At 44.5% G+C, this 72,089-nt stretch overlaps 2 protein-coding genes across 4 annotated transcripts; one reads left to right on the forward strand and one right to left on the reverse strand.

Annotated features, from left to right (window-relative positions):
- Positions 1–3,524: 3,524 nt before the first annotated feature.
- Positions 3,525–27,303, reverse strand: FAM114A2 (family with sequence similarity 114 member A2; the record flags this gene model as incomplete). Of its 3 annotated transcripts, none has more annotated exons than XM_080699024.1 (13): positions 3,525–3,659; positions 5,656–5,709; positions 8,441–8,513; positions 10,291–10,430; positions 11,213–11,332; positions 18,112–18,191; positions 21,577–21,700; positions 22,280–22,438; positions 22,949–23,083; positions 24,020–24,120; positions 26,168–26,260; positions 26,675–26,774; positions 27,094–27,303. In XM_080699024.1, the coding sequence occupies 13 exons, from the start codon at positions 27,301–27,303 to the stop codon at positions 3,525–3,527; spliced, it is 1,524 nt and encodes a 507-aa protein (XP_080555150.1). The 3 variants fall into 3 exon arrangements, with proteins under 3 accessions (XP_080555150.1, XP_080555149.1, XP_080555151.1); XM_080699023.1 differs by having other exon boundaries at positions 27,073–27,303; XM_080699025.1 differs by lacking the exon at positions 26,675–26,774 and having other exon boundaries at positions 27,198–27,303.
- A 15,100-nt stretch (positions 27,304–42,403) lies between these two features.
- On the forward strand, positions 42,404–47,573 carry MFAP3 (microfibril associated protein 3; the record flags this gene model as incomplete). The annotated part of the gene is made up of 2 exons (XM_080699119.1): positions 42,404–42,698; positions 46,780–47,573. 2 exons carry the CDS (start codon positions 42,404–42,406, stop codon positions 47,571–47,573), a joined length of 1,089 nt encoding a protein of 362 aa, XP_080555245.1.
- Positions 47,574–72,089: the final 24,516 nt, after the last annotated feature.

A 72,089-nucleotide genomic window follows, 5' to 3' on the forward strand; every position in this document is an offset into this window, starting at 1 on the left:
GGCGCTGAGGTTCAGCGTGAGCCTGTCACCGCCTGTGCTGTAGCCCGTGACTGGGGCGCCACGGCCCTGCCTCCCAGCATAGCTACGAGGATCGCAGAGACGCACGCTCCATGGCACTTGGTATTCCACTGCTGCACGTGTGTTAAGTTTGCTCTTTTAGCCATTGGTGGCTGATTGTACATGATTCTTTCTTTCTGCAGACAGCAGAAATTGGCTCCTTAAGACACAAAGCACCAAAACAGAAGTAGCAATTTGAGGGCACTGATGGATGCACCTGCAAACACTTGCAGTGCTGACCACACTCAACAATCACAGCCAGCCAGAACAGCTTTAGGACAGCGCCATCCGCCTCAGCCACAGCGCACCCCATGCAGCTGCCTCCCTTCCTTTCCTGGAGCCGCCATATTGTCTAACCACATATACATGACCACATATTGGCTCACCATGTACCCAGTGCGGGACATGAGGATATCTGGGTAAATGGTTAGAAATGTGTGATGCATGGGTACCATGCGATACAATACATGGTGCATGAGGACTGCTCTCAGCAGTTCTAAGGGATAAACTGCTGATACATGGCACAAGTGCAAAAGCCCAGAGCCACACAAGTTGCCCAGGTTCTCCCGTGTTCAGCCCGGCACACGCAATGTGCAGAGCCCCATGTGACTCTGGCCTGACAAAGCAGCCAAGATTGAGGCTCCAGAGTCCCAGCTGGGCCTGACCAGCCGTGTGACTTCGGAGAGTCACTTCCTCTCAGGAGGCCCGCGTCCTAGCTAGGACACCAGGGCTTTCAAACACACGTCCTCTGGAGTCCCTTCAGCTCTGTATTCTCTGCCGGCACCAAAACACGAGATTGGCCTTTTTCTTTAGCATGTACTCCTTTCCTTCCTTCCTTCTTTCCTTTTTAATTTCAGCCAGCTAACAAATACTTCCTAACACGTGCCAGGCTCTATGCCAGAAGCTGGGAACTCGACGACGAACAAGATAAATATGGAAGAAAGGCACTTAAGCACCTGCTGCTACTGAATACTATAATATCCACTTTTTGCTTCAGCACACAAGCTAAATCATGCAGTGTGAATGATTCTCAATGACGTCATGTGGGAGAGACAAAGGAAGACCCAACTTGTACTAAACACTTAAAAGAATTAAGTCCAATTAATGTCCAATTCCGACATTACCAGCTACGATTATGATGTAGACCACCCAGGCTTAGGCAGGTCTGGCTGAGACTGCGAAGGCACTAGAACCATTGTTTACTGAGACCAGTTGGTAGAAACTGTGATAAACCACCTTCATTCCAACTTACAAGTGCTTAAAAAATTAAGTATACGGCAACATTCACAGTCAAGTCAGAAAAATAAATAACAGCCACTTTAGAACTAACTTAAGAGCTTAGCCAAGGCCAATGTGTACAAGAGAGAAATATGGAGCTGATAAGTAGAATCAGATGACGGGTTTCACTCGGGTGCGATCTCTGCAGAAGGCTGGGCCAGTGGGAGACAGGCGTCTGAGCACGCCCACGCTGATCTGTGAGGTGGAGAGGTCACAGCAGCCCTGCTCCGCCCTTAGCTCCAAAGACAAGTGACTTGAGAGAGGATGCGTGTGGATTTTTTTAAATTGTCCTGATGAGTTGACTGGACTTTGGGATGTGTCCGGATGATACAGTAATCAGCAGAGATAGGCTTCAAGTAAAAGGGAAAAATGAGTGGCGCGGTGCTTCATCAGTGCAGTCACGGGGGCGAGTTCTCGGAGTCCCTCTTCTGCATCCATCGGAGGCCCTGATGACACGTGCAGAACGTGCTCATTTCTCAAACGCTTCACTTCTAAGCCTTTAGTAGAAATGGACATGTTAAGATATAATAAAAGATTTTCACCCTTGTTTTTGTGAAATATAACCCTTAAGAGTGGGTAGAATTGTATTTTAAATCTTTTAGAAGGTAAGTGGCAGAGCTTCACAAAAGATACCTGAATGATTAAAAACCAGAGCTGAGAAACTTCTCTAAAAAGGAGTGGATACCAATAGCTTTAGTTGTTCAAGAGAGAAAAAATGCTTAAGGTCTAGAGCCAGATTTCCGAAACGCGCAATACTGCCCCCCCAGTGAGTGCTGGAATGAAATGTAAGTAAAAGAACACGAATCTGTCAATGCATCTGTTTATTTCCATAAAAAAGGTAGATTTCCAAGGAGACACTGGGTAATGCTTTTTTTTTCTAAAAAGGGGGCAGAACTCCAAATACATTTGGGAAACTATGATCTAAAGGATAACCATTATATTTAAAAGCATGCTAAAGAATAAATTAAAACAGAATAAAGAAAAAATGAATTGTCTTAAAGGTTAATTCTTATAATAAATGAACATCATTTCTATATTACTCTGTGACTGACTTCGACAATTTTAAAACAACAAAAACCCCATTACCAAAAGAGCCCCCGCACTCCTTTGGAGCTGGCTGTCGGGGTTTACCTTATCCTGCACACGGAGGATAAATAGAAAGCAACCCGAAGACACAGGAGCCGCAATGTGAAGCGCCTCTCAACTGCACCTATGCATCGTGGGTCCATCGCTTAAAGCGTGCCGTCCTATGGTGGGGCTTCTGGAAGTCAAGGGCACTTTGCTGTTGTTCATGTACGTGTCTGCAAGTAGAGTATTTTGCAAGTTTCTTCTCAATGTCAAATATATACTGTGAATTAAGGAGCAGATGAAACTTCCCAACTGTTTCCAAGAATTCACATAATAAAGGGTAATCATTTTAGATCTTAAAGATGTTTTCTTAAAGCCATGGATTTTTCTGCAGAAAGGAGAAAGTACATGGCTTTAGTAAACCAAGCATGTTGTAAATTCTAGAATGCTGAGTTAGGTATTCTTTTCTCTTGCTTCATCAATGTTATTCATAGACTGAAAATTATATCTATAACAAAATTAAATCCATGACATCTTTTGCAATATGTCAAAAATAAACAAGTATTTTTGCCTGAGTGTTCCACTAAACTTTCTCTAGAGCTATTACTCTTGGACTTTCTACAAACATTTCTGTGTGTGTGTGTGTGTGTGTGTGCAACACGCGTGTGTATGTGTGTAACTAGGGATTAAACCCAGAAACATTCTATCTCCAAGCTATACCCCCAGCCCTTTTTATTTATTTATTTATTTATTTATTTATTTATTTATTTATTTGCTGGTTTTGTGTTGTGTTTTTCTTTGAAACAGCGTTTTGCTAAGTTGCTAAGGCTGGTCTTGAACCTATAATCCTCCTGTCTCAGCCTCCCAAATACTGGGATTGCAGGCAGCATCACCATGCCTGGCTCAATTATTTCTTCTCAAATACGTTTTCAGTTACAACAACAGGGAAGATCAGTGTGAGCACCTCAACACCTCAACCAAATGGAGAAACAACCTCCCTACACGGATTCTCCTGCCTGAATTTGTATGTACTCAAATAATCCTTCTCGTTCTTTTCTGCAAGTGTACCCTCAAGTAGCATTTCTTGGCTCTAACAAATCCAGGTCCATTTTCTCCATTCCTCAATGTTCTGACAAAGGCCTCTGGACGGGCAGCTCGTGCCCGGACGATTCAGTCTTGTTCTCAATGAGCGAGAGCTCCAGCACAGGTAAGAGCAGCTGGAAGGCATCCTGGATGTAGGAGGCACTGTTTGATGCCTAGCAGGATTCAAAAAACAAGAAGATGAAAAATCAGTACATAAAAGAGAAAATATGCCCTAAGACTACAAAAGAACAGATTAATATCTGCAATATATCTGAATCCACAGCTTGCCAAATGAGAACACAGACTTGACTATCACAAGAAACTCTATTTTAGAGGACAGAAGGACTAAGCTCTTAAGATGATACGATAGCACCAAAAAAATGCTAGCTTTTTTTTCCAACTTGCCCATCAGAAGTGGTAGCTTTGGCAGCCTGCTCAAACTTGCCACTGGAAGCGTATTTACTCCTCAACGGAGTGGGCAGTCTGTCACGGCACTGCAGTCAATTACTGGAAGAGGCTTTACAAGGCCTGAATCCTGCACCGATAGGATTTCCAGCCCATGATTATAGCTCCCCTTCCACGGCCTCAGTGCAATCAGTGAACACAAATGTGAACAAGGGACGCTGCTTTCAGAGATCAAAGTGTACAGAAAGACTTCTATCTGGCGCAGCAGACGTATCTGTGAGAAGCGTTACTGAATCATTATGCGCAAAGACTGCCAGCCTTCACTGAGATCTGACAAGCGCTCACACCAGAAGAAAAAGACACATACTTCACTGCACTAAGATAAAAACGTACAATTTCAAGGACAAAAAGATTTCAAGTCTGTAAATGAGAAATACCAACTCAAAAGAGCAACAGGGAGCCCGTATCAAGTGAGATTACCTTTTCTAGATGTTAAGAGCTAGTGCTCCTATGCAAACTTTAGTGTCACATTTGACAATACATTTTCCAGCCAACAGACCTCAGAGACCATCTAGTTAAATCTCTTATTTTATACCTGAAAATAGTAAGACTGACAAGAAGGAAAAATCCTGATCCAGGATTATACAGCAAATCAAGGCAGGATAGATTGGGCGCCTGGGTTTGCAAAGTTCCTTCAGCTCTCCACTCTGCCACTTGCTAAATCGTGACCTATACTTTAGAAAAGTGTTTAAATGACAAAAGAGTTCTCCTGACTATTCACAGAAAACTTTACACTTAAAGAATTAAAAGCATTTCCTTCCTGGTCTTTTTTTTTTTTTTTTTTTTTTTTTTGGTGGTACTAAGGTTCCTGGAAGCCCTTCTACCTCCAGCCTACACTCCCAGACCTATTTCATATTTTTTTAAATTTGGACACAGGGTCTCTTAAGCCAGCGCGGCTGGCTTCGAACCTGCATGATCGTCCTGTCTCCGCCTCCTAAGTGCGGGGATTACAAGCGTGCGCCACCACCCCGGGTCCCCTTCCTGGTCATTTAAAAAACATAAAACTAGAAAAGTAACAGTACAGTCATTTTGTAAAATTCATATTTAAAATCACGTAACCAATTATCAATATTTCTCCCCAAGACTAACATAAGTAAGCAGATGATCAAAAGTAAGTTGCCAGCACACATTAACTTCCCAGGCAGAATTCCTAAAACGCGGTGTCCTGAAGCAGTCACAGAGGGAGGAAAGTCGCAGATCATGGGACCTTCTCACACCTCCTTTGCCAGGGACTTAAAATCTACTCCTTAAATCTAACAAGACTGTTGAGGAGTACGCAAAATGGATACCTGCTTGACAAAAAGAAGCAAGACCTCTGAAAGTAAAGGACAAAGTGCTTTGTTGGTAAGGCCTCCCCTGCCCGAGCCTAAGGTGTTGACAGGCAGGGCTTGCCTGCTTGCGATTGTCAGCCCTGCTCCAGGAGGCGGCTGGCTCTGAGAACTGTCCAATACGCTGTCAAGAGGTCATGACAGCAGGATGCTCCTTCCATTCCGCTTCACCTGAAGCCTCAACTTTATGCCTTGCAGTTACTAAGCAGGAAGTAGACATCAAACATATCCCCACACTGGTCATATCTGCACCAGCCTGGCTAAACTACCGACCTGGTGAGCAAGAACGAAAACGGCCAAACACTAAGGACTCAGCAAGAGTTAACCAATGCATAATGCCTTACGAGTCAAAGACGTAAAATCAATTGCTACTAACCTCTAGAAATACTGCGGTGATTAATGGGTTAAGGACATCTGCCTTTTCTTTAATCTAGAATAAAGGATAAATACCGTCAGTAGTGTACCTTAAAAACAGCACTTAGAATATAAGCCCACCTTGAAGCACACACTTGTAAATATAAAGATACCTAGACAGAGAGAGCAAGATGTCACCTCTGAACAGTAAAACTCTAAGCATTTTACATGTCGTTTTTACACTTTTCTGTGCTATTCAAATTGAGAGTGTACTGCTTTACAGTTCTTGCGTTGACTTTCAACAGCAATGTCATTTTGAAGAGTGTGGGAAAGGTACATCTGAGCACAAACTTTGTAACAATTTTAGAGTAATGTGTAGATATGGCACATATGCTCAGAAAATGAAATTTGCAAAAAGAAGCTGGGCTGTTTGGAACAGCTTCATTTCAAGCAAATTTAATACTTGCATGTGCTCACATTTCATAGCTGATTCGCTGTGTTAAAAGTGCCTTTATGGACACATAAAAATAGCAGGGCTTAGAAGATTAGTTCCAGGAACTCTTTTAATAAAATACTTTTTTCAAGAAATTTACAAGCCCATCATGAATCTCCCAGATTCTTGTCCTCAAAGGACCTCTGTCAGCAGTGCCTCCTGCCCCACATCCCTGACTCCCTCCTCCTCGACCACAGCAACCCCCCATACTGACATACTGGCTCCAACATACTGACCAAAAATCCTAACATTTTCTGGAATTTGCACACACGCACGCGCGCACACACATTCGTTATCCAGAGCAAATCTCATTAAGCCAATTTCACTCCATATTGTTTTACAGAGCAGCTGTTTTTTTTAATAGTCAGCAAAAACAAAACCCAAGAGAAAAAAATCTATATTTCAGTATTATTCCTTATAGGAATAATCTAATTTCAATTTTAAAAATTTAACTTGGGCCACAGTAAAACAAATTTAGGGCCCCAGAGTAACTGCTGCCACACTAACACCAATATAACTATTAAAAAGTTATTTTCACTTGCTTATCTAAAATGTTCTTAATTTATCTCAACTCATGATTATTGGTTTCTCAATCATCTTCTATAATTCATTCACACGCTGTCAGTACTTTTTTATTATTCCAATTTTTAAAAATTCAGCATTAATTACAGCCCTCTCACTAGCTAGCAACTACGTCATATGAATGTTACAGCTGTCTAAGTAAGAAGCTACTCTCACCAGGGTCAAAATTGGGGACTTTTCCAGTATAAATCTCAGAGAAAAGCACAAAGCATAGACAAAAACAGAATAAAAGAAAAGTCGTGAAGATGATTCTAAAACCCATATGGAGCAGCCAGGCATGGTGATGCAACTTGTAATCCCAGCACGTGGGAGGCTGAGACAAGAGGAACACAGTTCTTGGACAGCCTCAGCTACTTAGGCCCTTTGCAACTCAGCAAGATCCTGTTTCAAAATAAAGATAATAAGGCCAGGTGTGGTGGCGCACGCTTGTAATCCCCGCGCTTGGAAGGGAGGATCACGCAGGTTCGAAACCAGCCGCGCTGGCTTAAGAGACCCTGTTTCCAAATAAAAAAAAGTATAAAAATAGGTCTGGGAGTGTAGCCCAGAGGTAGAAGGGCTTCCAGGAATCCCAGTACCACCAAAAAATGAATAAATAAAATAAAAAATAGGGCTGGAGGTGTAGCTCAGAGGTAGAATACCTGTGGGTTCCAGCCCCAGTACCGCAAAAAAATGAAAATAAAAAAAAAAGGCCGGGTGTGGTGGCGCATGCTTGTAATCCCCGCGCTTGGGAGGCAGAGACAGGAGGATCGCGCAGGTTCGAAGCCAGCCGCACGTGCTGGCTTAGGAGACCCTGTTTCCAAAATGAAAATGTAAAAAATAGGTCTGGGAGTGTAGCCCGGAGGTAGAAGGGCTTCCAGGAACCCCAGTACCACCAAAAAAAAAAAAAAAAAAAAAAAAAAAAAAATATATATATATATATATATATATATATAGAAATGCTCGAAGCCCAAAATGATCATAAAGCCTTGAAAAGAACAAAAATGGAGAACTTATGCTTTTTTTTGCAGTACTGGGGATTGAACCCAGGACCTAGCACATGATAGGCAAGTGCTCTACCACTGAACCTCATTCCTCAATCCTTTTCATTTTATTTTGAGACAGGGTTTGGCTAAGTTGCCTAGGCTGGCCTTGAACTTGAGATTCTCTTGTCTCAGCCTCCCAAGCAACCGTGAGATAGGCGTGCACAACCATGTCCTGCTACACTCACACTTGCTGATTCAAAACTTATTACAAAGCCACAGGAAGACAATATGGGGCTCACATATGGAAATTCACATATAGATCAAAAGGGTATAAATGAGAACCCAGAAATACAACACAGAGTAGTATGCAATAATAAAAAGGGAATACTACACACTGAGACATAAATAAACTTCAAAAACATGACACTTAGCAAATGAAATGGTATGACCTCATTTACATGAATGTCCAAAACGGGCAAATCTAGAGAAAAAAATAAATCTGTATAGCCTAGAATCAGGGAAGAGTGAAGGAGAAGGAAACGGGGAGTGACTGTTAAAGCGTAAGGATTTTAAAAGAACAGTGATGAAATTTTTCTAAATTACATGATGATTTGATAATCATAGTAATAATTGTACATCTCTGAAAACATATTAAAAAACTGAACTATATTTATACTTGAAACACATGAATTTTATAGTATACAACTTCTGAATAAAGCTGTTTAAAAATGCAAAACAGACATACGCCCATAAAAGAAATGAATTCTTACCCCAACAGTTGTTAGGCAGGTGGTGAACTCTTTAGACAAACAGGACAACTCTTTACACAACATAACTGTCATCCTAGAAAATAAGTGAGAAAAGTAAGAAAGGCTGCTTCTCTCTCTCTCTCTCTCTCTCTCTCTCTCTCTCTCTCTCTCTCTCCCTCCCTCCCTCCCTCCCTCCCTCCTTCCCTCCCTCCCTCCCTCAAAAAATCCTTTATGGTAAAATGTGAAAGAAGGCTTCCAAAGGTATGCATATGCCTAAATCAGCAACTTAAGGTATTTGGGGACCCATTTGAGCCAATTTTCATGCTACAGAAAAGAGAAATTTCACTCCTTAGAAAACATTTTGCTATAAAACTCTCTAGAAAGTACAATCAAGTTAAATCAAAGGAAATAATTAAAATGCACTTGAAAGACACACTACTTAAAAGACCCAGCATTCCAATTAGAAGTATAGTTAAAGCAGATATGTATTCACTCAATCATTCATTTACTGAGCAAATATTTATGGAAAGTCTTCTCTGTGCCAGGCACTAGTCTGAGCTTGGTATCTATCAGTGGAAAGCAAAGTTCCAGTTTTCATGGATTCTAACTTCCTTGCTAATTAATGGGAGACTAGACACACACACACACACACACACACACACACACACACACACACACACACGTACTAGATGGTAACATGAGCTAAGAAAACAGGCAGAACAAAGGCTGAGGGAACGGAGCTGCTGGCCTAGGCTGCCATGCAGGCAGGCATCTGAGAAGTGACATCTGAGTAGAGGGCTGGATTCTGTGAGGAAGGGCCACTGGAGGAGCACCCCAAGTGGCAGGGACAGTCGCTCGTCCACACAACAAGCAGTTTGGGGTGCTCTTCTCTCATTCTTCAGGGTGTTTAAGACAAAACCGGCCTCCTCTTAGAGGATCTTGCAGGGCACAATGCTGCTGCTGCTAACCAGGAGGTCTGGGGAACACCAAGCATCCTAACTCAGTGGACACTCTTTTTCGCAATAAAATTTCTCACTTAAACTAGAAAATCTAGAACCGGGCATGGTGGCGCACGCTTGTAATCCCTGCACTTGGGAGGCTGAGTCAGAAGGATCGCACAGGTTCGAAGCCAGCCACAGCAACTTTGTGAGACCCTGTTTCCAAATAAAAAATATAAAATAGGTCTGGGAGTATAGCCTGGAGGTAGAAGGCCTCTGGCTTCCATCCCCAGCAATACCACCAAAAAAAAAGAAAAAAAGAAAATCTATTTAGAATCACTTCTGTGATTACTTACTATTTTACTAATTTTTTAAATATGTTTGCTCAAAATTAGCAATATGGTGAGAAAAAAGAATGATTACACAACTTAGATTTGTGTCTAAATCCTGGGTTGTACAACCTGAGCAGATTACTTAACTTCTCTAAGCCTGCTTTTCCTCTTTGTTAAAGCTGGACTAATAATCACTTACTCTTTGGGTTGTTGTAAAAATTAGAAATAATACATGTAAATCCCTTAGCATGGTGCCTAGCATATGATTAGCTCTCAGTAAGTAATAACTAATATTAAGGATTAAGGCTCTTAGAACTATTTGTTTTTACTTACACTAAATTCCATTCCTATTAATACTAACAATCTGCAAATAAACAGTTTTCAGAGCATGGGTCAGTTAATAAAAAAGGCAGGTTTACATTGTAGACTTATCACGGCCCAATAAAAAGACAAAACACCCAACATAAACAAGCCTCTCACATGTGAATAGGTGTGATATGAATAATGCCTTGTTGAAAGAGAAGTTTCCAGAAACCTGGAAATTAGCCAAGAAAATTCCTTCCACAATTTGCGTCGTTTAGAGCGAGACCCTGGGACTTACTGGGAGAGCGCACGGCTCCTTTCCACAGCTGCCACGCCCTGCTCCCGGCCGTGCAGCACCAATGCTGCTGTTTTGTGGAATAGTTCGATTGCGCAGGCAGTCAGTTCTGCAAGGCTCCGGATCGCAAACGCATGGATATCCTGGATGGAAAAGCAAAGCCCAACAAAACAGAACATTAGATTTTTGTTTGTTCTAGTCTGAGAGAAAATGACACCAGATTGTTTCTCTCATACCGAAAAACTCAGCAGTTTGAAAGTAGCAGAGGCTAATAGTTGCCTTTCCATAAACACCTTCATCTTTCATAGCAGCAAAACCATTTTATAACTGAGCTCATAGGCTTTCCTAAAGGTGGGTGCAATCATGTCACTAAGTATTGGTCAGAGATTAACACAAAAGTGACTGATGGCAGCTTCAGGAAACTCCTCGTGGCATGCGGCACACGGACCCTGCGCTTTTGATTTCGTGTTGATTTATTTTTAACTCACTCCTCTTTTACTAGAGTCTGGAACTACCCTCTTGAATCACAAGGCAGAAATGACAGAGAGGAGCTCAACAAAACGAAGGCCCCCCGGTCCTTGGCTGGGATAACCACCCCTCAAATCTACTAATTCATCACATCACATCTTCCCACTGATGGAGCACTAACACACCCAAGCCGAGTAACAAACACACCACTTATGGTAACTCTGAAATAAATACTTATGTTTTTAGAGTTCTATTCTTTTAAGAAAATAGGTAATGGTTAGTGATATTTATATTATGACATAACTGATATTACTGATAATAAATTATATAATAAGCTCTCGATTATGATTTGCAGCCTATCTTATTGCACCTGTGTAAATTTCATTGAAATAATTACAGAATTGGAACCTGGGATTTAGTAGGTTAGGAAAAAAAAGAGCTCAGTTGCCCTGGTTACCTCTATTGAATTTTTATTGACTTCTTCAGTATTTTCTGCCTCCAATTGTTCTTCTTCCTCTTTCTCTGCTAATGGCGTGCTCAGAGAAGCCCTGATCCACTCGTAGGCAGCATTTCTTGCCTAAATAGGGAAAAGTGATTGCACACTGACAATTCAGTTCAACTTGGCACAATTGCTATGTGCCCGGCAGGAACACATCAGCATCCTGGAAGCCAACGCGCCCTCTCAGCTGAACGCCATCCTGTTGTTCAGACCTTATCTTAACTAAATAAGAACACTTGACACTTGGCCTGCTATATGTTCTTCCTTTCTAAGTTTCTCTGATTCTTTGGCTTTTGTTTTTAAACTGAGCTATAACACATATAAGTGGAGCTCTAACATATATAAGTGAACATTAGTGAAGTGTACAAATCTTTAGAGTACAGTGCAATAGATGTTCACTTATACCCTGGGAATGCAGCCTGGTGGCAGAGCACTTGCCTAGCATGTGCAAGGACCTGGGTTCAATCTCCAGCATCACACACACACAAAATAATAAAGTTTGCAAGTGCAATGCCTGTGAAAGTGAGGACCAGCTCAAGACACACAACATCCCTCATCCTCAAAAGGACCTTTATGCCCCTTGTTATTCCGTCCTGCCCAAACTATCTTCCTCCTCCTGCCTGAAGAAAACCACCTCTCTCCACTAAAAATTAACCTTAACTGTTTTTTTTTTTTTTTTTTAATATTTGGAAAGAGGGTCTCTTAAGCCAGCACAGCTGGCTTCGAACCTGCGTGATCCTCCTGTCTCCGCCTCCCAAGCGCAGGGATTACAAGCATGTGCCACCACGCCTGGCTCACCTTAACTGTTTTTGAAATGCATAAAATGAAGCCATAAGTTCATTGTCTTGCAGAAGACCAGGCATTTAATCATTCTCTGAATTTCCAATCAGATGGGCACCCCTTCAACTTAGTACCATTATACACTAAAATCAATCACGTCTCCTAACTAAATGACATATTTAGTGTGGTTGTAGGGTATCTTACTTGGCTTTATACACCCACGGCCTTTCACACTGTAGAGAACACCTATTGCTTTTACCTGGACCACATCCCAATCTCCTTTTCTTTTGGTAACAGGTTCTGGATTCTTGTCATTTTAAGAGTTTATGCAGATTGCTTATATCCTAAGGCACCAATGATTGGCAAATGATTCAGGTTTTGCTACTAAGAATATTAATGTCCCTGTCCCCATACTGACTGGTTATGAATGGAAAAGTGTCCCCAAATCATGTCACAGGACCTCCACAACATCTGGTAAAGGAAAGCCCTTTTTCTGTTGGATCTAATCAATTAGAGAAAATACCACCACCACCAACAACAACAACAACCTGAAGCTGCCAGTGATCATCTTACTACCACGTGGGAAAACTAAGAATGAAGCCAGAGGCTGGCACAGCAGTGCACACTGCATCAGAGCACTTGGGAGGCGGAGACAGGAGGAGCACAGGCTCAAAGCTACGCTGAGCAACTCAGTGAAACCATGCTTCAAAACTTTTCTAAAAAAGGGAGGCTTGGGGGTGTAGCTTGGATGTAGAGTGCCCCTGGGTCAATCTCTAGTACCAAAAAATAAAAATAAAAATAAATCAAGCCGCCTGCATAGTAGCACACACCTGTAATCTCAGTACTTGGGAGGCTGAGACAGGAAGATCATAGGAGGCAAGCATATAACAACTTAGACTTTGTTTCAAAGTAAAAATAAAAAGGCTAGGGGGGTTCCTTAGAGGTAGAGCACGCCTGTGTTCAATCCCTAATACTTCACACATACGCACACAGAAAGAATGAAGCCAAAGGAGAGTAAAGCAGAGCCGAGAACTGGGTTCCTGGCAAGACAGCCCTGAAGCCAGCCCTGCCCCTTGAGTGCCTAGTTTGTTTCGTTGGCTGTTGAATTCTTTTCTTCTGCTAGTCTGATCTGAGTTTCTGTCATCTGTGCCAGTGTGTACTGGTTTCTCAGGAAACCTTTATTGCCATTAAATGAATGCCTCCCCCCCTTGATTAACCTTACATAGACAGAATGTGCCCAAAGCTGAACCTGGTACTAGGAATGCACAGAAGACCTCGAGAGTCATTCCAACTAAGGTAAACACAGGCTTTAGTACTGAGCACGTACGGACCCAGGTAGGGCTCACCCAGGGCTACAAGCAACTGAGCTGAAGCCAGCCCTGTGCATCCAGCAGACACTCATCTCAGGGATCTCCTATAGCACAGGACTGCTCACAGAACCTTCCTAAACCATCTGTGTGAGCTAAACTGTCCCATTACTGAAGCATTAGCCTTTCAAGTTCACGACAGTCACACAGAATAAACACAGCAAGCTGGGCGTGGTGGCGCACGCTTGTAATCCCTGCACTTGGGAGGCGGAGACAGGAGGATCGCACAGGTTCGAAGCCAGCCGTGCTGGCTTAAGAGACCCTGTTTCCAAATAAAAAGTACAAAATAGGTCTTGGGAGTGTAGCCCGGAGGTACAAGAGTTTCCAGGAACCCCAGTACCACCAAAAAAAAATTAAAAATAAAAATAATAAACACAGCAAAGGTGAGAATTAGGACACGTGGGGCAGTGAGCTGTATGGCAAGACCAGAATACAGGGAACAGCATTTATTCATTTGCTTATTACAAATATGAACTGCACACTGCTAGGTGCTGGAGACTCAGTAATGAATGCTACAAACTAGGAGTCTGTTCCTCCTTATTCTGGAAGAGAATTAATAAGCAAGTAAACCAACACACACATAAAGAAAACAAACCCATGAGACGGTGTCATGTCGAGTAGATGGTGGGAAGCCTGACTTCAGGTAGACCAGATGGTCTCTGAGTGAACATGGGCTGAAGTCTGAAGGTAACAGGAGCTGGACATACAAACGCTTGAGCAAAGACAGCTGCAGGCACCGGCAGTCGGCCTGGTGTGTCTGGGGAACAGCACACAAGCAGCGTGGGACACAGGCTAGGAGCGCGGGAGGAGGCTCACCACGTGCCGAGTTTAGGAGAGAATAATGACAGCTGAAGCCTAACGGAGAGTCCTAAGAGTGAACTGACAGTCCAAACGGTGTGTGAAACTATACTCTCTTTAAAAAGATAAAATGGGAAGGGGGGGTTAACTTATCTGATATCTAAAAGAAAAACTAAAACAAAAGAAAAAGAAAAACAGCAATAAAGTCACCAGAAAAAACCTGACATACACTTAAAACCCTTGGAGGAGCTCTCAATGGGCACAGAGGTCCCAAAAGACCTCTCTCAGACAATACATGACGTGAAGTCATTACGAGCTATGTGCCAACACAGAGAGAGGACCACCCTTTCCCAAAATCTTCATGTCTTTGACTCCCAGAATTCAGTCTTTGACTTCCCACTGCTGAGATCTGGAGACGTAGGAATTAAAGGCATCTTTGAGCTTAGCTTCCCCAACAACTGATTTTTTTCCAGCAGAAAAAAAGTGAGTCCAAGCCGGGCGTGGTGGCGCACACCTGTAATCCCAGCATTTAGGAGGCTGAGACAGGAGGATCGCAGTTCATGGACAGCCTCAGCTACTTAGTGAGGCCCTTTGCAACTCAGTGAGACCCTGTTTCAAAATAAAGAATAAGCCAAGTGTGGTGGCGCACATTTGTAATCCCCACACTTGGGAGGTGGAGACTGGAGGATGGCTCAGGTTCAAAGCCAACCTCAGCTACTTAGTGCGGCTCTCAGCAATTTAGTGACACCTTGTTTCCAAATAAAGTATAAAATAGGTCTGAGAGTATAGTCTGGAGGTAGAAAAGCCCCTGGGTTCCACCCCCAGTACCACAAAAAATAAAAAATGAAAAAATAAAGGTTAGGGCTCAGAGGTAGAATGGCCCCAGGTTCCATCCCCAGTACTACATACACACACACACACACACACACACACACACACACACACACACACGTGAGACCTGAGGAGGGCGTGGCATTCGCCTGAGGCACATGTTCAGACTCCCAGGGCTTCTGCACCCTTCCCAGCCTCACACAATGGAGACCAGGAGGCCCTGACCCCCAAATGGCCTTCCATCGACCAATTGGAAGACTGCTTTCCAAGAATAGCTAGACCCACCAAACAGATAAGGAGGTCCTGGCCTTTTAAACATACTTACCTATTAATGTGATTTCTATGAATATAGGAACTATCTTTCAAATTACTTAGAATAATAAAGGATAGCTGAACATATGTTTATTTATTGGACATCTAAGCGTGGAGAGTATCAGGCCTGCTTCCATGATGTGCGCCATCAAAGTGTCTTTTTACAACCATCCAGGCACTTTGTAAGAGATCTGTGTGTATTAACACATTCAGTTCTTACAAAAACCCACACTGTTCTCGCCTCATAGAGTAACTGAGTCTAAGAGAGGTTAAGGAACACGCTCAAGGTCACACAGAAAATAAGAGGTAGTGGAGCTGGAGTTTAAGAACCAGTTATATATAGATCTTGACTTCAAGAAATTTAAGATTTAGGTTGGGAACCAGGCATGACAATGCACAGCTATAATTCCAGTACTAGGGAAGCGGAGACGGGAGGATGGCAGGTTTGAGGCTAGCCTCAGCAACTTAGTGAGATCTTGTCCCAAAATTCTAAAAATAAATAAAATAAAAAAGGCTAGGGTACGTGTAGCCCAGATGTAGAATGTTCCCGGTTTCAATCCTCAGTACCAAAAGAAAACAAATAAAATATCTAGGTTGGGAAGAAAGATACACACATTTCAAAAAGTATATTGCCTACTAGCTTGAGAACACCTAGTGCTCAGGTCTTGGTCAATAATACTAAAAAGGAAAGATGGTTTCTGGAAGAAATTGCTAATCCAAAGGCTGAGACATGGAAGGCACAATATGAATCCATAATCTCTTACGTCAGGAAATAAAGTACCTACAAAATGATGGGAACACATCCCAGAGGCCAGCCTGAAGTATAATTTGAACATTAAAATAATTAAGGGCAGTGATGAGTTAGATACCAGTGGGGAAAGTAGAAATCCATGAAACCATACCCATAACAGACCAAAAGCAAAGACAAAAACAAACAAAACAAAATGGGAGCGGAGCTCTGGATTCAGCAGAATGCTCGGAGCCAAGCGCAGTGAGCACTCAAGCTGGAAAAGCCCCCCTCCCCGCAGTATTGGGGGTGGAACCCAGGGCATTCTGCCTTCGAGCTACACCCACAGCCCCCCCCCCTTTTTTTGAAACAAGTTCTCACTATGTTGCAGCGGGCCTCACTAAATAGCTGGGGCTGGCTGCAAACCTGTGATCCTCTTGTGTCAGCCTCCCAAATGCTGAGATTACAAGCATGTACCACTATACCTGGCTCTGGAAAAACCATTTTAAAATCTTTGCAGTAAAGGCCGATGCAACAAGAATCATAAATAGAAGCTAAAAATGGGAAAGGAATTATGACGGCAAGCAGGATATTTATAGGGTCTTATAGTGTCTCTCCACAGAAAGCTTACAGCAGCAAAATAAAATAAATCTTAAGTCTCTAGGAGAAATCAGAAAACATCACCAATGAGAAGCGGACAGACATCATGTGCCTTTAGATGTGACAACCTGGGTAGGTCAGGCCATCACTTACGCAGTATTCTGGCCCAGGAATGCATAAACTAACTGTGAGCATGACAAAGCATGATATAAACCCAAAATGATGTTCTGTTGCTATAAAGGAAAGGGAAAAGCCTGTGGTTTTCAAAAATGCCAATGTCATAAAAGGCTGAGAAACTATTTAAGATCAGAGAATAGAAGTTCATCACAATTAAACAGAACTCATCAAGTCCTGGCTCCAGTGTACTCCAGCTGACAGCTATACTGTGGTTGTGTAAGGGGGGCAACCATATCTTTAGGACATACATACTGAAATATTTAGAAGGGCTATAATGTTTACAGCTTACTCTCAATTGGCTACAAAAATAATGTATACACACACAAATGATTAAACAAATGAGGTAAAATATTAACACAGTGAATGTGCATAAAAGATATACAAATGTTTATACTATTAAGTTTGATATTTCTGAACCAAATGAATACTATCATCAGGTTGGAAGTCCTACAGCCAAGGACTACAGTTGCACGAGGGAGATGAGCTGCCGAGGAAAGGCGCTCTCTGGGCTGGGGATGCTGGAATGAAACACCAAGCATCACCTTCCCTCCTCCAGGGACAGGGGCAGAAACTGTGCTGACCGTGCAATGGCCATCAGCTGTCTCTGGCTGCCGACTGGTCCTGAATCGTCTCTCCAGCCTGGGAGGGGTGGGTGTACAGGCAGGAGCAGACATGACAGGGTGGAGAGCATCCCATGAGCAGGCACTGGGACACTTGCTCCGGAAGCACCCTGAGCTTTGCTGAAGACTCTCTGTGTTCCAGATGTAGAACAGCAGCTCAGGAGTCAGCAGCAAAGACCAAGGCCCTGGCCAGGGCTCTCATCTCCACATGCTAACGGTCACTGAGTCACTGGGCTCCAGATGCAGACCTCCAGCTCTGCAGCCGGGGAACGCATCTTGTCACCTCTGCCTACTCCCAGCCCTCAGGTGAGTCAGACCTCAGGAGAGGCTTGCCCTTGGCATTATGAGGTTTGATCAGCACTGCCAACTTTAAAGGACCAACACTGTGGACTAAACTAAGCTTTCAGACAAGCATTCCAGATGAAAACAAGTAAGGATGGGACAGGAGCTGAGAGGGGGGCACAGGTGCAACATTCTGATGTGGGGGAGGAAGAAGGTAAAAGGTGTAGAACCCTTTTCTGGGTACACAGAGACTACATCTTTGAATCTGGTGACACCCCTCGCCAGAATTTACAATCATATGTTCTTTGTTTAATAAATTCTTTAAAATAAAATCATGAAAATTACCAACAAGTAATAACTTACCCTGGCAAGTTTCTCTGGTTTGGAGGAGACATGCAGCTGGGAAAACAGCTCTGTTATCTCTTTGGCAAAATCTTCATCCCCTAAAAAACCAAGTGCCATGTAAAACATTCCAGAAAGCCTGCCAAGGATGGTGAGGAGGGTGAAGAGGAGGAGGAGAAGGGTAGCTGCAGCAGTAGCATGAACAAGAGCAGCAGGAGTTGACCTGAGCGCGGGGTTTCAGGGCTTCGCAGATTCCTTCAGGGTAATCTGAAGAGGGCTTTGATCGCGGTGTGGTCCTACAGGCCAACTGGAGAAGCACAGTCGTTTACTAGAGGCTTCTCTTCACCGTGTCAAATGCCTTCAATGAGCTTGATGAGAACCGTCCTTAACCCACTGAGAAGGAGAAATGAGAGCTCGAAGACGTCAAGTGAGTTCCTGGAGAGCACGTGCAGGCAGGAGTCAGACCAGGCCCTTCCCACCACTCTGGTCTTTTCATTACATCCCAGGAAAATGAACGGAGAAGGGGCAACGTAACGTGGAGTACTAAGCAGGCCCTGTGCGTGTGCTCCCGAGGAAATGTTATCAGGTTGGAACGGGCAAGATGAGCACACGTTAGCCAGGGGAACGGGAAGTTTCAGGGAAGGAAGGCCAGTGCAGACCCAAGTTAGGTACGGTGGGAGCACAGGAGGAGGGTGGAAGCAGCCTGGGAGCAGAACAGGGTCCAGACAACAAAGGGCCTCAGGCGCCACAGCGAGGAACCCGCCTCTACGTGGAGGGAGTGAGGGGCCACCGAGTGATCTTAAGCTGAAAGCGACATGATTAAGAACAAAAAAGGAGCTTGGCTGAGGCAATGATCCCCAACCCAGAAGGATCAATAAGAAAAGAGAAGGGAAACCATTCCAGAATGTCAGAGGATGGTAAGGAGGCTGCTGGAGTGGGCCTGGGGAGATGCCGGGGACCAGGGGTACACATAGCAAGCGCACGACCTATAAAACCGCTCAAGACCTCTCAACACAGCAGCGATGCTTTCTTTCCCTCTCCCACATCTCAATCCTAGCCACCACCCGCTGTGAGGCCCAGGGCGCGGCTTCTCTGCACCCTGGAATGCAGAGGGAGCCCTGCACACAGAGCCTTTCGGCAGCCACAGGTTACATGAGCATTTCTCCATCACCAGGCTGGAGCTTACAGGGCAAATTGCTACTTGCAGGGTGTGGATTTGGGCTGTCCCCCAGCTCCCATGGAAACAGGGTGGCAATGGTGGAAGCGGGGCTTGACTATAATCCACAGTAGTGGATCTACCTGGGTGGTAGCCCAGGCCAGGATGGTGGGGCTGAAGGAGGTGGTCCCGGGCTGTGGCCTGGGTTATACATGGCTCCTCCTCCTTGCTCGCACTCCAGCTTCCGGTCTCCATGATGTGAGGAACACAGCCACGTGCTTGCCCCTCTCTCCGCTTCCCACCACCAAGCCCCGAGACTTGTGGTCCCCGGCCTCACACAGACCGAGTCCAAAACTTGTAAGAAAACAGCAAATAAATCTTCCTTCCTCTTGGTCACATGGTCAGGCCTTTGGAGGACAGCCGTTAGAACACTGAGACACACTACTGCTTCATACCTGGCGCTCACCCGCAAAGTCCTGCTGGGGCTTGTGCCCTGGCTTGGCTCTCCACCCACTATAATTTTGTCTTTCTCTCTTGACACATAAGTCAGAAAATTAAAATAATGTAGTGATCTCGAGTGTAACATAGTTTGGGAAAACGCACTGATAGAACTCTGACCTACATAACTCATCGAAACAACCCCTAATTGCAGCCCACTATGAAAAATCTAAAACCTGACTCTTAAGTAGAAACTGTATTTTCCCAAATAAGCACTAATTATTTGGGTTCAAGAAATTAATCTGAATCCACAATGGGACACTCAAATCTCTTGTGATATATTACTTTAAATATATGAAGAAAATTCAAACTCACAGATACACAATTAGAAAAGTAAAAAGCCTTTACAGATAATCAGTAAAGATTATCCTTGGATATTCTTTAATACTACAGGAAAACTCAATCAGTGGTCATCTCTTAAAGGTTAGTTGCAATGAGCCTGAAACCATATCATAAAAATTTGGACTCAGAATTATTAAATTAAAATCTACTACTCTATTGTTTCTATGTAAGATTTTATACGATCATACATCAGTCATTGGGCAAATATTGGTTCTATGAAATGCACACCTTCCAAACGCTAGCACACTTCATTGTAAAACATCCAAAGATGGTAATATTTGTTAATATCACCACAGATATCATCAGAACCCATAAGCAGCACTGGGAAAATCTCAAGCTCGCCACAGCAATAAGTATGCCTTACAACATTTTAACTTTATTTAGTTTGAGTTTTTGCCAGAAGTCATAAATACGTAAAGGCGTATTATATTCAAAATGAGAATGTTTTCAAGAAAATGTCTTAGTTTGAATAGTCTGTGCAACTCTAGATGAAAATGGTATCCCATGGCAAAAGCAATTAAGCTCATGACTCAAAGAACGCAACTTTGCTCTCGAGATAAGCACCACACTTCACTATGCGTCACGAATATGAAGAAGCACACCTCAGAGCCGGTGCATCTCACTAGTAAATACATCTCCACTGCCTCATCGGCGACCAGGTTACATGAAATTGGCCTACCTATTTTTCCTGTGAGCACATGGCTGTGGAGACACAGCGAGACTCGTAGAGTTGGTGCCCTGTCCTCACCCGGGGCACCAACACCAGCAATTTTATCCATCACTCTCTTCATCATCAGTGAAAATGTCCAAACAGTGAAAAATAAGAATAAAAAATGCTTTAGAAGTAAGTTACATTGGATATTACTGTGCAGCCTTGACCCGGGCCTCCCTGAGGGGTCCTGGGCACGCGAGGATGCACAGAACACACTTTGTGAACACTGCGTGCTTTGCCACGTGGCTGACAGACCTTAGAGAATGTGCTCACTCGTGATGTTCACACTGACTGTCTTACCAGGAAAAGGAAAAGCTGCATCATTAGATTTCAGTTTCCAAAAGAAGGCAGTTAACACAGAATAGATCTTAGAAATATTTACAATTAAAATGTTAAAGTAAAATAAAACAACGGATAGAGTTAATAATTCATTGGCCAGGAACTGTGCTTTATATGAGCCACATTTCCTGACAATTTTGAAAAAAATGAGTCATTTTGACATTTACATGTCCCAAAGGATGCAAATGTTAAAATTCAGGATAAAAGCGCATGTGACAATAAAAAGTCTGGCAAGGACAGAGGAAACGTGGACAGGAGTGACTTGCCCACTTTGATGCCCACTCGGGGAAAGACTGCGGGAAGGGGTTTGCGTGAACAGCCTTGCCAAGAAAAATCAAATGAGGCGAGTGTAACTAGAGACTAATATGTATTTCAAGGGCAACGCGGAGCAGGCGGACACGCCGCACCTCCCCGCTCACACGCTCAGCGCTCCCATTACCTTTATTCTCTTCCTCCTCTTCCTCACAAAACTCTGCCAGGGAGAATGCTTCTTTGAGTTGCTCTAACTCATGCTTTAGTGTCTCTAATTCTTCTCCACTTAGAGAATTAAGGACAGACTTCACCTGAATGAAAATAAAATAAGAAACTATAGGTGTATGAAAAGAAAAAAAATAATTCTCAAATGGAGAAGAGACTACAGGTCAAAGTGAAGTCAACTTTATGAGTTCACCAGCCAAAGCAAGCTCCTCTTTAAGAGTCTTAACACAAGAGGCCAATTACTGTAGACAGACAGAAGAATCTGTATTCGAAAAATACAGGGGAGAGATGTGTGGAAATTTCAGGGTGCCTAAAAAAAGCTTTAAAAGTAGGGGGAATTAAATAGTCTTGAAACTATTAAAAACCAACAGGTAACTGTATACAAATTGACAGAAGAAAAAAATAAAAAAACAAATGTGCTATTATTAAGAACTCTATTAATGTCCTTTTATGTGTGATTTTAGGGAAATAACCCTTGACTCATCCTATTTCTTTCTAGCAATTAATTCTAACATTAGTTTTTGTTTGTTTTGGCATAGTACAGAAAGTTTTAAGCCTCCATCGGAAATCCGTTTCATCTTCCAACTGTGCAAAGAGAAGAGAGCTCTGCACCATTCCTTAATCCGAAGATGTGTTTTCAGTTGGGATTTCTGGTTTGGAATTACCTTTATTTCACTTTCTCGGGAAAGCATCTCCAGAGCTTCTAGATGTGAAAGGCCTTGAAATTCATCAAAGAGTAGCCCATAATGAGTTTTCTTGTCTGTCTCCATGGTAACCTCATTGGCGGTCCGTAGCTCTTCTCTCTCCTTGGCCTCTCGTAAAACCTAAAAGAGATGGCGGCATCACGCCACAGCACACAGCACCCACCGAGAGCTCAGGGGTGAGTTTCGAGAGCGGAGCGAGCGGGGCTGAGTGGAGAGCACTGCCCTTTCATTCTCCACATTGCAGTTCACACCCAAGAGACTCAGGAACTGCAGCGAAGAAATGGCAACATGGAATTTGATGCTGGACAGTCAAATCACACCCAAGGAACCTGGTGTTTCTGCGAAAGTGGCTTAAACGTTAATCTAGTAAACAACTCTGACGGGGTTTAGTACTTTGCAATGCACCGACAGGAAGCTCATACAGGAAAAAAAGAGAGAGAGAGAGAAAACAAAAGAAATGGACGTTTTTCTAAGCATTAGAGCTGTCAATGCCTATACCGACTAGCCTTAAGTTTTAAAACTCACTGAAGATTCTTCAGAAGGAAACACCAACAAGGTCCCAAGTTAACAAAGACAAAACTGCAAATCAAAACAGGAACAAGACTCAAAACAAGATAAAGAAAACAGCACCTGAGACAATGTAGAATTCCGGTTCATCAGCCCCTTGGTTCTTTTAAATCCAGGATCTCCTTCTGCTATTACATCCATTGTCTTTTTCCCAATGAATTCTAAGGCATCCAAACCCCCACTGATAACGCTCTTTCCCTAGAAGACACACACAACTTCATTATACCAACAGTGAGAAAGTGCATTTGCATATTTTGATTATTTAAAAGCAGCGGCCAACAAGAACAAGCACTGAGAAAAATGCGGAAAAAAGAAGTAATCATACACTGCTTTATGAAAATGTAAATAAATAAAAACACTTGGAAAAACTGTTGGTCAGTAACTACTACAGCTGAATGACGCAGCAAAGAAAATACACACAAACTGCAACATGGATTAGATATACAAACAATGCTGTGCGAAAGAAGCCAGATGCCAAGGGAACACACTGTACAATCCCACATATGTAAACCGTGAGGAAGTCGGGACGTGGCTCTCTAGGTGGGAAGAGGACACAAACTGGGGAGGGGGAGCGCCAGACACGGGTAGTACTGTTTCTCAGTCTGGGTATATTCAGACAGTGAGAATCCAAATTAAAAGCTTAGGAGTTCATTTTCTGTACACGTTATACTTCCATAAAAAGTTAGAATAAAGAAGTACAAGCCATCTAAGCTGGTGTAGCAAAGACACTAAATATCATCTATAATTCTCTTTAGAATGTTTATCATCTACAGTTTTACAAGTATCTGTCTTATCATAAATTATTTATCTGGTCACATTTCTCTCTGCTTAAATAATGCAATTTTGAGAAAAATACTTTTGTAAAGCAGAGACATTTTCTAGAACCACCAAACTAAGAATTCCTGGTCCATAAAATATTAACCCCATTGCCTCTCCATTACTTCATCCTATACCCCTTCCTTCATTTCTTAAAGAGAGTCATGATACAGCTCTTATTCTACCCGAAGGCGGCTGATCTTCAGTGATCTGAACTCCCTTAAGAATAATTAGTCCTCGTGGCTTTTCAAGAAGGGGAAGGAGACGCACACTCGTGTTTACAGTGAGAGGGAGCAGCTCCGTGTGCTGTCGACTCACCGTGCTCTGAACAGCCGTGGAGATGGTGGAGATGGTGGAGAACACGCCAAAGGGCCCAGCGGCCGGGGAGGCGTTCTCATTCTCTGTCGCATTTGGCTCGCCTACAAGAGGAGGAGAAAGGAAAGCCCACCACTTGTTTTGCTTTATTAGTACCTGTGTGACCAAAGAGCAGACCCTGCCTTCTACACACAAGACCTCAGGCCTTTCAGTTGTATTATTTTAAACTACTTGCTCATTTTATACTTTAGTGGTGCATTATAATGTACATCATGATGAGATTCAACGTGCTGTATTCACACATGCGCACAGCACGTGGCATATGTGGCCTTTTTTTTTTTTCGTGGTCCTAGGGATGGCACCCTGGGGCATTCGACCTCTGAGCTACACCCCCAGCCCTATTTTTTATTCTTTATTTTGAAATAGGGTCTCACTGAATTGCAGAGGGCCTCACTAAGTAGCTGAGGTTGTCCAAGAACCACGATCCTCTGGTCTCAGCTTCCCAATTTTACAATCTCAGCTTGTAATGCTGGGATTACAAGCATGGGCCAACACGTCCGGCTTATATTTGCTCATTTTAAATGAAAACTAAAATAGGCAACTCTTTTTCATTTTCATTTCAAAAATAAAATCCAGTCTTCTGAACAAACTACTGACCCATAGGACATCAGAATACACACTGCATGACCTCAGTGATGTGATTTCCTGAACAACTAAATCTATAGGGCTAGAAAGGAGATCAGTGGTTGCTGAGGGAGTGACTACAAAGGGGCAGAAGGAACAGCTGTGGGTAGTGAAAATAGTCTAATATCTCAACAGTCTATATAGATACAGGAAAGTACAGTATACAAACAAACTGTAACATACCTCTCAAAATGTGTACTACTGTATAGCTAAGAAGAGTAAATTTTACTACATGTAAATGATAACTCAATCTTTCCCAGAAAATTATGCTCATTAGTAAGAACTGAACAGATATGTATTATGAAGATATTTCACAAACCCAACTCTCGATATAGAAGTTTCTGATAATGCTCCAAATTCACTCTTTGCTACCATATAAACATAAGACCCTGTTCTATGCGAGAAGAAATAAGAAATACGCTGAGGGCTTCTGAGGAAACTCTACCCTCTTTAAAGACAGTTGCACGAGCAGAAATGACACTTCCTATCCATCTCCCTCCTGACTCTGAGCAGAGGTGTCCCAGCACACTTTGCTTGGAGGTTATCTGACAACCACTAGGAAACCCGAGCTGGAGAGGAGCCCACCCAGACCCACCGCACTGTGCACCTCTGCAGCAGCCTGCTTCTGGAGTTCAGTGGTGACAGAAGAAACCACGTGAGTCACATACTCCCTGACTGGCAGAGTGGTCTAGCCGATGCAGCCATCACCGAGAACAGGGCCGCACAGAGCCCTCTGCCGCCATGTGTGTACAAGGTGATCTCATCTCCCGACCACAACGGACCCATGGACAAGTGGCCCAAGTCTAGGCTGACCTAATTCCCTTTCCCAAGTATACACAGTGGGAATCTCTGATGGGCATGAATACCGGGATTCAACATAAAGACGGTGCTGGGAAGATAAGCAGAGTTAGTTTGCTTCAAGAAAAAAATGATGTGAGTGAGCAAAGAGAAGCAACAGTGAGAGACAGGATGGCCCCTGAGAACGGAGGGAGCCAGCCAGGTCTCCAGAGCTCTCTGTCCTGGCCCTCCCGATCCCTGGTGATAATCCTGTCTTCATGGTCAAAGTGGAAGTATGCTTCCCTTTGATCTGGAAAAGCCTCCAGAATAAAATTTCGCCTTCACTAAAATCCTATAAAAAATGTCCACCCCCAACTAACACATTAAAATGCGTCTCTCGTCATGACAGATTCAAATTCAGCTAGCTCTTTGCCAATAACGCCAAGCAAAAAGTTAAGCAGTCCTCATATTCTACTTTGTGGCCTTATTTATTTAACACCAGTTCTTTGAGATCATTTCATAGATGTGGAAAATGAAGGAAACACAAGGCTGAGTCCACAAAGCCTCTATCAGGAAGCTAAAGATTCCAAATCCTCTTTCTCACACAGTCCCATGATGCTTTGATTATTAGATGTTCAAATAATATATACTGAACAATGAACGCAATATTCCATTTTAATACAAACTTACCTGCTGCAAAATTGACTTCAGTTGAAATTTCAGTAGGACTAGGGATCCCAAGAGAAGTCTCTGCTTTCTCAATGACATTTGAAATACCTTGTCCTAATGAGAAAAATGAAGACACTTTTTTGCTCTTCATTACCAAAACCAAAGAAACAAACCAACATCAAACCTGCACATTTTAAAATCATTATACACACATGATATGTTATTTTAATAACCAAACCTAATCCTTGGGACTATCTCCTTTAAAAAAAAATTGATTCACCATCACCAAAGTATAAGTTTACATTAACAATTCCTAGACTTCGACTTTCTAATGAGAAAATGCCTTGAACTCTAGTGGCAGCATTTATCAGGCCATCATTACTCATCATCTTAAAACTACAAAGCCTTTGAGCAATCATGGAAGGAAAAAATTTAACAAAGTCATTTGTAACTCAAAATTGTAAGTAAAACACACACACACACACACACACACACACACACACACACACACACGACTGATCACCTTACCTACTGTGGCGACTGTGGCCGAGGCTGAGGAAAGCAAGGCTTTGCCCCAGCTTCCCCAGTAGCCCCACCCGGCCTGGGGAACATCTTTGGAAGCAGTCTCCTGTTTTTCCCAATAAGAAGAAAATCCAAAGACAAAAAAAATTGTTAAAGTTAGAAGAGAAGGAGACCATACTGACAAGGTAACTAATTAACAGATATACTGCTTGACTAACATGTTTATTTATCGGTATGTAAATACCACATAGGAAAGAAAAGTACTAACAAAGGCATTTATAAAACTAAGAAAATTTTATTTTATGGTTATAACAAGAAAGAAGTATAATCCTAAATTAATATTGGTTCCAAATCCCTTTCGATCCCAATATTTTCAAATCCAAGTTTTTTAACAGATACTATACTTTGACTATAGTCTGTGATACCTGAACAGGGAGAATTTCTGGAGTTTCAAGGTCACTGGCAGGTTTGACCTCTGGTCTCTTCCGAGTGGACACTACAGGTTCTGAGTGACTCTCTGGCTTGGCACTTTGGTTGACAGACTCAGAATTCTTGGCTGGCTCATGGTTTCCATCTTCAGAGACAGGGGTTGCTTCAGTTTTCACAGGACTCTCGGTATCATCTTTATCTGACATGATTAGAACATTACCTGATAAAAGAAAGGCCCATAAAAATTTATTTATGTTTTTCATATAATTTATTAGTTTAGACCTTTTGAGAGTTTCATAGATTCACATGCAAGTGTTAAGAAAAAATAGTGAGATCCCCATATACCTTCAGCAGTTTCCCCCCAGTAACTGGCACAGGTATAAAATATCACAGCCAGGATACTGACGATATCATCCATCAATCTTATTCATATTTCACCAGTTTTACAAGCACCAATTTGTTTGTCTACAGTTCTATAAAACATTATTTACATATGGAGTTACCCCTTAGTATCTGCAGGGAATTAGTTCCATAACCCCTGCTAATACCAAAATCCATGCAAGTTCCTTATACAAAGTATTTGCATATAATTTAATGTGCCCTCTCATATAATGTGGTCATCTCTGGAATGCAAACAGTAGCTAACACAATGTAAATGTCACATAAATGGTTCTTACACTTCATTATTTAGGAAATATTGACAAGAAAAATGTCTATACAGGTTCAGTACAGATATAAGTTTTTTCAGTCTGCAGTTGGCTAGATCTGCAGGTACATGGATTCGGGGGCCAACTGCATGGATTATGTGACCACCCTCAAAACGCGCTCGATCACGAGAATCCTGTAGGCTCTCCGTTTTTAGCCACAGCTACTTCCTACGCTTCTTCCAACTCAGAGCAACCAGAAATTGTTTTCACTCAGCCTAAGTCCCCCCAGATCCATTTAGGCTGTATCAAGAGTTTTTTGTTTGTTTGTTTGTTTGTTTGTTTTTTCCCCTGAGTAGCACTGCATAGTTTGGATGTATCACAATTTAACTATTTGCCCACTGAAGTTTATGTGGGCTGTTTTCAGTTAGGGTCTTTTACACAAATAAACTGGCTATGAAAGTCATGCACAGGTTTTTATGGGACCACAAACTTCCACTTGCCTGTGATAGATGACCAACGATGTCATCAGCCATATGGTAGGTGCGTCTTTAGTTTTATATGGAGTTGTCATTAAAAGCTGTCTTTTCCAGAGTAGCATACCTTTTTACTTCCCACCAGCAATGCATGAGGATCAAGCTTCTCTGTGTTCTCGCCAGCTTTGATGTCGTCACTAGTTTTTACCTGAGCCATTCTAACAGGTCTGTGGTGGCATTTCATGTGGCTTTTAAAGTAAGTGCATTCATTTAATGGCTACTGATGCTGCACATCTTTTCAGGTACTTACTTGTCATCTAAATAGCCTCTTTTTGCTCATTTTCTAACTAGATTTGGTGGGGTTTTTTAATGTTAAGTTTTGAGAGCTCTTTATATATTATAGATTCAAGCCTTCTGTCTAATGTGGTTTGTGAGTATTTCATCCCAGTCTATAGCTTTTCTTATCATTGTCTTTACAGGGTCTTTCACAGAGCAAGTTTTTCATTCAAATAAGATCCCAGTTAGTTATCTTTTTTTCCCCTTTTACTGACTGTCCTTCAAAAATCGTATTAATCATTAATCATTACAACTTAAATCTAATTCCTTCCAGAGGTACAGCTTTTGGCAATTAAAGCCAAGATACTATTGGTACTTGGACAAAAAATAGATAGTAGTTTTCAGAATAACCAAATATCACAAGGAAGAAATAAATGTATCTCACACATACCTACACACATATGCCTTAGGTACATATAAAAACATTTTATGTACTAAGTACAAAATAGATCCATCTCATGCCATCAAAATGTTTCTAACAAACTAAAAAATACATGTTAACAACTAAGGCAGATTCAACACAGCACTGTAGTTGAGGTACACAAAACGAAATAAGAACAGAGATGTCCATTAGAATCAAAAAATATGATGCAAAAACAATGTACACAAAATAAGCCTAGAGCAATGGTTAGAAACCAGATCCAGCTTAAAGATGTTTTTAACTGGTCTGTATAGTGTTTAAACTTTTAATTGGTTGCTAACATTTAAAAATTAGACTTCGTATAAAAATACAAGTTTCCAACTTCTCTTGTAAAATTAAAAGATCTGGCAACACTGGGCCCACATCTGACTGCCTGATAACTACCGCGTGTCAAATTGCTGTTGGGCCTCTGGAGCCAGGGTCAGCACTCTCCTGTACCCCAGTCTTCCCTTAAATCCACTTCACTCATTTATGTTAATGTGACTAGTCCTAACATCAATGAGAATATTCACTGGTATAGAAAAAACACATGAGAAAACTCATGTGTTGCAATACAAAATATATGTATTTTGTGAATTTTGTGTTTGCTTTTTACTGTTGAGTTTTGAGAACTCTTTATATATTATAGGTTCAAGTTTCTGTCTAATGTGGTTTGAGGACACTTACTGAAGAGAAGGCTAAGCAAGTAAATACCTGTATGTAATACAAAATACATATACTACAGAAATAGAATTCATGTAAATTAATAAAAGACCAGGACATTCACCCAAATATTAAACACTGGTTTAACTCATTTAATTCTTTCATTTGTGCAATGAAGATTTAACGAACATTTAGAATGTGCCAGACATTTCGTATAATCCGGAAAAGAATGTTTTGTGGTGATGGCTGTTTATATTACTACTTTCGATGTTAGAATGGCTATACCATCCCTGATCTTGACGTATTCATAACCTAGCAGCAGAAGCACGCACGCGCCCAAAAGAATACTAGGTAGATAAAACTGCACTATCGATGATTTCCTAAGCTTTTCTGGTGTTCTATAGTGAGATATGTTATTTTCAAAACTGGAAGAGAAAGAATGTAATAATTCAAACATTAAAATTAGAGAGGGGGGGGGGCATTGCACCCTGAGGCACCCCCACCCCAGCCCTTTTTAAACTTTTCCTTTTGAAACAGGGTCTTGCTAGGTTGCTGAGTCTCGCTAAATTGCTGGGACTGTCCTCAAACCTGCGATCTTCCAATCTCAGCCTCCTAAATACTGGGATTACAGGCGTGCGCCACCCCACCTAGCCTGCCCCACATTTTTAAGCAATAAAACACATACACATACATATCTAAACTCACACCCATCCACCAAAACCGGGCGGGCTAAGCTTAAGAGCTAGGAGCCTGGGCGCGGGGCGCGACTTTCTTCTGACCTATACAGCAGCACTGTGAGGTTACTTCGCCTCTCTGCACCTCGGCTTCCTCGCCTGCCGAGCGGGCTGTGAGCTCCTAAGGACTCGGGGTGCGGAGGTGGAGGGGGCCCGGCACGGCGGCCGCACAGACCCGCTCCCGGGGCCACAGCTGCTCCCGGGACGCGGTGCAGCTGTTCGCATCCTCGCTCTCGTTCTTAATAGGGGATTCACATCCCCTGTCCAGATGTTTCCCGCTTCTTCCCGCGTCCAGGACCAGATCCCAAACCCGAGCTGCGACGTCAACTTGGGCGCCCAAGTTCTCTGACGCTGACAGCGACCACAGCTCACACGCTCGCAGCGCTCTCACCGCCCGGCACCCCGCCATGGCGCCCGCCGCCGCGCTCAGGCCGCCTCCTCCCGCCCAGCGGCCTCCACAGGAGGCCAGACCCGCGACCTCACCCCGCCAGCCTCCTCCGGGAAGCCCGGCGCCAAGCCCGCCGCCGCCCTCGCCGCAGGCTCCGCCGCCGACCACTGCTCTTCTGCCCCGGAAGTGCTCCGTCAGCGCGGGGAGGGGCGCCTGACCGAGAGTACTTCCGGGTCACGCGTCTGCTCGGGCGGAAGTAGCTGGGTTCCGCTTCGGTGAGTGAGGGCGCGGGCGGGGGAGCGTCCTGGGAGGCTGGGGGCGCCTTGGCTGGGTCGGGGTCCGGGGTGTTGGAGGCTGGGGTGTCCGTCCTCCTTTTGGAGGCCTGGCCCGGGTGCCTGTGTCCTTCGGCCAACATTTACGGAGCGCCAAATATTTGCCAGCCCTACACCCTGGGCGCACTGGTAACCCGCGCAAAAGCCCTGCGGTCCTGTCTCTGACGTCTTGGTGGCCGAACGGATGGTAAAGTCAGCCAACTGGATCATTTAAGAAGGTAGTGCGTGCTTAAAAGAAATTTAGAAGCGGGCGTAGTGGTGCATGTTTGTAATCCCAGCATTTGGGAGGCTGAGACAGGAGGATCGCGGTTCGAAGACAGGCACAGCTACTATTTAGTGAGGCCCCGTTTCAAAATAAAGAATAAAAACTAGGGCTGGGGGCGTAGGTCGTAGTAGAATGTCCCTGGGTTCCATCCCCAGCACCGAAAAGAAAAAGAAAAAGAAATTTAGACAAGATCGTGGGATGGAACAAATGAGGAAGTGAGCCTTATGCGGAGCTTGGATAGAGCATCCCAAGCAGAAGGAATAGCAAGTGGGGAAGAACTTAGCCAATCAGGAAAAGAAAAAAGAGACCACGGAGGCTGGAGCCAAAAGGGAGGGAGAGGAAGTCCTGAGAGGCCTGCGAGCCAGGAGCTTGACTTTTGGCAGTCAGGGGGAAAACGGTGGGGAGTTTGTAAACCTAAGTGTGACGTGCTGATTTGCTGCTTTAAGATTACTCCTGCCGTCCTCAGAAATATGCACCTCTTCATTTACCTTTGATTAGTGGGGTCACATGAGATGCAGATCAACAAAGCCAGAGAGGCGTTGCAGGCAGCCTTCTTGCAAAGACAGGAGAAAATTAATCCCAGAAAAACAAGAGGACGTGGCTTTTGAGAATCCAGGCCTTCCACCTCCATTTAAGACTTTCAGAACTATGGTCCTAATGTCCAGATATAATAATTTCCACTTCCTAAAACCTTCCCGATATTTTCCTTCGCTTTTGATGGTAGTTCTTTAAACTTAGGTGCGTCAGTATCACATGGAAACTCATTAAACATGCCGACTGCAAAAACAGTCTAAGTATCAAATGGGTAATTACCTCTGATTTTCCGTTGCAATGGGAAATGGATAGAATCAGAGTTTGTGTTCTCCTGGTAAACCTCTTAAGGGCATTAAGATTAAGTTGAAAATGCTTCTGTTAGTAATTATACCAGCACTGCTCAAATTTTTGGTCTTAGAATCCCTTTACACTTTTAAAACCCACTGAGAACTTCAGAGAGTTTTTTTGTATGTTAGAGCTATCAACATTTACCACTTTAGCAATCAAAACAGAACTTTTGAAAAAGTTGATTTTTTTGTAAATAAACTCAATACATGATAACAGAACTAGCCTTTCTATAAAGAATATTTTCCAAAACAAAAATATGGGGAATGGCAATGTTTTATTTTTACAAATTTTTTTGTGTCTGACTTAATAGAAGACAGCTAGGTTCTCATTTTCTCTTGTATTCCCTTGGAGAATCACTTATCCTGTAGCCCCTGGAAAATTGCACCATTGTATATGACAATGAAAGTGAAAAAGTCAGATATCCTGGTATTATGATGAATAGAGTTTTGATAGAGTCCCAGTGATAAAGATTGCTAAATTGCGCTGGGCACGCTTGTAATCCCAGCATTTGGGAGGCTGAGCCTGGAGAATCGCAGTTCTCCGACAGCCTCAGCTACTTAGTGAGACCCTTTGCAACTTAGTGAGACCCTGTTTCAAAATAAAGAATAAATAATAGGGCTGGGGGTGTAGCTTGGAGGTAGAATGCCCCTGGGTTCCATCCCCAGACCTGGGGGGGGGGGGATGGGCTTGATTTTTAAACCATTAAGACTATGTGCACATTCAATTTATAAATGCTCACACCCCTCTCATTGGAGATGCCAAGTAAGTTTGAGTATGGACAAGAGTGCACCTTTAACAAACACCACAGATTAATTTGCTATAAATGGCCTAAAGTTTCAGCGTGAGAAAACCAATTAGAGAACCAATTCTTCAGAGTGTTCTGCCTACTACCGTAAACAAAGCTATTTCCTCATCTTCAGATCTCCTTATTAGCCATGTTCAGAGCCTGAGGCCTGGGAAGGTAGTAAGAAGTTCATAGCAGTTGCCTTTCGGGCTACAAGTTGGAGTATCTGCGCTCAAATTGTTGAGCACCTGACATAGGCAGTGGCCCAGTGCTAAGGACTGAAAAGGTTGTTAGACCACCATTCATAAGCTTACAGTGTTTTGAACAGATAAATAACCAGTAAGAGAGGGAAACTACAGTAAGTCTTCCAGTGGAGTGCTCTCAATGTGCTAGGGGCTGACAGAGCAAAAGAGACCTCCAGAAGAAAGAGTTGGGGTGAGAGTTTAGGTGAAAGGGACTCCAGGATAAGGTGAAATTAGAGTTAGCTATTATGAAGAGGGTAGAATTCCACAGAAAGTTATCAGTGGAGCCAGATTTGGTGGCACACGCCTATAATTCCAGTATTTGAGAGGCTGAGACAGGAGGGTTGCAGGTTCGAAACCAACCTCAGCAACTTAGACTCTCAGCAAACGAGCAAGACCTATTTTAAAACAAAAAATAGAAAAGCATAGAGGTAAAATGTCTCAGGGTTCAATCCCCACTTCCACAATAAATAAATAAATAAATAAAAACAGTAGAGAAGGGCAAGAAGTTTCAAGCAACGTGAATAAGGAGGATGAGAATGTTATGGTGAAATGAGGCTTTGTGCCCGCGCGGGAAGGCTAGGAAGATTATTGGACTTAAGCAAAGAAAGAGATGCTGATCAGCCTCCAGAGGAGGAAACCAAGACCGCTAGAGGCCATCAGAATGGGTGAGCGCTCAGGCCTCCCTTCTCAGTCCGCTCACCTCGAGCGAGCAGCTCCATCCTCACAGCCGCCGCCGGGCTCCTTCGTCACTCCCGTGGCGCACCTGCGACCAGTCCTGAGAGTGATGGATGCCAGACTGGACTTTTTCGCTTATCTCACGGACAGTGGAAAATCACAAGTGGATTTTAAAGTTGTCTGGACTTGCTTGGATTTGTGTTCTCAGTTCTGAGAAGGGCGGTGAGTGGATATATCAAAAAGGGTAAGATTGGAGTTAGGGAGAGCTCTTTAGAGATTAAAGGATAATACAGGTACCCAAATGAAATGGAAGGACAGCGGTCTAGGGCAGGTATGAAAGAACTTAATTGAAAAACGTCTGCAAAGTGGAATAATATTAACCATGCCATGTGTATGTATATATATATGTGTGTGTGTGTGTGTGTATATATATATATGTATATATATATTTTTTTTGGGGGGGTGGTGGTACTGCGGTTCCTGGAAACCCTTCTACCTTGGGGCTACACTCCCAGACCTATTTTATACTTTTTATTTGGAAACAGGGTCTCTTAAGCCAGCATGGCTGGCTTCGAACCTGTGCGATCCTCCATCTCCGCCTCCCAAGCACAGGGATTACAAGCATGCGCCACCACGCCCAGCCATATATTTATAATTTACCCATGTCCGTTCATGTCATTCTCAACCACTCTATGATGTGTTTACGTATGTAAAAACTAAGGCCTTTCAAGCCCCTGGTTTCACCCCGGGGTAGGATCACGAACCTCGGAGCCCATTCTTCTAGCCACGGAGCCTTACAATCCTCTAACTCTGGTATTATAAAACTAGAAGACTTGTGGGTTATTGTCCAAGCTGTGCATATGTTAGAAAAGCAGATCTGAGAGTGAGAATGAAAACTGGTTTTAGACGTACTGAGTTGAAGGCACTGCGAGATGTTTCAGACTAGAGAAAAACAGGTGGCGAGATCATAAGTCTAAGCTGTGTCTTGATATTTTTGTCATTTGCCTCCAGTAGCTTACTCAACAAATGTTTGTTGCCAAAAAATAATAAAAATCTCAGGTATAACTGACACAAAGCAAAGCTCTAATAAAAATCCGTACAGAAGATGTTGCTGCGGGTACCAGAGATACTTTGAAGTTTGAGCTGAAACTACCCAAATGCAGGTTTTGGGGCGTGCACTGGTGCCAAGACGATGCTACTACAAGCGTTAAGAGCTATGTTCATTAGAAACTTGTACGTAATTGTCCCTCAAAATGGTGATTTCTGTCTTAATATAACGTTTTCTATTACACTTCTCTATAACAATGCAAAGTTGAAGCAAAACAACTGTGTGTGTTCTTTGCAAAGGGTAGCGTAGTGCTAGCAGTCTGCTCTTCTGTTGGTTGCTTTTGCACCTCTTTGCCAATCCCAAATGGCACTTTGTCAACTTTTGTGCCAGTTTGTAGGAACTCCTCCATTTCCCAAGTGTGACCGTGCAGGCAGAGAAGAGTGGATAAGCTGTAAAAATAGCCGGGAGCACATTTAATTATGGAGAATGGAGCTTTAATATCCCTGCATAATCGGAGCAGAAAACAATACCATCTGGGCATCGGTATTTTTCTCCCTTCGAGTTTTCCCAGAACTATTTCTGCAAACAACAGTTTCCTCAGCCAACTTAATATTGAGCCACCAGAACGGAAATCAGCCACATTACTTCCTTATTTACTTATGTTGAGAATTGGAACTGAATGGAAATATTTCTTCCCTCAGAAGTTGGCAGGAGCAGCAGCAAGGCAATCTGTTAGGGGCGACAGCTACAGGCTCTTCTTTCCCTCTTTTTAAAAATAATATAGTCAAGATTCTGAGTGATTTTCTAGGGTAAAATCATCTACATTTCTGACTATTCATGATCCTAGCAAAGCTTACATCCTGCATACCAAAAGATTTCTTTAAAAATGGAGTTGGCTTTGAGTAACATTACTTGTTATATTCCTGTTGATACTGAAGAAAGGTAACGTCGAATTCTTCTAAGTACCTTCACGCACAAGCAGAGTGTAGCCCTTTTTTATTATTTTAGAAAGCTAGCACTTGGTTTTCCTTTAACTCTATTGTTCAGCTTTAAATATCGGCTGCTGCTTTGAGGAGAGCGCATAGTCTAGGCGCCCACACTTAGCGCGGACCGCATCCTGAAAGTTTCTGAGTTTTTCTGTCCTTTGCGTTCAGGGCGCAGGCCCGCTTCTGCTCAGCACTCCCACCCTGTCCTGTACAGAGCCACTTCTGCCCTCACCTTCCAGGCTGGTGTGATCGCTCCTGAGTGTCGGGACAGTCGCTCACCCGAGCATCCCAGCAGCACCTGCTGCTTCACCTCGCCTGTGACAGGCCCTAATGTTACGGAGGTTTTAAAGCCTCACTAGAATGAGCAGAATGGTTATAGTCATTCAGCTTTAGCAGTGCTGCCAAGGGAAGAAAAACAACAGAAAGGACCTTCATAGTTGATGCGGTTTTTATTGCAAATAGCCGTAACCTATTCAAGCTAACTAAAGATTTAGTAGAGGGAATAAGGCCAGAGGTCCTGGTCCCCAGGGCGTTGTCTTCCCTCTCTTCCACTTCCGCCACGTGGACACCCATTTGCTGGCGTTTCCCTTCTGCTCAGCAGGCTCGTATCTCCCAATGGGCGACTCAGTAGCTCTAGTCAGAAGTCTCGTGTGTTCGGATGCCGTGGAGTCAGTATGAGATGCTTGGTGCTGACCACGTGTACGCTGTCATCAGACCTGCTTTCCCCCTGACGTGAAGGCAGTGCTGTAGGCCGCCCTGACACCTTTGGCCTCGCCGCGGTTCCCAGGTGATGCGCGTCCTAGACCCGGTCCTGCAGGTTTCTGGTAGCAGCAAGTGGCTGGGCGTGTGTAGAACAGGAAGTGCAGCTTCGGCCTCACGGGCAGTTTGCATGCCGCACTCCAGTGTGTAAAGAAGGAGGTTCACAGCAAGGAGTGCCTGGCCCTTCTAGGTTCAGTTACGTTAGCTGAATCTCTTTCCTCCCGTCTAACCACTTCCCCATTTGCTTCCTTGATCACATGCTCAGTCTTCATTTTTATTTTAGAAGACTTTTATTTCTCTAAAAAATAAAAATAAGTCACTGGAGCCAGGAAGTTGAATTTTGTCAGGAACCAGCATAGCATGTGTGAACCTCATCCTCCATCTCCTCTCTACCCTTCAGCCCCTCTCTTCTCTTACCATCTCTTAATTTCTTATTTTATTTTATGGAAATACAAGGAATTAAACCCAGAGGCCCTCTATTACCGAGCTACATCCTTTTTTACTTTTTATTTTGAAATAAAGTCTCACTAAGTTGCCAAGGCTGGCCTGGAACTTGTGATCCTCCTGCCCCGGCCTCCCAAGTTGCTGGGCTTGCAGGCAGGGGACACTGCACCAGGCTCTCTCCCTTCTCTGGCCTTTTGTCCTTCCCTCAGCCTGACTGACTCAGTCAGTACGTCTTCTCCTCCTCAAATGACCCTAACCCACACATGCCTCCATTCTAAATACCAGGAACGAAGATTCTAGTTAGCTTAGTTAGCTGATGGGTTGACTTCCTCCTGGTCCCAAGAAGAGCGAGCCACAGGCTGAGTGGGGCTCAGGGTTCTCTCCCACACACTTGGGACATTTAAGAGCAACATTTAAGAGCATCTTGGCTGAAACCTAAGCTCAGGTCACAGCGCCTGTTTGAGTCATGTTATTGCAAAATGTTTACTTGCAACAAGAAAAGGAAAAATGTGAAGTTTTAAGTTAAAAATTGAAATCGCATTTTACTGCTTTTTCACACACACAAGTTGTTTAGACGGTTGCGTGGTAACCATCAGAGTAAAAGTGCTTATAACGGTGTAACTATCAAGTGTATGTTCTAACATGATTTCCAAAAGAACCACTAATGATAACAGCTGGCGTATATTCAGTGATTGCGGTTACTAGAGTCTGTGTTTTATACAAACCTATTTTAATTTCACAATGTCCCATGAGAATAAGTCCTCTTACTCTTCCCACTTTAAAGATGAGGGGCTGAGGCACAGGGATTGAGCGATTTATAAGCCTTTACCAAGCCGGTTAGTCAGAGCCAAGGTTCAAGTCCAGGAGATGCGCTCCAGAATCTGAACTCTGAGCCTTTCTGCTATTCTGCCCTGGTAGAGACCTTCACTGTTCCAGAGTAACCTGAACTCAGAGTGGAATGGGATTGACCAGTGCTCCCTCACTGCAAGTATGCACACAGCCTGAAGCCTCAGAGATAAGGAGCTATCTCTGATAACTGCCAGTGGATGGACCCACTGCTTCTAAATGGCTCAGGGAGCTCATTGAAAACCATAAATTCTAAGCCCAAACCTAGAGATTTTTATCCACTTATTTTTTATTTTTTGTGGTACTGAGGATTGAACCCAGTGGTAACTGAGCTATACCCCCAGCCCTATATTTTTCTTCTTTATTTTGAAACAGGGTGTCACTAAGCTGAGGGCCTCACTAAGTAGCTGAGGCTGGCCACAAACCGGGATCCTCCTGTCTCAGTCTCCCAAGTACTGGGTTTACAAGTGTGCGCCACCACCATGCCCAGCCCAGGACTTTCTATTTTTAACAAGCTCTCTAGGTAATTACGATGTTTCAGCCTAGTTTGGAAACTGAAGTTGGTGGTTTTTATTCCCACTATTATCTCCTAGGACAGAATAGTAAATGGAGACCTTAAGGGTTGGGAATGTTTTCTGCATGCCTTTAGGTGAGTACCTTATGGTCTTTTGAGGTTGTTAACATTGGCTAGTTCTGTCGCTGAGAATGTAATAGCTACCAGTAAGTGCATGTCAGTTAGGATAATTTGGTCCCTGTTGTAGAACATTATTCAATTTATAAAGATCTATCACATACCTTATCCAATTGAAACTAATCTGCACCAATAGATAGTTATTGAGCATGTGCACACTGTGACATGTAAAAAGAAAAACAAAGCCAGCCCCAGTGCTTAAGGGACTAAGGGGGAGATGGGCAGAGTGCCTGGCAGTTCAGGGCAGCAGGCGCCAGCACCGGGGAGGAAGGGGCGGGGCAGAGAGAAGCCGTGCTGTGCCCAGGTGTGCTGCGGCTCCGTGGGCAGGAAGAGCCAGTCTGCAAGAAGGCTGGGAACCATGTGCAGAAGGGCTTTTTGCAGCAGTTCATGGGGACAGTGTGGGGCCCCACGCCCTCGCTGGAGGCTCTTCATTCTCCTGATGCTCCTGCATCTCAGCAGGGAGGACGAGTCAGCACCTCTTCTTGCGGTTCCTTCTCCACTGGCTGCCGTGAGCCGCCCCTCTCCGCAGCTGCTCATCCTCTGACCTCTTCATCTTCCACAAGTGTCTCCTTCACTCCCTTCAGTCACCCCAGTTCCCAGAATCCATCTCTGATTTGACACTTAGCCCAGAAGTTCCTCTCTGGGATCAGAAATCAAAGCCAGCATTCCCTGACCACCTCAGAGGTGGGTAATGAGATCTGCCTGTCGCCGCCCCAACTGCAGCCCTTTCTCCTGAAGGCACTGACCAGCGGGCCCTCTCCTTTTCCCTGTCCCCCGGAGGCACTCCATTCCTGATCCTGTCTGTCCCTCAGATCCTGCTGTGCACCTCTCTTTCCCAGGGAGGCTTTCTGCAGTGAGGTCAGGTCCTCCTGTAGCACCCTGAGCATATTTTATCTATGTTTAAGTGTCTGTATCCCTTGCCAGACTGAGCTCTGTGAAGGCAGAGACGGTATCTGTAGGTTTGGGTTGCACACAGTAGGTTGGCACACAGTAGGTGTTCACTTGAATAGAAGAAACGTGTAGCTCTCGCCTAAAACTCAGTGACGGGGAGATGGCAGGATAGGAAGTGATGTGGTGTTAGAGTAAACTGAATTGTGGAGAGTTTTTTGGGTTTGGGGTTTTGATTTTGGTTTCCCTACAATGAGAGCAGGCCTCCAGCCTAGGCGGTCTCTATGGAGGTTACTAACACTGTTATTTACATTGTACATATGCATACAGCTACTTTTATCCACAGAAGTGATATAGTCTCCTTTCCACACAAATTAATGAATATAAAATAGTGAGTTAATATAAAATAAAAGCCTGAGTCGGGCGTGGTGGCGCACGCTTGTAATCCTGGTACTTGGGAGGCTGAGACAGGAGGATCACGCAGGTTCAAAGCCAGCCTCAGCTACTTAGTGAGGCTCTCAGCAACTTAGACCATTTCCAAATTAAATATAAAATAGGTCTGGGAGTGTAGCCCAGAGGTAGAAGGTCCCTGGGTTCCACCCCCAGTACCACCAAAAAATAAATAAATTTAAAAATTAAATAAAAGAAAGGCCTGTCGGGCATGCTGGCACGCACGTGGGAGGTTAAGACAGGAAGAGCCCAGGTCTGCGGCCAGCCTCGGGTGCTTAGTGAGGCCCTCTGCGACTTAGTGAGGCCCTGTGTCAAAATGAAAAATAAAAAAGGGCTAGGGCGTAGCTCAGAGATAGAATGCCCCTGGGCTCAATCCCCAGCACCCCCCCCCAAAAAGAAAGGCCTAATGGCCATAATTTGGTACCCAGATGTAACCAAAATAAAATAGGAAATCAGGACAGTAGACGGAGTAAGGAATTTGGGGAAATGCTATCTTAAGTGAAGCCACAGGGCTCCTTTCAAAGTCCTGGGCGACTGGAGCAGTGTTGGAGCACACTCGAGGAGAGTAAAGGAGAAGAGCCCGTCCACTGCAGGGGAGTTCTTCCCGTGAGAAGGAATTGGGGGTCCAGTTGTCAGGCACCGCGCAGGGTGGCTGGCTCGCGGCTGACAGTTAGTGTGTTATTTCCTTTATTTCTGCTTGTCGGCCCTTCTTACAAAGAAATGGCCAGGTTCTAATCTGGATTCTGTACGAACTTCTAGCAGAATTGTAAGGAGCAAGTCCCTGTGAGGTTTATAGATTAGATCGAATCATTTATCAAATCCCGCCAAGCCCAGATTTGTTTCCTTCACTGTCATTTCAGTGGGGTTGTAGGACAAAATAGAAAAAAACACGTGTGTTTGACCTGCCATGTAGAGCTGAAGCGTGAGTTTTGTTTTACTCTAAATAGTCCATCCTTAAATTTTTAAGATTTAGAAGATTATCTGTTGTCATTATTCAACCATCCTTTCAAGGGCTAATAAAAAATCAAATGACATTTACAACTTGTTGTAATTCAGATTTGAGGGGTTTAATGACACAGCACGGTGATGCACTGCTTTTATGTTCTGTGCTCAAGCCGCCTTCCTGGGAGTGTAAAGAAGAGTAAATGTCACTTCCAAAACTAATTATCTTGGGCCTTTACAAGAGGTAAAGCTGTGCATTTCATCCCGGATCTTACAGAAGTATAATTTAATTTTTTTTTCTTTGAGACTTAGCACTAAAAGGGAAATCTAATTAGCAGGAAGATAATCATCAACACTAAAACTCAGGCTGAGATTTCATTTTGATTTCCATTCGTGACATTTTGCTCTTTTTGCCCAATAGTCTTTTCCTGTAGCTTTGTATTTGCATGTCTTTCAACTACACACTTAAAATGTCACTTCTCCCCTTAGCTAATTTTACTAGACTCTGAACTAGAAAATTGGTGTTCTTATAAACTATTAAATATACCGTATATTGTCTCTTAATATTGAGGAAACTATTAAAAACGAGAACCTTTGTCTAGCATTTTTGTCGCAGAGGTATGTTCTGTAGCCTTAGAAGGCAATACTTCTATTTATGACTCTGCAGTCGATGCAGTTTTCTTTCTGTTATTAAGACCAAAAACTACCTCAAGTGCCCCTGCATTATTTATATTTAATGTATGAACGTACTTGAATTACACTAATTTTGGATTCCATGGTTCCGATTAGGATGTGCCATTTGATTTACATTATTGATGCAACGACAGATGGTAATGGTGGAGGTCGAAATAAAAATCGTTAAGCTAAATATTTTAGCCTTTGCTGGCTCCCTGTTGCATAGAGTGTGTCAGAGTGAAATAGAGCGGTAGCTTTTCAGAACTAGAAGAGTCCTCAGAGATGATCGCATCCAGCCCCTCATCTGACAGAGGAAAGAGTAAAGCCCAGGGAGGATGCTGCGCGCCAAGGTCGCACAGCCAGTCAGCAACAGTGCCAGGACGGAGTGTAGGTGTGCCGCTTCCCAGTTCAGTGCCTTTTCTGCCAGCTCTGAGTGAGATTTTTAGGTGGTGCTCTCTCCAATCCCTGCCTGGCCTGATATCAGCACCATTTATTGTAGTCAACTTTATGCCTGTTCGTTTCTGAAACACACAGAGCTTCCCCCATTATGAGACTCGCTTGATTGTTTCTATTTGGCTCTTTTAGGTTGGTCTCCACTCATGTCCTTTTCATCTTGAAGACACCAAAACAGACCTGGACCTACCACCTTTTCTGGAAATCTCTACCAAGCAATAAATTGCCCACTGTGCTCTTGTAAGAACATAGAAGCATTTGAGATTTCCAAATTGAGGCAAGACTTACTTTCATTTTCCCATGAAGCCACATTGTTGCTTCTTCACGGTGGTGGCGATTGTTACTGTGCCAGCTGCTTTCCTTTTGGAAGATGTGGACTTCAACAGAATGACCCCATTGGGAGCACATCACGGTTCCCACAATGCATCGTTTCTCCCGAGCTCCGAGCTCTCAGCAGGCTCCCACTCGGGTGATAACGTCATCATCGCCCGAGAGGGAACCAGTGTTTCCATCGAATGTCTTCTCACGGCCGATCACCATGAAGACGTCCATTGGTACAACTCAAAAGGGCAGCAGCTGGACGGCAGAGACAGAGGTAACCGTGTAATTACGCTTCCTCGTTCCCTAGTCTTCCTGATTGTATGGCGTGGTTAGTGAGAAACCTCGAAGAGTAGTTGTAAGTTCAAAGGTGTCTAAACGGTAACGGCCAGCTGTTTCCTCGCTCTGGGTGGTCTGCTTTGCTCCTCTGTGGACGGTAGACCAAGCGCGAGCTGCTGCAGGCAGCTGTGTGGGCAGGGCCGCTTCCGTGCGGGCGCCATTTACCCAGACTGCATGGGAATAGCCGGTCTTGTGGCCCTGAGCAAATACATCAGGAAGGGAGTTAAACTGAAGAAAACAAGAATGTTTGCTTCAAAATGAGTTACTGTAAATGCTAGAAGAAATCCAAGAGGTTTCTTCTTAATGAGTTAGGTGGTCTCCTGTATCCCAGGGGATTGGCTCCCCAACCCCAACACATACCAGAACCCACTATGGAGTGGCAGGGTATTTGCACACAACCGACATGCATCCTCCCAAATAGTTTACTCATCTCGAGATGATTTGTAATAACTAATACAGTGCAAGTGTTATGTGAACACTTGCACAACAATATTAAATGACAGGAAAAAAAACTGTACATGTGCAGTGCAGATAGTTTTTTTTTTTTCCCAAAATATTTTTACTTTGCATTTGGTTGAATCTGAGGGTACGGAGTCCATGGATACTAGGGACCCCTGTACAGCTCTGCTTGGGACTTTGTGTAGACCCCCTTATAGAATAAAAAGGGTGTTGTGGAAATACCTAAGCTCTTCTAGCTCAGTTTTCTGTTCTGTACTCTAATTTACTTGAAAATAGGTAAATTTCTGACTCTGAAAAAGTACACAAACATAATTATAATAAAATATAGGTCTCCTTTTGGGGAGCTTTTTTATTTAATTTTTCTGTTTGTAGACCAGCACTGCAATAAAGGGAGGGAGGGAGGGAGGGGTATACGTAGTTTTAATTACTGAATGTACTGAACACATTCAGTAATTAAACCTTCAACACACTAAATAGCTGGTCGCCAGTAGATTGGAGAATTTGAATTGTTAGGAAGTATAGAGTATTTCTAATCAGCTTATTAAATATACAGACCTACTAAATCAGAATATCTAGTTTGGCCCAGAACGTGTATTTTGAACAGGACTTAGGGTTCTGTATTTCGACCCACTGAACTAGGCGCCTTTCTCCTCTGGGCTCTAGGCTATCCTGAACAGCAACACATCTGAGATTTGAATCACTCAGTGTGATTGTTATAGACTGGCTGCATAAACAAGGCCTTAGGTTAGGACAAAACCAGCCAAGTGGAATGGCAGTTTCATTTTCCTATCTTCACCTTTACTTTGATAACTACTAACATCTATCATTGATGCTTTCAGCAGCAGCTCTGGAAAATTGTGTTAAATTTTATGAATCTCAAGTGAGAGGAGTGTGAAGAGCTGTCAGTCAGTAGAAGGTTCGTAAATCTAGAGCTCTTGTCAGCAGGTGAGCTGGAGTGTAGATTGTGCCGTCGCCGCAGCTGATGGGGTCTGCGTAGTTCATCAGCCTGGGATTCATAGACCGGAAGCTGTGACATAACGGTTCTGTCCATAGCTGCAAATTTCTCCCTCTTTTGCATTAGTGAAGTGCTGGCTCCTAAAAATAAGTGTAGCTATAAAATTTAGATCAGTTTTGATGATGATAAAAATGGTCATGATCCAGTGGGCTTACTAATGTACGTGCCCCCACAATAACCCAGAGCCCTGGAACCTGAGGATGGAAGCGCTCGGGTGCTGCTTAGCTCGCACGCATCCAGGCTCCCCGAGAGCACCTCTGGTCACTGGGTCACCCCACACCCAGGTCAGCGTGGCCATCCGTCCATCTTTGAGGAGCTCTCATAGTCAAGGTTCAGAGTACTCAGAATTGACCACGACCCTGGGAGTCACACGAGCAGAGCCAGGTTAAATAGCCAGGGTCCAGGAAGGGTATTGAGCCAGGGCGGGTGGTCCATGCTTTGTTTCCTCAGTCAGTTTTATACCTTGCGTGCACGTACCCTGAGTAGAGACATCATCATGTAGCCGGGCGTGGTGGCGCACGCTTGTAATCCCAGCATTCGGGAGGCTGAGACAGGAGGATCGCAGTTCGCGATCAGCTACTTAGTGAGGCCCTTTGCAACTTAGTGAGACCCTGTTTCAAAATAAAAAATAGGGCAGGGGAAGTAGCTCGGAGATTGAATGCCCCTGGGTTCCATCTCCAGTACCACAAAAAGAAAAAAAAAAAAAAAAGAAATATCATGTGCGGATGAGAGGCTTTATGATTTAGGTTAAAACAGAAGCATGGTGTTCTAAGGTAACTTGATTCCTTACCAAGCTGCTCGTTTCCCCTGACTTGTATTGTGTCTTCTGGCTCGTGTTTCAGGTACCCTCTCCAGGAAATCTAGAGCATCACAGACCTTCCTAACAAAGCAAATCAATACATTCAAGGCCTACCAGATGAGCCAGTTAGTAATTGAACAAATTATTAAATTGCTAGTTTAAAAAAAATAACTTTTGTGTCTTGTCACCCAAGTTCATTATGGAAAAAGAGCAAACAGTAAAATAAAAAGAAAATAGGTTGGCTTATGCCTATAATCCAGTACTTGGGAGGCTGAGACAGGAGGATTACAGGTTGAAGGTCAGGTGCAGTAACGTAATGAGACCTATTTCAAAATAAAAATAATAAAAGGAACTAGACATGGTGGCACATGCCTGTAATCATAGTATTTAAAAGGCTGATGCAGGAATACCTCGGGTTTTAGGACAGCCTCAGCAATGTAGTAAGACTCTCGGCAACATAGCAAGACCCTGTTTCTAAACAAAAAAGTTTTAAATAGGGCTGTGGACGTAGCTCAGAGGTAGCTCTGGGTTCAATCCGCAGTACCACCAAAAAAGAAAAAAAGAAAAAAAGGTTGGGGGGTATAGCTCAGTAGTAGAATGCCTGTGGGTTCAATCCCCAGGACCAAAAACAAGAAGAAAATAGCTAGACATAGTAGTTCATGCCTTTAATCCCAGCTCCTCTGGAGGCTGAGGCAGGAGGATAGCAATTTTGAGACCAGCCTGCTTAACTTGGTGAGACCCTATCTCAAAAATTTTAAAAAGGGCCGAGAGAGTACAGAGATAGAGTGCTTGCCTAGCACGTACAAGGTCCTACGTCAACCCCCAGTACCACAAAGGAAGAGAAGGACAGTAGAAAGAAGAAAATAAAGATTACCGTAACCTCTCACCCCAGAAGTAACCATGGTTCTATGTTTGAGGCATAACCTCTAGAACATATAATGATTGTGATATAGACACACACATTACATATAAACGTCTTTTTAAAGATTAATCACAGCCGGGCGTGGTGGCGCACGCTTGTAATCCCCGTGCTTGGGAGGCTGAGACAGGAGGATCGCACAGGTTCGAAGCCAGCCTCTGCTACTTAGTGAGGCTCTCAGCAACTTAGTGAGACCCTGTTTCCAAATAAAATATAAAATGGGTCTGGGAGTATAGCCCAGAGGTAGAAAGCCTCTGGGTTCCACCCCTAGTACCACAAAAAAATAAATAAATAAATAAAGATTAGTCATGCTGGGTATGGTGGCACATACCTATCATCCTAGTACTTGGGAAGCTGAGACAGGAAAATCACATGATTGAGGGCAGCCTCCGCGATGTAGCGAGGCTCTCCACAACCCAACAAGATGCTGTTTCTAAACAAAAAGGTCTGGGCTGTAACTTGGAGGTAGAGTGCCCCAAGGTTCAATCCCCAGTACCACAAAATATAAATAAATAAAAGAGCAGTCGTTTCATGCCGTTTAGACACACTGTCTCCCTGAAAAGCTTTTAATGTCTAGCAATGAAAAGAAAATGATGCAGTCATTAGTGTTAGAAAGGAAGATCTTGGTTTTGTTCTAAGTTCCAGGCTCATTAAATTCTAACTGTGAACATACAATCTGCCCCGTTTTACATGACTTAAGCGGTAGACTCTCACATATGAATGAAGTACTTTCACGTAAAGGTGGAAACTGGTAAGGCAGGTGGCACGTTTAGTAGTGCTACTCACTGTATAAGCTGTAATTGTTTTCATTTCTGTTGGATCATCAGGTGGAAAATGGTTGGCTTCTGATAACTTCCTAAATATCACCAGCGTAGCCTTCGACGACCGCGGGCTCTATACGTGCCTTGTCGCCTCCCCGACTCGCGCCTCCTACTCAGTCACCCTGCGCGTCATCTTCACCTCGGGGGACATGAGCATCTACTACATGATTGTCTGCCTGGTGGCCTTCACGATCACGCTCATCTTGAATGTCACGCGGCTGTGCATGATGAGCAGCCACCTCCGCAAGACGGAGAAGGCCATCAATGAGTTCTTCCGGACGGAAGGGGCCGAGAAGCTGCAGAAAGCCTTCGAGATCGCGAAGCGCATCCCCATCATCACGTCCGCCAAGACCCTGGAGCTCGCCAAGGTCACGCAGTTCAAGACCATGGAGTTCGCCCGCTACATCGAAGAACTGGCGCGGAGCGTTCCTCTGCCGCCCCTCATCCTCAACTGCCGGGCCTTCGTCGAGGAGATGTTTGAGGCTGTGCGAGTGGACGACCCTGACGACATGGCAGAAAGAATCAAAGAGAGACCTGCCTTGGATGCTCAAGGCAGCATCTACGTCATTAACCCGGAGCTGGGGCGCAGTCATTCGCCAGGAGGAGACTCAGACGACGGCTCTCTGAATGAGCAAGGCCAGGAGATCGCGGTGCAGGTTTCTGTCCACCTGCAGTCAGAGACCAAGAGCATTGGTACAGATTCTCAAGACAGCAGCCACTTCAGCCCGCCTGATGACCCCGGACCTGCCGCATCCAGCTGTCACTGCAAAGATGGTGCCTATGAAAACTGTCCCCTGTGAGCTAGCCAGCACCTGTGAAAACCAGCTCTCAGGAAAAGAACCCGTTTCTTGGAGGAAATGACATTTTTATCGAAAGATGACTGGGGTTTTCCCTTATATATTAAGCACATCAGAACCTGAATTGCCAAAATCTTTGCAAAAATGCAGCATGTTTTTTCTATCTATGGGATACTTCTCGGTCATTGTCCTTGAACACAGTTAAATGATGCTCATTGAGATAAAGGAGCCTTGAGAGATAAATAAAGGAGCCTGAGAGATAAAGGCGATGGGGGAGCGCTGAGCTCAGAGCCCGCGGCTTCTGCTCATAGCTCTTCCATCGTCAGTATAATGAGGGGTTTGCAGTAGAAGAGACTACCTTTTCTTCTTTCTTGTGTGTGTGGCACTGAGGATTGAACCCAGGGGCATTCTACTTCTGGGCTACACCCCCAGCCCAGTTTTTTTGTTTGTTTGTTTTGAAACAGGGTTTCTCAAGGTTAATCAAATCTTGCTATTTTGCTGAGGTTGGCCTCAAAACTGAGATCCTCCTGTTTCAGCCTCTCTAAAGTTAACCCTTCCCTGTGTTTGGAAAGGACCAAGCTGAGACTATTCTGTGCTCTAGAGGTCCACATGAATGTCGTGGTGCACAGTGGTGTGGGTATTTCTCAATTGTTCTGCTATGTGGAATGCACAGTTTTATATGCCAGATTGAATCTGTTTAGTGTGGCACCTGACTGTTATGCAGATATCAGGGAGCTGACTGCTCATTAGTAAGCTATTCTCCGTGAGTGAATCAGTCCTTCTTGTGGGTCCATCATGTCTTTGACTGAGGCATCCTTTAATTCGTTGAGGCAGGTAGTGATTTCCCAGCCCATCTTCCAGCGTGAGCAGTCTGTTCCTAAAGAAGGTCTTCAGTGCTCTTTAGAACAGTGTCACATTATCTGCCTAGAAATCATGGATTTTGATATTTCTGTTAAGAATTCCTCAGGCTTTCCTTTTTTTAAAGTATTGGACTCAACAAATGGGTTCCATATTTGGGATCCCTTTCTAGGATAAAGCCCAGAACTACATTTTCCTCTTTAGACCTTTCAATACTCTTGCTGTCTGTGGTCTTCCATATGGTGCTAAAGGTTGCATGCCTTCTTGTCTTGCTTCTTTTGTTCATGTTTTATTTTTTATGCATAATTTTTAACTAGGCTTTGGTGGCCTTTCTGAGAAGCACTTTCCTGAAATGAGATTCGGTAATTGTGTCCAATATATTACTATATTAAAATACACACACACACACACACACACACACACACAATCTAGACAGGGAGAAAAATGATGGTTGATGCCACCTGGTTCAACTGTGTATAATAAACACTTAAGGTGGCGTTTCTTGCCTGGCTGAGAGCTTATATGATGGAATTGTAATACTCTTCAGAATAATGTCTTCAGCCACAGGCAGCTTGGTGCCATATAATTTTAAGAACTTGGCAGTGGAGCTCCATTTGATGCTCATGTTTCTTCGTTTGGTTTCTGGTTATTGGAGCATTACTTGAAGTAGAGGCTCTTGAGGGAAATGTTCTGAGGAGGTCTTACCAGGATTTTAAGGTTTCAGATAGAGAAAGACAAGAAATCCAAAGTGTGCCCAGAAGAACTCAACGCCTCCCCTCTGTCCATGCTTATCAAAAGTAATGCTGTGCTGTGGATAGCATGAATGAATCAACAAGCAGTTTTATCATATGGCATTACGGATAAAGATGATGCTGCCTTTTCTCTCTCTCAGGCTGTTTCCATGGAAACCTCCAGAGCCAAACAAAAGCTACCAATCAATTAGCCAAAGCTTGCCTTGACTTAGAGCCAAGTATTTCTTTAAGGAAAACTTTTCATACACTTGGCTAGGAGACCATAGGCTCTTAAGCATATCCTAGATTATAAAACATGTTTTTCTTTCCCAAAATATTCCTCTTAAAATATTAAAATTTTGATAAATCCCTGTGGGACCAGTCCCCTGAACATCCATCTGATCTTCAGATACTTTCTGTCTTAATATAGCAGGTTTGGAATTATTTCTTAGAATGTAGCTTGTTACATCAAAGAAAGTGGTTTTATTCTGATGTTCTGAGAAAGGATATTAGTGTTTTGAACCCTAATGTAGACATAAATAATGATCAAAGTCCTGTGAAACATAACTTTGGGAAAATATAGGAAGTACTGAAAATATCTAAGTTTGCACAACACAATAAGTATGGGCTACTCCACTGTATCTGGGATAAATTATTTTAGAAACATAATGGTGACCTAATTGGCAGCCACCGTAACTGATGTACTCTGAATCTTCCAGGATATATAGTGCCATTAAATAGGTCAAAATGTAATAGGAGCTGGTATTACTTTGTAAAGCTGGTTTTCAGAAGGAAGAAAACCACATTTATTAGTATTTTCTGTATCTAATCAAATACTTTTCATGTGTAATTAGCAGTCTTGTCTTTTTGTAAAGCCCTTAACCTTTTGAACTTAAACCACAATCTCAAAGTCTTTTGACAGTAGCCGTGGCATAATTATCTTTTTGTCTCACCTAATTTTATAGTCAGTAAAAATGCCTTTACCGACAAAATGTATTTAAAATAGTTCTGTCATCTCATTTGTAAATTTTGTATTGTCATTTAATGAACCTTATTGTTCTTAAAAAATAAAGTTGGAACTCTATGAAATAAATTTATGAAAAATTGACATTGAACATTTGTGTGGATTCCTCACCAACTGAAACTAGACAGACAGGCATCCTTTGAGTTGCTACCCTACTTGTGTTTATGGGCAGCATGAGGACCACCAGTCTTCAAAGTCTCACGTACTATGGCCTAGTTCTTGAGCCAGCCCAGCCAGCATTTGTATTTCCTACTCACTGTCTTGTTTTAAATATCATCAGATCAGCTGATCTGGAATTGTGAGAAGGCTCCTGGCTGCTGCCTTGCCTCCTGTAACACCTGCTTTAAGTTCAGGGCACTGTCTGCATGCCGTTTTCCCTCGGTCCTCCAGCCAGGGCGAGCCCTTGGCGCAGCTCTCCAGCCTGCACATAGGTTCACCCCAGATCAAACTCGGTTGGGTCTGAGGGTGCGAAGTGCTGCATGCCTTTCTCGAGGCTAGTCGTGGGTGCCGCCCCTGTCTCCACACACCAGCGGCTGGAACTCGTGTGTTGCGCTTCCTGAGTTACCAGGAGAGAACACAACCTCTTCTCACCTAGGCCAGGAAAGTTGAAAATGCTCAGCCCTACAGAGAAACTCACAAAAGTAAATGAATATTATTTGATAGGGTCCATCAGGTGTTCAAGTGCTCATTTTAATAAATATTTTCACCACAATTTTGTCCTTTTTTTAGAAAAAGTATCATGCTTGAATGTAATTTATTAAATGATTGATGGGTATGTTTCATTTATCTGAAATCTATACAGTACATTTCTTTTTATGGGTGGCGAAATTTGATGTTAATGATTTTAAATAGTAAATTTGACTTCAACTTGAGATTCCACCGTGGCTGCCTACTTCCATGTTCTAAGCATCTGTGTTTTGGGTGCTAGGAGCCATACTGGGATGGGTATCCTGCCCACAACAAGCCTGACGACAGAAGACTATCCTCCCTGGAACCTAACACTATTTCCTACTTCCGAATACTACGTCCTACTCTATTCCTATTCTGAAGTAAGGAATTCCTGGCAGGGGCAGGAGCTTGAGCAAAGACCCAGAGATAAGAGGGTTTCGTAGTGTATCTGAGGAGCAGTAATCAGTGTGTCGAGTTTGAGTTTACGATGGGCTTTGCCGCCAGGAGGAGGAGCTTGGTAGAAGCAAGCATGCAGTTCAATAAACATAAAGGCTGGTGATAGGCAAATGAGCTAAAAGCCAAAGGAGCTGGTGGAGGGTGTGGCTCATTACCTAAATGCCGCAGACTCCTTGGAATAAAAACCCAGCCCCTGTCCCTCAGTGGGAAAATATGGCTGGACTTAGAGTTCTGCTTCCATCACTAGCCTTATGGGCATGGACAAGAGACTCAGTCTTCCTGAGCAAATGCACAATGGAGTTGATGAGGCCAACTTCGTGGAATTGACATAGGGGTAAATAAAGTAACGCGTAACACCATTAACTAACATGCCATACAGTGTAAGGGCTAGAAATGCAAACAGTGTCCATCTTGTTAGCAGCCAGGGCTGACTGATGACTGGTTTCATTTGTAACCAACTAATTATTTCTCCAAGCTTCTCAGAATTGCATTTGGCTGTATGCCATAGAAACATGATTTTGACAGCTTACCTAAATAGGAGACTTATTTTCTCAAAGTCCAGAGATGGGCAGTCCAGGGCTGCTGCGGTCCAGGCCTGGCCTCCAGGACCTCGGCCCCTTCTAGACCCCTCTCCACCGTTCAGTGTGCTTTGCATTCTCTGTCACAATATGTTGTAGGTCAGGCTCCTTTGGAAGGAGTTCCAGACACAAGGATTTTTGTGCAAATGACTCATTTTGGAGGTCATTCCAGAAAAGTAGGGGAGTGGAGAAGTGGGTCAGGAACAAGAAGGGAACTAATACAGGATGCATGGGTAATTAGGTTACTGCTCTAGAAGCTGGTGTCCATCCCACCGGTGCCGCCCACACCTCTGAGTTAGCCCACATGAAAGCCAAAGAAGCTGGGATATTTGTCCTTCAACTTTGATCTGCTGTGAGTGAAGGGCTGCTCCCAGGGTCACTAACTCCCCTCACTTAGGCCTTCCATGGGAGGACACCTAGTGAACGCCCCCTCGTAGAGAAGCCCAGGAGCTCTCTGTAGGAAGCCAGTGGTGAGTGCCGGAACGATGTCATGGAGTTACAGGCACTGCACTGATAGCACCTTCTACAGAGGACAGCTCCCTATCCAGGTCCACCATCATATCTACATTTCAGGCAGGGGGTGGGGAGTAGATGGTCAAAGGTCAAAAGACACATGGCAGCTGAGTCTGTATTTGTTATCAAGAAAGCCATAGGTTTCCCAAAGCCTCGCCCAACTTCTGCTGCTCAGCACGCAGAAATGGGTTACACAGCTACCTGCCGTAACCATCAGAAAGCCTAAGGAGAGGGCTACGTGTGTTCTTGACTGGATGGCCTTCATCATTAGGGGATGATGTCCCCAAGTTTCTGTGTCAGTTTAAAAATAAAAAGATGGAAGAATGGAAGTTGTAGGCAACAGGTAGTGTATGGCAAGGTCATTTTCACGGGCATCACAGGAGCACAGTGTAACTCTGGTTGATTAAAAACTGTAAACCACAACCCTTGAAGATAATCACATGCAGGTACAAATCAAGAATCAAAAGCAATAAATCTTGGCTAACTCTTCCAGCCATACTCATATTGTTTTCAATATAGGTAGCTTAAACAGCAGACAGGCGAGCTATAGGATTCTGCTGGGGCGTAATTGGCTTATCTTACTCTCCTTCCGCAGGTATTTACTGACCACCTGCCATGTGCCCAGTGCAATTCCATGATCCAGAGGTGCCACGGTGATTGTGAGTGACACAGGGTGCACCTTTAGCTGGGGATCAAAAAAATCCTCTCCAAAGGGGGCACGTGCTGAGACCCAAACAAGGAGCCAGATGCTGAGAGGTTGGGAGGAATGGCACTCCAGGCAGAGAAAAGAGCAGAGTCCAGCTTGGCCTCTTAGGGAAATAAAAGAAACAGGCCTGTGTGGCAGGTGAGGGTAGGGGCCAGAAATATAGCAGATTTCAAAGCTCTTTTGTGGATAGTCCCAGAAAGGTATTTCTTGGAAGAAATACTTAGGACTACCTAATTTGAGAAAATAAATTTACTTTTTTTTTTTTTTTTTTTTTTTTTGCGGTACTGAGGATGGAAGCCAGGGGCATTCTACCACTACACCCCAAGCCCTATTATTTATTCTTTATTTTGAAACAGGGTCTCACTGAGTTGCAAAGGGCCTCACTAAGTAGTAGCCGAAGCTGTCCGTGAACCGCCATCCTCCTGTCTCAGCCTCCCAAATGCTAGGATTACAAGCGTGCGCCACCACGCCTGGCTCAAAGAGATTTACATATTTAAGGGGAAAGTTTTTGGTCATTCAATAGGACTATTGCTTATTTTCTAGTCATCTACAGCTAAAAACAATTGTGCTAGTAGTCTCTAAGAAATTAAACTCCTCCAGAGCCCTTTACATTCCAGTCGCGTTCTGGAGTTTTCATGTGTTTGTTAGAAACTATTAATTAGAAAATATATACGTGTGTGTTTGTGTGTGTGTCTGTATATATATATATATATATATATATATATATATGTAAATACACATATGTCACTCCATCTGCCTGAAGGATCTGTGGCTGCAGCCAGTGCCTTTATTCTTCCTGACAGTCAGGAGCACTGCTTTGTGTCCCTTTTGGCTACACAAAAGGGAGGAGTCAGGGGTCCCAAGTGATGGTAAATGAGCCTTCAAGGAGCCTCCTTCCGATAGAAGGGCCACCCTCTGGGAAGTGTTTGTCCCTAAGCAGAAGGGAGGTATAGCAGAAGGGAGAGAACTCCCTCCTCGGTGCAGTTTTGCATTGTGAGTTCTATTGCTCCTTCAGAAATAGCAAGCAGATAGACCACTCCTGAGACCAACCCTGAACATCTAAGGCCACGCGTATTCTTTTCATCTTTCAACGATGTCACACACCAACAGGGACACTGTCCTGAGCAAAACCAGAGACGGTCTCTGCTCTTTGGGAACGGCCAGCCTCTGAGAAGACAGGCAATTCAAATCCTCACTGTATAGTTAGAAACAGAAGAGTGCAAAAGCAAGCGGTCCCAGGAGAGCCTGGATCAAAGCATCTGACCTAACTGAGGTGGAGAAAGAATGTCCCAAGAAGACCCTGGAATTGCAGGCGCTGCTTGGGCTCCTGTGCTCCCTGCTCTGAGCCAAGGGTTTCAGTAACAGAGCCCACTTAAAAGGAATTTGCAGCCCCACTGAGAAAAAGAAGATGTTTCCACAATAAGCCATCAGAACGAGGCGGTGTATATGAAATGCTAAATGGATTAGCTGGCAATAATAAAGGCGGAAGGACTTAAAGAGGAAAAATACAAGAGCAGAGAATGGGCTGTGCTGCCCGGACCAGCTGAGAGTTGAGGCGGACACGGAAGGATGACAGAGTCACGATGGAGAAGAAAAGGTGGCGATTTGATCACAGAACTCAGAAATCTGCAATGGCACTTTATTGTCTAAGAAGGGGAAAAAAAAGTCTGCTTTTCTGACCCTCCGAGAACTCTCCCATCCTGTCTTCTAGACTCTATCTGTCGATGATCCCTTCATTTCCGTAAAATAGTTTAACATTTTCCACCTTTTATATTACAGTTTTTCTCTGTTTGCCAATGAGCAGGGTGAGGAAGCCCCATAACTACTCACCTCTCTTTGTAGCCTCTCTTCCCTAGGGTAACATCTGTAATATAGAAGATACAGTTAGTGGGATGGGAGAGGAGTGAAATTACTATCCTGTATATGACCGTGTCCACTGGTCACTGTGAGGATCGGGAGCAAGGCGCCTGGGAGGTGTGGCCACCCTTTCGCCAGTAACACTTTCTCACTTGACGAACTCCCCCACTTCTAAAGTTTTAAATATCATCTTCACACTGGTGATTCCCAAGTGTATATTTCCCAATCCAAAATACTCCATTCCCAGACACTTAGTGCCACCCTACTCGACAGCTCCAGTTGGCCCGGTATCTCCCAAAGGCATCTCAAAATTAATATGCCTAAAACAGAATGTTTGATTCCTTCTCCTGATTACAAAACAACACACCAGTTTCTCCCCTGCCATCTTTTCTCAGCAGATGTCTCCCTCTCTACTCATTTGCTCAAGCCAAAATTCTGCCTCATCACTGACTCTATTTGTCTTACTCCCCACACCCAGCAGGTCAGTAGTTGTCCCACTTAAAAAAAATACAAACATTCAGTCCACCCACTGCTTTTTACTTCCATTGACACCATCCTCATGCAAGACAGCAGCATCTCACCTGCACAGTTGACGCCCTCACGGAGCTCCCTGCTTCCGTGCCTGTCCCCAGGCCATCCACTCTCTACACAGCCACCCGAATGAACTTTCAGAATCATAAATCACACCCATACTCTCTGCTTGTAACCTACAATGTTTACCTGAGCCAGAAGAAAAATGTAGGAGGAATCCATGCTCCCGGGCATGGCCTGTGTGACCCCAGATGGTCCACTCGTCCTTACATCCAGCCTCCTGGCCCTCCTTGCTGTTCCCCCAACACACCAAGTCTGTTCCCACTTCAGAAGCCTTGGTCCTGCTTGTTCCCATCCCGGCATGATCTCCCCCAGATCCTCCTGCACTGGCCTCTTGGTGTTCGGATCTTAGCTCCACTGTCACCATTTCAGAAAGTGATCTCTGATCACACTAAAGTAGTTGCTCCCGAGGTCGGGGCTGGTGTTAAGGTAAAGTAACTCAGTATTTAACTTCTCTTTAGACCTTCGCCTTAGTGCTTGTCATTATTGCTATTATTTCCACTTATTTGTTACTCGTTGTCTCTTTCCCTCCTCTAGATCATCGGCTCCATGGAAACAGAGCCCCCACTCATTTTATTTCCTATTATATTCCCAGCAATGAAGACAGAGCCTGGCATCAGTCACTGAACGTTTGTTGTGTCAGTGGTGAGGAAGAATGAGAGAACACTGATTGTGAGAACTTACAGAAATCATTTAGCATCTTTGCACCAGTTTACCTCCTTTGCTGGAGAAGATGAAGGTACATACTGCTTGGATATTACAGACTACAAAGGAGGTGTTTAAGATAAATGGGAAGGCGGAAGGCTTTACCAGTTGTTAGGAGGAAAATATCGGGATCCACGGGCAGGGAGCCATTTGAGAATGGCAATGACGAGCCACCGGGGAAAGAAATTCATTCATTTTCTTACTCCTGAACCTCCTGAGGCCTGAGTAAGAGAGGAGAAAATAAAATGCACCCATTTACAATATAAAAATTCATAAATGCAGTTTACATTAAATCAAAGTAGAGTAGCAATTTCTCTGGCATCAACAGGCATTTTGCAAAGTGATAGGTATTTTCAGATAGTTAATATCCCCACTGTAATAAGATTTTTTTGTCAGTTTGAACATTTTAATGGAAATAGTTTTCAAATAAATTTCAGTGCCACCTTCTCTGGTAGCACACTGAACAGAGCTTTTTGTCAATAACTTGGGGACATCGTTATAAGCATATGTTATCATATTTGCATATGAAATAGTGATATGCTCTGGAATTGTAGATGTATAGCTGTTCGGCTTCCTGAGTTCTCATATATGCACTATTTAGGGATTTCTTTTTCTCTTTTTCTTATTTGCAGAGCACTTGGCACACACCAGGCTAGCTACTAAAGATTATGACTTAGAGGAAAAAAACAAAATAATTGTGGTGCCTGCCCTCCTAGAGCCCGGAATCTTTGGGGGGAAGACACGCCATGACCAAGTAAGTCAGGTGTGACGGAAGTCTCAAAGGCCTCTTGAGAGGCTCCTGGGGAGGGCCTCCCCGGGGAAGTGGCCTGGAGCTTGTTCCTACCAAGAAGTTGCTCAGGGCAAGAACATTCCTAGCAACAGAAATGTGCAGCCCACGACCTGAAAGGTGAGAGCCAAGGTGCATCTGAGCAGACGGTCGAGACCAGCGGGCGCCTCATGACGCTGCCCAGCTGGCCAGACTGTAGCGCCCCTGCAAGCCCAGGCTAGGCATTGGCTTCATTCTGAGAACAAATCAAATGGTTTTAAAGAAGGGAGTGATGTGATCGGTGTTACACTTCAAAATATGGGTTAGGCCGGGCGTGGTGGCGCACGCTTGTAATGCCAGTAATTGGGAGGCTGAGACAGGAGGATCGCACAGGTTCGAAGCCAGCCTCAACTACTTGGTAAGGCTCTCAGCAGCCTAGTGAGACCCTGTTTCCAAATAAAATATAAAATGGGTCTGAGAGTGTAGCCCGGAGGTAGAAGGCCCCTGGGTCCCACCCCAGCACCACAATACGTATATACATACGTGTGGGTTAGAAGGAAACAAAGCCAATACACCTGTGCTTCACACATATTTTGCATCCAGAGAAAATAAGTGATCCCATGCTAATCTGCCTTCTACAGACCATGGAATTGACCGGAGGTGTTCAGAGAATGGGAAAAAACACAAAAACCAAAATATTCAAATATGAGAAAGTGCAAGTCTCAGGAAGGAGCCTGTTATATGAGTGTGCACATGAGAACCACAGATCTGCTACGCACAGCATCGCCTAGGGTGCCTGCGAGGCCTGAGGGGAAGTTGGGTAGGGTGGGGACGCACGCTCTAGCAGGGAACATCTGAGCTCCAGGGCTGCCTCAGCCACCACCTGTAGACTAAGATGGTTCTAAGGCACCTCCCCTCTCTACAACACTGACGTCCTCATAGCTTAGCCAGCAGGAGGTTCTAAGGATGCGCTACCACCTACTTACCGATGACCTTGAACAAGTCACTCAACCCCTCGGAGTATCAGCTTGCCCACTTGGGAAAACCCTACCTCGTCAGATTGCTTGAGGGCTGAAATGCTAGCACGGGGCAACCCATCAGTAAATATTGGGACCAGACTGACTTTCTTGTTTAATATTTAATGGTTCACATAGTAGCCCACTGAAACAGGAGAAAAAAAAAATGGAAACTAAGGTTTCCTTTTTCTAAAGAGGCCCCCTGCCAGGCGTGGTGGTGCACACTTATTATCCCAGTACTTGGGAGGCTGAGACAGGAGGATTAGGATTCACAGCCAGCCTCAGCTACATAGTGAGGCCCTTTGCAACTCAGTGGGACCCTGTTTCAAAATAAAGATTAAAAAAAATAGATCCCAGCATTTGGGAGGCTGAGACCGGAGGATCACGGTTCAAGGCCAGCTTCAGCTACTCAGTGAGGCCCTTTGCAACTCAGTGAGACCCAGTTTCAAAATAAAGAATAAAAAATAGGGCAGGAGGTGTAGCTTGAAGGTAGAATGCCCCTGGGTTCCAACCCAAGTACTGAAAAAAAAAAAAAGAGGCCCCTAGCTGGGCATGGTGGCGCACACTTATAATCCCAGCATTTGGGAGGCAGGGATGAGGATCGAGGTTCTCGGACAGCCTCGGTTACTTAGCGAGGCCTTTTGCAACTCAGTGAGACCCCATTTCAAAAATGAAGGGCTAAAAGTATAGGGCCGGGGGTGTAGCTCGAAGGTAGAATGCCCCTGGGTTCCATCCCTAGTACCGCAAAAAAAAAAAAAAGAGGCCCGTAAGAATTCGTGATATTTATTAAATTTTTCTATATCCTTCTGAGACTCCATAGCATTTTGGGAAGCATCTTGAACCACCCATCTGCCCAACATTTGTTCTCTGGAGTGTCTTTCCTCTAACAGATTTTGAACATGTGCAGTGCTGCTATCTCTGGTGTATTCCGAACACATGGTTAACCCGAGCTTTCGTGTAACAGTATAAATTCTGTTAAAAGCCAACTTTTTCATAGTATCTGAGTGTCAGCGCAGAAAAAAGCTTGCCTAGTTTCTCGTGGTCTCTTTGCAGACTCCAGGGGTGTTAATAGCAAGTCACATACCCTCTATTTTCTTATTATTTTTAAATAACTAGGTTCAAAATTATAAGTTTAATGCATACACATTGTTTAAAACTATGAGCGGTATAGAAGGTTTTTGGGTTAAGGTAAAAACCAACCTTTTCTTCACTTCCCGCCTCCTGTTTCCCACTTAGACTCCCTGTGTATTAGCAGAGTTTTATCCATTCTTCCAGAAATTTCCTCCCCCTATCATTTCCTTTTTTATTTATACATTCCCCATAATTGTTGTTATTTTACTCAAATATTATGCCATCTTTCTCATCTCCCTTCCTACATATATTATGTCATTGTGTGTATTTTATTTTATTTTATTTTATTTTATTTTTTGTGGTACTGGGGTTCCTGGAAGCCCTTCTACCTCTGGGCTACGCTCCCAGACCTATTTTATACTTTTTTATTTTTGGAAACAGGGTCTCTTAAGCCAGCGTGGCTGGCTTCGAACCTGCGTGATCCTCCTGTCTCCGCCTCCCTAGCGCGGGGATGGCAAGCGTGCGCCACCACACCCAGCCATTGTATGTATTTTATACAAATGGGACCGTACTGTTCAGATCCTGCATCTTGGACATCTTTTTTATGCCAGTACCTACAGAGATGCCTCGTTTTTTGAGTGGCTTTCTATTAGTGGAATGTATTTCTTAACCAGACCCTATTGATGGGCATTGTAGATGTTTCTAATCTGCTTTTACAAACATTTTTCTGCAATGCATGTCTCTGAACACATGTCTCAGCACACTTTGAGGGGAGTGCTATCTGTAAGATGATTTCTCAGAAGTTCTAAATCCTGGAATAGCATCCTCCTATACGTCCACCAGACCATCAGCACATCATTGCTAAAGTCAGATCTCCCCCAAGAACTCCCTCCAGTGCTAGGGGCCGCTTTATTAGACAGCAGAGGAACAATCAATACCTGGAAAGGTATCATTAATCTTTACTGTGAAGATCAGTGATAATGTAACAAAGTCCTTAACGAATATCTGGTTTGCCATAGTTGCCTGATTAATGGTGGCTATTAGTCATATTGCCTTTATCCTTGTGAACAATCAGTAAATATGCATCTCCTAGGGCTCGGGGGAAACGTAACCACAGTCCACAATTGCAGACTGCATTGTTTTTAAGGAGCTCAGCCATTTATTGAAGAGGACTGTCCAACGGGACAGGAAAGTCCTTTTTAGGTGGTAAAGGAAAATCTTCAAAACCGTATGCTTTGATATTAGAAATATTCCCCTGGCTAAATCTCCAGAAAGCCTTGACATTTCAACAATATGAAATCAGTCAATAGCTGGGAGGCATTAACCTGAGCATCTGGAGAAAAGTAATTGCCAACTTAAACCAAGTAGTGTTTGTTTTAATCCCAACAAACCACAGGAACATTATCTACAGGAGCCTGATTTGGAGATCTGGCTTTTCCATTCTGTTCATTTATTCATTCAACGAGTATTTCTCGAGTACCTGCAAGGGACCAAGCAGGATTCTAGATTCCATGTAAAACAGTTATGGGGCCTGTTATTAAATTACCGTGTGCTGAGCCGGGCGTGGTGGTGCACACTTGTAATCCCCACACTTGGGAGGCGGAGACAGGAGGATCGCGCAGGTTCGAAGCCAGCCACACTGGCTTAAGAGACCCTGTTTCCAAGTAAAAATATAAAAATAGGCATGGGAGTGTAGCTCGGAGGTAGAAGGGTTTCCAGGAACCCCAGTACCACCAAAAATTAATAAATAAATAAATTAATTAATTACCATGTGGTCATGGACCAGTTCCTTGTATCTACTGGATTTTTCTCTCCACATCTTTAAGATTAAGGGGCTGAAGTAAGTTGTCTCCGAAGAGCCTCCCAGATGTATCATTCTGTGCCTCTCCATAAGGAGGTGTTTGGTTTGGGTTTTTCAGTCCTGGGGTTCCAACGCAGGGCCTCACACATGCTAGGCAAGTGCTCTACCCCTGAGCTACATTCCCAGCCCTTGATGAGTCCTCAGTGGCGATCTCAGTCCAGTGCAACACAAATCGATACACAGGTATACAGAGACACTACAATTTTTTTCACAAGATGCTGTGTTCCTTTCCTTCGGCTACCATAACAAATTACCAAAACATGGTTGCTTAATACAACAAAATTCTATTCTCTCCCAGTTCTGGAGGCTAACCATGAAGTCAAGATGTTGGCAAAGCTACACCATCTCTGAAGACCATACGGAAGGATCTTTCTTTGCTTCTTCCTAGCTCCGCGGTGTTTCTGGGCTGGAAGCTGCATCTCCAACCACTGCCTCCGTCTCACACGGCTACTCCCCATGGGCCTGCAATGTCTCTGGTTTCTCTTCTTATAAGGAAGGACACCAGTCACTGGAGAGGTGCCCACCCTAACCCAACCCAATCTAAGACCTCATCTTCACTAAATAATACCAGAAAAGACCTATTTCTAAATAAGGCCACATCCTGGGCCTAACTGCACATCCAGGGGGATATGCAGTTAGCAGGGCCACTACTCAACCCAGCACAGATACTATTTCTGTTTGCTTTGACCAAGAATAAGGACTGTTATAGCAGTGTCTTATCAGCAGACACTGCCTGGGAAAGTCATGCAATCTGGTGCAGAGAGGGCTGAGACATAGAGGAAGAAGTAGGGAAGTACATCTCTGGTGACAAAGGAAAGGGGCTTGCCCAGTGGAATCTGCGAGACTGCTCTCTACAGACACGGACGAGAGCAGTCAGGCGAGCGCCCAGGATGTCCCAGGCAGTACACAGATCTATATATACCACGGCACACGACGCTTGGGGAGGAGGGGGGGCAGAGTAAAGAGTGGGGTGACTGTGGGAGCTTTTCTATATTCTGGGAGACTTCATAACCGTGCTATAGTCACGATTCTCTTTCATTGACCCTTGATTTCTTTGGTGCTGTTTTGAGTCATCTCAGACCATCTAGCTGAGCATCCAAAAATTAAGTATTTCAGTGGGTGTCCCACAGGCAGAAAGGCTGCCAGTCAAGCTTCACAGAGCAGGGCCCTGGCTCGGAAGGCCGTTCCTGGGTGGAACCTTGCTTTCCTATCTAGTGGGGTAAGTGCCTTTGGGAGTGTTAGTTCACATGGCAGAGCTCAGGCTCGTTCATCCATAAACTGGAAATAATAATAGAATCTTTTCCTAGGATTGTGGTGAGGAAGAAACGTTACGAGGAAAACAATTCATGTGTAGCATTAAGCTCAGTGCCAGGAGCACGAAAGCGTGCTTAATACATGTTTTGTTTTTATTAAAGTAGATCCTCCACCTTCCCTGTGTTGGAGATCTTTCTCAACGGATATCATTGTGAATTGTCTTCCCTGTCTTCAATTCCTGTCCTGTCATTCTGCAAAGAGCCTTTGCCCCTCCGCAGTTTCTCCGCTGACCTCACTCTCTGTCACCTGGTCCCTTGTGCGCTAGCAGTGGTGTGGACCCCTGCTAAGCCAGCGCTCAGTTCTCCGTCCTCATCTTCGTTGACTGGTGGGTGAGCAGCTCCGGATGGCTCACCATCCCCTCCTTCTTGACTTCTTTGGGTACCACTCTCTCTTATTTCTCTACCTGCCTCCTTCCTGCAATAGAGTGCCCAGGATCCCTTGGGATCCTCTTTTTTTTTAATCTTCACTTCCTTCCTAACTTAGCTCATCCCATCTTAAGGCTTTAAACACCACTTACCACCTCACCAAGGGCTCAAAAACGTATGCATTTGACCCAGACTTCTCTCCTGGGTGTGGCCCATTTTGCATCTTTCAGCTGAAACGCAAATAGACATCCCAAACTTAACAAGCATAAAATCAAACTCCCGATGCCCCTCCTTAGTAAACCCAGCCTCCCTACCATCTTCCCACCTTGGCAAGTAGAAATTGTGTTCTTCCAGTTGCTCAAGGTAAACACATGAGAGTCATTCTGAATTCTCAGAATGACTCTCATTTTCTCTTATGCCATGGATCCCATCCACCAACAAATTCACAGAAAGCCTATTTCTGCCTCAGAGACCCGGAATGTGGTTGTACTCACGGGTGCACCGCTGCATTCTGGGCAGAATCACCCTCGTTCCTCACCTGTGTTGCAGGCATAGTCCCTGGCTCAGCTTCCTGCTTCCCCCTTCAATCTCTTCAGTCTGTTTTCTACCCAGAAGCCAGAGCGGCTGTGCACTGGAACCATGTACAGGATTTGGAAAATTCCTATAACCAGGCCACATCTAGACCAATTAAACCAGAATCTCTAGGAGTAGAACCAGGCATGAATGTGTGTATTGTTGTTGTTGTTTTATGTTATATCTTGTCACCCTCCTATCCCAACACTTCCAATGACTTCTCACCTTGGAACAAGAGCCAAAGTCTCACTATGACCCAAGAGGACTCATGTTACCTAGCAGTTCTCAGACTCACCTGGAGGGCTTATTAAAACATCATCCCCACCCCTACGGTCTCTGACTAGGCCTGGGTCCCTGATATATACATTTCTTTTTTTTTTTTTTTTTTGCAGTACTGGTGTTGGGGTTGGAACCCAGGGGCATTCTACCTCTGAGCTACACCCCAGCTCTATTTTTTATTCTTTATTTTGAAACAGGGTCTCACTGAGTTACAAAGGGCCTCACTAAGTAGTTGAGGCTGTTCTCAAACCCTGATCCTCCAGCCTCAGCCTCCCAAATGCACCGCCACCATCACCCACCCACCCCTCCCCCCCTTGACATTTACACCTACAGTTCTAACGAGGGCCCGGGGCCAACACTTTGAGGTCGGCTGCCTTAGCAGACCTGGCCCCCCTACCCTCAGCTGGCACCTTCCCTACTTACCCTCACTCCGTCTTTTCCAGCCACACTGGGCTTGGTGCTTCTAAGGCAGGCTGGCCACTTCTAGCACTTTGAGGCCTTGACCCTGGCCGTTTCATCTGCCTCAGTCTCCCTCCCTCACCTTTCCTCAGTCACTTTATCAAGCGAGGCTTGTTGAAATAACCACATCCCTCCTTACCCCTCGTCTGTGCTCCATCTGTCCATAGTTTTGACTACCCTGCATTAGACATGCATATTCCCCCACACACAAGTGCGAGCTTTATGAGAGCGAGGACTCTGGGTTTTTTTTTCACTACTCTGTCTACAGTGTCTAGAATCATGCCTTCCCATAGTTATTCTCAGCAGAATGAAGAAACCTTGGGCGCTCCGGCACGGCCTGCTCAGGGGCCTGCAGCTCTGCGGGTGGCCAGGAGAGGCCGCTGTGGCGTCGCGGACCGGACGGGAGGGCGCGCAGCTGCGCCGGCTCCGTGGCCAGCCGGCCTCAGCCCTGGGTGAGAACCAGCAGGCGGCCAGGAGCCCAGCTGGGACGGGAACGTGTTTATTATCGCCTCCTGCAGCCTGGTGCTCCACGCCAAGTTCCGGCTCCGGGAGATCAGCTGTAACCCAAAAACACACTAGAGGGAGAGCGTTTCAACAAATCCTCACTGGGTTTGAGGGACGCCAGCTCAGGAGAAAAGTGGGAGAGGAAGGAATGAACGGGCTCGGTGGAGGCGGCCTGTGCCAGGGTCTGAAGTGAGGTGAAGGAGTCCCTCTGAGCTGGAGTCCAAAACCAAGTTCTAGGAGCTCCAGAGGAGACAGGTGAGGACCCTCTTCGAACAGTGCGTGCCAGTAGATGGGTTGCGCTGTTAAAGAGGAGCGGGAGCCGGGGGTGCAGATAGATGGATTTTGTGCATATAAGTGCATGCCAGTGCGCTGTTAAAGAGGAGAGGGAGCCGGGCGTGGTGACGCACACCTGTAATCCCAGTACTTGGGAGGCTGAGAAAGGAGGATCCGGATTCGGGGCCAGCCTCAGCTACTTAGCGAAGCCCTCCACAACTTATTAAGACCCTGTTTCAAAATAAAAAGAATAAAAAATAGGGCTGGGACTGTAGCTCCGTGGTAGAATGCCCCTGGATTCAACCCCCAGTACCACCAATTAAAAAAAGAAGAAGAAGAACTAAAAATTATGAAGCCCTGGCCATTGGGCCCATTCTCTCGCTCCATACCGCATTTCCCTAAATCCTCACTACAGATCCATAAGATAAGAACTATTCTAACCTTCCCTATTAGAGACAAGGATCTTGCCGCACATGACTGATCAGTGGGACCTGGGAGCCAGCCGCCCTTCCCCATCCGCTGCTCCTGCCCCGCAGCCTGCAGAGTCAGCTGGACGACAGTGGGGTGAGACTTCCAGAGATGGCCGCAGAGCGTGGTGGACCTGACAGACCAGGTGGGCGTGCCAGCTTTCCCACTTCCAAGCTGTGACTCATCTTCCCTAATTCACTGGGTTTTCCTCTGTAAACTGAAGATAATGTTTCCCTTGAAAGACTATTGAGAGAATGACATAGGCTCACACTTAGAGCACCCAGCCTCTCCCCTGTCAAATAGATGCCCATTAAATATCAGCCTACCTCGTGTCCCTGTTAAACATGAAAAAAAGCCCAGAGCCTGTGTCCCTACCACATATAGGGGGGAAAGGGACCAGGAGGTCAGTCGTCCGCGCCACCATTACCCAATCCATTCCTTTAGACTTTGAGGTCAGTCCTTAACTCATCTCCAAATGAAATGTTACCTCTGCTGCAGCTGGTGGTCTAGGACCTTGGCTCTTCCCCGTTCTCTTAGCAATCTTGTATCCACACTTCCTCCACTCAGGCTGGGAGGTAGGCCGTCAGAAGCCACTGCCTGGACTTCTCCCCTCTTTCCTGCCCCCTCCATAGGTGAAAGGAAATTTGGGGTGAGGAGAAGCTAAAAGCTCTCTCAGCCATCGAGAGAATTAAAGGGAGGAGGAGGAATGATGTGAAAGGAGAGATCAGTGGCTCGGGTAGCGCCCACTCTCCAGTCAAGAGCCTCTCAGCCGTAAGCCACCCACTTAGGCGCAGCGAGATTCACTTAATGACGCAGTCTAGAATCGCATCCAGTATTAGAGCTAAAAAAGGCCTCAGAGATCATTTCCCTTCCATCAACGCGTCAGGCCCCGTGTCACATGGTGATTAACGCGCTCGAGAGGCTTACACTGGCTGAGCTGGCCTCAGCACCCCAGGGCCCCGGCTCCCCAAACGCTTGGCCTTGAACCCTTCTGAATCTCCGAAGGATGCTTCGGCTCCCGAGAAGTGTAGCGCCGTCAAGGCTGCGGGGGTGGGCCTGGCCCAGCACCATCTTCTCCCTCAGCTCTCTTGCTCTGTGGGTACCACTCAGGCAGGCCCCACCCTGAGATACCTCCTGGGTAACCCCGTGTCCTGTCCGGAAGCTTCCCCTCCGCCTTTCTCTACATCCCAGCCACCTAGAAGCCTCAAAAGAAAACCCTGCTGGATAATAAAGGGAATCCAGTGGCTCCATAGCTATTTTTTTAACTAGTCACCTAGAGGAATGAAACCTTTATCCAAAGAGATAAGGCCCTCCCTCGTGTTAGAATTGGGGGAATTCTGAAGTAGAAAAGCTTCCCCAGCCTTCCTCTGGGTGCACAGAGGAGATAGCCACCTTGTCCTCCCCACACCATTCTAGCCTTGAATTAGAGGTATGGGGGACTTCACAAGATCCTGATAAAGATCTGGTCTCTTTCCTGGATCTAAGAAGTCCTTTTCTGCTCATCCTCCTGAATCTAAAGTCAGTTATCTCCATTTTCCTACAGCACTCTTCTAATGCAGTCTCTCGTTTCCACCCACTGCCCTCAGTCAGTGGGTGACAGAGCACTGGCGATTCTAGCCCCTCAGAGGCAATTAGGTGCGCCCCTCATCCCTTCCCCAATCCTCAAGTGCCAAATCCCGAATGCCTTACAGGACTTCTTTCCTACAGTGTTTACTAAATCGATTACAGGGGTAAAAATGGTGGTGATTCTTCTTCATGTCATGATTCTCTTGGGGGATGAGGAGACCCATGTGGAGAAGCACGGTGCCCGAGGGCTCGGGAGACCACATGCCGCTGTTTATGGCACTGCCCTGGCACAGTTATTTTAATAGCACCTTTTCCTCTCAAATGTCTCTGGATTTGGGTGGTCAGCTGTATGGCCACCCAACTAGGGGAAGGGGCTCTAGGGGTGAATCGGATCTGTATTCAAACCCAGCTTTGCTTCTTATTTGCTGAATGACTTTGGACAGCTTCCCTTAGTCTATGAACCTCTGATTATAGTCTCATCATAATGTGGATCCTGTTGACAGTGACAGATGCTCACACAGAACTCGGTGCCTCCCTCCCCCCTCCCCCTTCTCCCTCCCTCCCAGTACTGAGTGTCTAGGTTAACCATGTTATATTCACATGTATACACATATTTGAATGTAGCTCTTCCATTAGTCAACCTCAGCCTTCTTCCTCCCCTCCCCTCCTTTCTGGCTTTGCTGAGGTTTCCCCTCCATTATCTGGAGTCTTTCTGGTATCCCTAATACTCCTTAGCCTGAGCATATTACAGAAAATATATGTCCCTTCTCTTTCTGTGCTTGGCTGATCTAACTTAACATAATGTTCTCCAAGTCGTTCCATCTTCTTGTGAATGACATGGTTTTGTTCTTTATTATTGCTCAGTAGAATTCCATTGTGTGTATTTCCCATAATTTTGCAATCCATTAATCTGTTGATGGAGACTTAGGTTGGTTCCATATTTTGGCTATTGTGAATTGTGCTGCTATGAACATGGGTATGAATAAGTTAGTGTAGTTTTCTGATTTCATCCCCTTTGGAAAGATACCAGGAATGGTATAGCTGGATCCTATGGTGGATCTGTTTCCAGTTATTCTAAGAAATCTCCACACTGATCACCATAGAGGCTGAACTAGTTTGCACTCCCACCAACAGTGTAGAAAAGTTCTTATTTCCTCACATCCTCGCCAGCATTTGTTGTTGTTTGACATCTTTATGCTTGCCACTCTGACTGGGGTTAGATGGAATCTCAGTGTAGCTTTGATTTGCATCTCCCTGATGGCTAATGATGTTGAACATCTTTTCATGAATCTATTGGCCACTTGGATCTCTTCTTTTGTGAAGTGTCTATTCTGTTCAGTTGCCCATTTCTTGATTGGTTTATTTGTTTTGCTAGTGTAGAGTCTTTTGAGCTCTTTGTATATTCTAGATATTGGCCCTCTATCAGAGTGGTAGTGCAGCCCATTTTTTAACCTCCATCCTTCCTCAAGTTCAGGAGCTAATTGACCCCTTGGCTGTGTTGCAGGGGGGGAGCATTAGATGGTGGCAGTAGTAAAACTAAAATTTCTGGGTGGAATCTATACTTTAGATATGTGGGATTGAATTAAAAAGTTGAAGCTGGGCATGGTGGCGCATGCTTGTAATCCCAGTATTTAGGAGGCTGAGACCTGGAGGATCGCGGTTCGCAGACAGCCTCAGCTACTTAGTGAGGCCCTTTGCAACTCGATGAGACTCTCCTACAGGTGTGACACCCCTTTAAGTTTCAGTAATGATAATTACCATCATACCTGGCGCTCTCGTGTGCTTCACCTGTGACAGAGGCTCATCTCGAGGCTTTGTGCGGTGCTCTGTCATTTAACGCTTGCAACAATTCCACGATAGCCACACTACGCTTCCCGGTTAGGAGTGGGGAAATGGAGAACGGTTAACTAGCTCCCTCGAGGTCCAGGGCTGGTTAGTGGTGCAGTGGGGATTCGATCCCGAGTAATGCCAAAGATTAGATTTCCTTAGAAAACACTTCCTCGCACCTTTTCTTTCCCAATCAACTTGACCACTTACGCTGTGAGAGACCATTTTAGGTGGGCAGCAAACACATTATTAAGAAATGTCCTCTCCCGTGGTGAGAAAGCAATTCCTTCTAAATTCTCTTTAACATGATGAATCCCCCGTTTAACAGAGAGAGTGAACCGTCTCTTTACACACAGCGGCACCTTGCTCAAATTTAACTGTATTGCTTCGTTTCATAGCATTTATTTTTATGGTTGCCTTCTGCTCATGGCAAATGGCCCTTGCTTTCCCTTTACAGCAGTTTTCTTTCAAAATAAATTTATTTAGGAATAAAATATTGAATTGATTCAAGTATTGGGGAAACTATGTTAATAACGGTGCATATGGCATATAAATAGGACGCCAGTGGAATCATATTGGATTCGACAGTGGCTCGGGAATGACAACAGAGGTGGGAAGCCCTGCCCAGAGGTCTGGCCCAGGAGCCAGGCGGCCCTGCCTCCCTCAGCCAGCAGCAGTTCAGTGCACGTGGCTGTGGACACATCAGCCCCTCGCTGAGCTCAGTTCCCCTATCTGTTGAGTAAGTAAGTTTGAATGAAATTATCTCCAACATTCTGTGACATCCCAGTTTATTTTTTCCTGGCCTGGAATTCACCGTGCTTTAACTTGAGCTAAGATTAAATTAGACTTGTTAGAGAGCCAGCCTTTCAAACCTTGTAAAGACTAAGGACTCTCCAGCACCCCTCTGTGTCTTTCCCCTTTAGAGTGAGCCTATCAATTCCCATCTCGGTTCCTGCAGAAAACAGCGAGGAGATAAATGTACACTACGCTGGATTAGATTTGCGCTTCTTGCCTTTAAATTAAACAGGTCCGGGTGGGTCCAGGACATTTACCAGGAGAATAATAAGTGCCTGGGCATTTCCTGGTTCACAGGCTTTCCACCTCGGCCCCGCAGGCCTGAGCCCTTGGGGGTTCCCTCCCTCTGGAGAGCTCCGTGTCTGCTCAGCCAGAGACAACCAAGGTCATAGCTCACCATGGCTCGATGGAAAGAGGAGGATTCATGAGCACACCAGAGGCTGTACTGCAAATGGGTTCCAAGCCTATGTGAACTATAGCCTGAGCTGAAGTGGTGAGAGGAGGAAGGGCCATTCTTCCTGCCTTCAAGGACCATCGGGGAGCAGGAGCATCCAGAATAGGGCAGGTGGAAGAATCCACAATGGAGCTGGATCTTTAACCCCACAGCAATCCCAAGAAGGAATTATCATCATCATTATCTTATAGATTAATAAAAGAAGCTCAGGACTTGTCTAAGTCTCAGTTACTTCATCTCTACTATAAAGTGTAGTAAGATGATATGTAAGCCGGGCATGGTGGTGCCCGCTTGTAATCCCAGTACTTGGGGCGCTGAGACTGGAGGATCGCAGGTTCAAGGCCAGCCTTAGCTATTTAGTGAGGCCCTCCACAATTTAGTAAGACCCTGTTTCAAAATAAAGAATGAAAAATAGGGCTGGGGGTGTAGTTCGGAGGTAGAATGCCCCTAGACCAAAAAACCGAAACTCAGAAAGGTCACAATCGTTTCTAGCCTCAGCACACTCCTAGTAGGAGTAGGTGTTATTGTTCCCTGCTTTATACACGAGGACACTGACACTCAGGGAGGTTCATTCACATAGCCAGTAAGCGGCAGAGGGAGGACTGGAGCCCACGACTGACCCCCTGCAGGTCTCTTCCCTTTGCTTCCTCTCCTGGAGAGCAAGAAGCTAGCAGGCTCGACTCCAGTGGAGATGACGGGAGGAGAAAGAGCCAGGGAATTTCTCCCACGTGTCAGATTTTCATAAGGGCTCCGACCTCACTGAAAACACTGTCATTTTTCATTTCTTCCTCGTGGTGTGTGAAGAATTCTTATGTAGTCAATGTGAGGCACCTTCCCCCCAGACATCTACAGAGATTCGAAACCATCTGTCAGCCCTTCCCAGTGACAACGGATGGGAATAGCTGTGGCCAAAAGCCACTGCTGTCAGCGAGGAGCAGGTCAGAGATGTTTTCTCTTCTGATGAACATTCTCTCCTGTGGGCTCCTTCTCTTGCTTGGGCTGGGCACACAGCCCATGAAGCACACGTTACCTCTGTCATCAGCAAGCCCCGCTCTGGCGTGGGTACTGCCAATGCCCTACCCACCAGGGGGCCCTCTCATCCTTTTACCATTTCTATGGCTTCTTGGCCAGCTTCTGTATGCCACACTTCTAACAACTCAAGCCTGTGGCTTTCTTTGGAAGCCTGCCCTCCATTTCACAGAGCTTTGCCTTGGACCACTCAGTAGTCATGTGTATGTTCCTTCTTGGGAACTTGACCTAAAATATCATTTCTCATCCATGAGCCGTCTTCTTTTTCTCTCTCTCCATGGACTATCTTTCCCTGAGCAGATACCCCTACCCATTGCTTCTCAACTCAGTCTCTCTATGGAAGCTTATCTTATGGACATAAGCCTGGTAAATGAGAATGTCACTGATCAGAATTGTCTACTCTATTGTCGAGGTTCTAAACAACAGTAAACTCTACCTGGTGGTATCCATGTTCATCTTCTTTCCAAAAGGATCTCACCACACACAATGCTGACATTAATGGGAATGAACCTACCAGATGATCCAGCAATACCACTTCTGGGTATCTACCCAAAAGAATGGAAACCAAAATACCAAACTAATGCATGCGTATCTATGCTCATAGCTGCACAATTCACAATTGCCAAACTATGGTAACAGCCAAGATGTCCACCAACAGATGAATGGATATGTACACAATGGAATTTTACTCAGCCATAAAGAAGGACAAAATTACATCATGTACAGGGAAATGGATGGAACTGGAGGACATTATGTTAAGTGTGATTAGTCAGTCACAAAAAGTAAGAAATTGGATGTTCTCCCTAATATGCGGAAGCCTGGGAGAAAAGGGGCCACAGGAAGAACTCTAGAAGAAAGAGGAGAAACCATAGATGAGCAAATCAGGAGACCTGACTGGGGGTGATGGAAGGGAGGAAGAGGAAATTTTCCTAATGTACATGATGTACATTCACAGACGTATCAAAGTCCATCACAAAGCCAAACATGAGAAGGAGGGAAGAGGAGGAAATGGGTGGGAATTGGGGAAGGGCTAAATGAGTGATGTGTGCATGCATGCCTCCACTTGTACTCCATTGAGATGTATGACTACAATGCACCAATAAAAAATTTAAAAATAAATTTAAAAAATACAAGAAGAAAGAAAAAAGGAAGATTCTTGGAGTTCAATTCCTTTTGGTTCATCTACTTATCAACTAGGTAACCTTGGGAAA

The sequence above is a fragment of the Muscardinus avellanarius genome (assembly GCF_963383645.1).
Source record: "Muscardinus avellanarius genome assembly, chromosome: 7".
NCBI lineage: Eukaryota > Metazoa > Chordata > Mammalia > Rodentia > Gliridae > Muscardinus > Muscardinus avellanarius.